Source organism: Macaca fascicularis, chromosome 4 (assembly GCF_037993035.2).
Source record: "Macaca fascicularis isolate 582-1 chromosome 4, T2T-MFA8v1.1".
Classification (NCBI taxonomy): Eukaryota; Metazoa; Chordata; class Mammalia; order Primates; family Cercopithecidae; genus Macaca; species Macaca fascicularis.
This window is the reverse complement of record NC_088378.1, coordinates 38070795-38128620: the sequence shown is the minus strand read 5'-3', so window position 1 is coordinate 38128620 and position 57826 is coordinate 38070795. Positions and strand designations below refer to the sequence as shown.

The 57826-nt window shown below is 41.8% G+C and overlaps 1 long non-coding RNA gene across 3 annotated transcripts; it reads right to left on the bottom strand.

Moving 5' to 3' along the window:
- Positions 1-19391: 19391 nt before the first annotated feature.
- On the bottom strand, positions 19392-53422 carry LOC135970542 (uncharacterized). Of its 3 annotated transcripts, none has more exons than XR_010586240.1 (2): positions 53362-53422; positions 19392-19670 (listed from the first exon to the last, which is right to left on the bottom strand). It is a non-coding gene; the product is annotated as an uncharacterized lncRNA (long non-coding RNA). The 3 variants fall into 3 exon arrangements; XR_010586239.1 differs by having other exon boundaries at positions 19392-19667; XR_012433453.1 differs by lacking the exon at positions 19392-19670 and adding an exon at positions 25019-25173.
- Between the last annotated feature and the right edge of the window lie 4404 nt (positions 53423-57826).

Genomic DNA, 57826 nt, shown 5'->3' with positions numbered 1-57826 from the left:
TCCCTCTACACACTGCTTTAAATGTGTCCCAGAGATTCTGTTATGTTGTATCTTTGTTCTCATTGGTTTCAAAGAACATCTTTATTTCGGCCTTCATTTCGTTATGTACCCAGTAGTCAATCAGGAGCAGGTGGTTCAGTTTTGATGTAGTTGAGTGGTTTTGCTTGAGTTTCTTAGTCCTGAGTTCTAGTTTGATTGCACTGTGGTCTGAGAGACAGTTTGTTATAATTTCTGTTCTTTTACATTTGCTGAGGAGTGCTTTACTTCCAATTATGTGGTCAATTTTGGAATAAGTGCTATGTGGTGCTGAGAAGAATGTATATTCTGTTGATTTGGGGTGGAGAGTTCCGTAGATGTCTACTAGGTCCGCTTGGTGCAGAGTTGAGTTCAATTCCTAGATATCCTTGTTAACTTTCTGTCTCGTTGATCTGTCTAATGTTGACAGTGGGTTGTTGAAGTCTCCCATTATTATTGTATGGGAGTCTAAGTTTCTTTGTAAGTCTCTAAGGACTTACTTTATGAATCTGGGTGCTCCTGTATTGGGTGCATATATATTTAGGATAGTTAGCTCTTCCTGATGAATTGATCCCTTTACAATTGTGTAATGGCCTTCCTTGTCTCTTTTGATCTTTAATGGTTTAAAGTCTGTTTTATCAGAGACTAGGATTGCAACCCCTGCTTTTTTTGTTCTCCATTTGCTTGGTGGATCTTCCTCCATCCCTTTATTTTGAGCCTATGTGTGTCTCTGCATGTGAGATGGGTCTCCTGAATACAGCAAACTGATGGGTCTTGACTCTTTATCCAATTTGCCAGTCTGTGTGTTTTAATTGGACCATTTAGTCCATTTATATTTAAGATTAATATAATATATCTCAAAATAATAAGAGCTATTTATGACAAACCCACAGCCAATATCATACTGAATGGGCAAAAACTGGAAGAATTCCCTTTGAAAACTGGGACAAGACAGGGATGCCCTCTCTCACCACTCCTATTCAACATAGTGTTGGAAGTTCTGGCTAGGGCAATCAGGCAAGAGAAAGAAATCAAGGGTATTCAGTTAGGAAAAGAAGCTGTCAAATTGTCCCTGTTTGCAGATGACATGATTGTATATTTAGAAAACCCCATCATCTCAGCCCAAAATCTCCTTAAGCTGATAAGCAACTTCAGCAAAGTCTCAGGATACAAAATTAATGTGCAAAAATCACAAGCATTCTTATACACCAGTAACAGACAAACAGAGAGCCAAATCATGAATGAACTCCCGTTCACAATTGCTTCAAAGAGAATAAAATACCTAGGAATCCAACTTACAAGGGATGTAAAGGACCTCTTCAAGGAGAACTACAAACCACTGCTCAGTGAAATAAAAGAGGACACAAACAAATGGAAGAACATACCATGCTCATGGATAGGAAGAATCAATATCGTGAAAATGGCCATACTGCACAAGGTAATAAATAGATTCAATGCCATCCCCATCAAGCTACCAATGACTTTCTTCACAGAATTGGAAAAAAACTGCTTTAAAGTTCATATGGAACCACAAAAGAGCCCGCATTGCCAAAACAATCCTAAGTCAAAAGAACGAAGCTGGAGGCATCATGTTACCTGACTTCAAACTATACTACAAGGCTACAGTAACCAAAACAGCATGGTATCAGTACCAAAACAGAGATATGGACCAATGGAACAGAACAGAGCCCTCAGAAACAATACCACACATCTACAGCCATCTGATCTTTGACAAACTTGAGAAAAACAAGAAATGGGGAAAGGATTCCCTATTTAATAAATGGTGCTGGGAAAATTGGCTAGCCATAAGTAGAAAGCTGAAACTGGATCCTTTCTTTACTCCTTATATGAAAATTAATTCAAGATGGATTAGAGACTTAAATATTAGACCTAAAACCATAAAAACCCTGGAAGAAAACCTAGGTAATACCATTCAGGACATAGGCATGGGCAAGGACTTCATGTCTAAAACACCAAAAGCAACAGCAACAAAAGCCAAAATTGACAAATGGGATCTAATTAAACTGAAAAGCTTCTACACAGCAAAAGAAACTACCATCAGAGTGAACAGGCAACCTACAGAATGGGAGAAAATTTTTGCAATCTACTCATCTGACAAAGGGCTAATATCCAGAACCTATAAAGAACTCAAATTTACAAGAAAAAAACAAACAACCCCATCAAAAAGTGGGCAAAGGATATGAACAGACATTTCTCAGAAGAAGACATGCATACAGCCAACAGACACATGAAAAAATGCTTGTCATCACTGGCCATCAGAGAAATGCAAATCAAAACCACAATGAGATACCATCTCACACCAGTTAGAATGGCGATCATTGGGCCGGGCGCGGTGGCTCACGCCTGTAATCCCAGCACTTTGGGAGGCCGAGACGGGTGGATCACAAGGTCAGGAGATCGAGACCATCCTGGCTAACACGGTGAAACCCCGTCTCTACTAAAAGTACAAAAAAAACTAGCCAGGCGAGGTGGCGGGCGCCTGTAGTCCCAGCTACTCGGGAGGCTGAGGTTGGAGAATGGCGTAAACCCAGGAGGCGGAGCTTGTAGTGAGCCGAGTTCGCGCCACTGCACCCCAGCCTGGGTGACAGAGCAAAGACTCCGTCTCAAAAAAAAAAAAAAAAAAAAAGAATGGCGATCATTAAAAAGTCAGGAAACAACAGGTGCTGGAGAGGATGTGGAAAATTAGGAACACTTTTACACTGTTGGTGGGATTGTAAACTGGTTCAACCATTGTGGAAAACAGTATGGCGATTCCTCAAGGATCTAGAACTAGATGTACCATATGACCCAGCCATCCCATTACTGGGTATATACCCAAAGGATTATAAATCATGCTGCTATAAAGACACATGCACATGTATGTTTATTGCAACACTATTCACAATAGCAAAGACTTGGAATCAATCCAAATGTCCATCAGTGACCGACTAGATTAAGAAACTGTGGCACATATACACCATGGAATACTATGCAGCCATAAAAAGGATGAGTTCGTGTCCTTTGTAGGGACATGGATGTAGCTGGAAACCATCCTTCTCAGCAAACTATCACAAGAACAGAAAACCAAACACCGCATGTTCTCACTCATAGGTGGGAATTGAACAATGAGATCACTTGGACTCTGGAAGGGGAACATCACACACTGGGGCCTATTATGGGGAAGGGAGAGAGGGGAGGGATGGCATTGGGAGTTACACCTGATGTAAATGATGAGTTGATGGGTGCTCACGAGTTGATGGCACACCAACATGGCACAAGTATACATAGGTAACAAACCTGCATGTTGTGCACATGTACCCTAGAACTTAAAGTATAATAAAAATAAATAAATAAATACATAAAAAAGAAAACAAACAAAAAAAGATATGTCTTTGATGAAAAAAACTTCATCAAGCATTTTCAATACAGTTCAGATGTGAGAGAGAAGCTTGGGTTTAAAATTTTTTAAGTTCAATCATCTATTTTTCTAGTTAAAAAGAATGTACCAATCTAATATGCATGAGAGATGCTAATCAGAAAACTTGAAGGGCACGAGCCCACTCTTGGAGATTTTCATTGAAGAAAGTGAACAAGTTAAAAAAATTCACTTTATTATTAATTTGCCAAACATATTATTAGTGATAAGCAAACATTGGCACTCAGTTTAAAAGTTTAGCAAAATGATGTTTCCAAAACCTGTGTGATGAAACAGAAAAAAGCTTAATGACAACATGCTAAAATTGCTAAAATTCTCGAGTTTGAATTCTGATTCTGTCACCTTGCAGCTGTGAGATTTTTGACTAAGTTTCTTAATGTTCCTCGTTTCCTCAACAGTAAAATAGGGGTAATAACAGTTCCTACCTCACAGAGGTGCTATAGGAATCTCAAGTGAGATAATACACATGAAGCGCTTAGCCCTGCATCCAGCACGCTGTCAGCCATTGTTATTACCACCACCATCATCATCTGTGAGTACAGCAAGCAAAACACTGGATGGAAAAGAAATCAGAAGGAAATGAACCCATTGGAGACTAGCCACAGAAGTACACCTAAAATCATAGCAAAAAAAAAATTCCAGAAGTTTACAATAACGCATGGAAGAAATTTACAGTTTGAAAATATAAATATCAGTTTAATAGTGAAGCTAAGTCTTAAATGTAATGCCTTTTTTAGTAAAGCCTTAAATTTAAGCCTGAAAGTTAGCGACATCTGCTGGAAGAAAGGTGAATTATTCAACTTATGTACTAAGCACCTGTCCTCATTCATTTAATAGTTTATTGAGCAGGAATTTGGTGTCAAATGCTTTCCTAGATTCTGTGGACAAACTGATTAATTCCCACGCTCAAGGAATTTAGTCTTTCAGCTCAGGTGTAAGCCACCTGTGCTTAAGAAGAAAAACAGTGGACATTATCACCATGAACCTTTCAATTCTGTTAAAAAAAAATATTAGATCTGTCGGCTAGGTGCAGTGGCTAACACCTGTAATCCCAGCACTCTGGGAGGCTGAGGCGGGTGGATTATGAGGTCAAGAGTTCGAGACCAGCCTGGCCAACATGGTGAAATCCATTTCTACTAAAAATACAAATATTAGCCAGGCATGGTGGCAGGTGCCTATAATCCCCGCCACTCGGGAGGCTGAGGCAGGATAATTGCTTGAAACCAGAAAGTGGAGGTTGCAGTGAGCTAAGATCATGCCACTGCACTCCAGCCTGGGCAACAAGAGTGAAACTCCATCTCAAAAAAAAAAAAAAAATTAGATCTACAACCAAGGATAAATCTTAAGCAGCAATACAAAGCTGGTATATGATCAAATGGTAAAATAAAAACTATCAATAGTAGAGCCATAAGAGTTTAGGGAGAGACAGGATATAGCAACTAAGGGAACACTTGGAAAGTCATTCAAAGGTGTGATTCCAGAATTTCTTTTAACGACCAGGGGGAGCTCTGAATGTTTTTGAGCAGAGAAGTGATGATAGAACTAGTAGTCATGTCTCGCTTAACCAAAGGACTATGTTTTGAGAAATGGGTCATTAAGTGATATCATAGTTGTCTGAACATTGTAGAGCGCACTTACACAGGCTGATGGTATGGCCTATTACACACCTGGATTATATGGTATAGCCTGCTCCTCCTAGGTTACAAACCTGTACAGCGTGTTACTGTACTGAATGCTGTAGGCAATTGTAACACAATGGTAAGTATCTGTGTGTCTACATACATCTAAACATAGAAAAAGTACAGCAAAAATGCAGAAGAAAAGATAAAAATAATGATACATTGTATAAGGCCCATACATGAATGGAGCTGGCAGGACTGGAAGTTGCTCTGGGTGAATCAGTGAGTGAGTGGTAAGTGAAGCTGAAGGTCTAGGACATTACTGTGCACTAATGCAGACATTATAAACACTGTACACTTAGGCTATACTACATTTATAAAAATATATTTTCTTTTTTTTTTTTGAGACAGAGTCTCATTCTGTTGCCCAGGCCACAGTGCAGTGGCCCTGTCTCACTATCTCAGCTTACTGCAAACTCCACCTCCTGGGTTCAAGTGATTCTTGTGCCTCAGTCTCCCGAGTAGCTTGGATTACAGATGTGCACCACCACACCCGGCTAATTTTTGCATTTTTATTTATTTATTTATTTATTTATTTATTTATTTATTTATTTTGAGACGGAGTCTTGCACTGTCACCCGGGTTGGAGTGCAATGGCACAATCTCAGTTCACTGTAACCTCTGCCTCCCAGGTTCAAGCAATTCTCCTGCCTCAGCCTCCTGAGTAACTGGGATTACAGGCGCTCACCACCAAGCCCAGCTAAATTTTTTTGTATTTTTATTAGCGGTGGGGTTTCACTATGTTGGCCAGGCTGGTCTCAAACTCCTGACCTTGCGACCCACCTTGGCCTCCCAAAGTGCTGGGATTACAGGCGTGAGTCACTGCGCCTGGCCAATTTTTGTATTTTTAGTAGAGGTGGGGTTTCACTATGTTGGCCAGGCTGGTCTCAAACTCCTGACCTGAGGTTATCCGCCTACTTTGGCCTCCCAAAATCCTGGGATTATAGGTATGAGCCACTGCACCTGGCTAGAATATATTTTCCTTTCTTCAATTATTTATTATTATTATTTCTTCAGTAATAAGTTAATGTTAGTTTACTTGTTTTTATTTTATAAAATGTTTAGATTCTTTTGTAGGTAACAGCATAAAACACAAACACATTGTATAGTAGTATAAAAATAGTTTCTTTCTTTGTATTCTTATTCTATAAGCTTTTTCTGTTTTGAAATTGTTTTATTTTTATTTTTTACTCTTTAAACATTTTATTAAGCACTAAGACATGAACACACACAATAGCTTAGAGCCTAGGCCTAGACAGGGTCAGGATCATTGATGTCACTGGCTTTCATCTCCACATTTTGTCCCACTGGAAGGTCTTCAGGAGTAATAACATTCATGGAGCTATCATTTCTTTTTTCTGCTTTTATTTTTTTATTTATTTTTTTTTTTGAGACAGAGTCTTGCTCTGTTGCCCAGGCTGGAGTACAATGGCACAATCTTGGCTCACTGCAACCTCCACCTCCTGAGTTCAAGCAATTTTCCTGCCTCAGCCTCCCAAGTAGCTGGGATTATAGGTGTGTGTCACCACACCTAGCTAAATTTTTATATTTTTAGTACAGACGGGGTTTCACCATGTTGGCCAGGCTAGTCTCCAACTCCCGACCTTAGGTGATCCACCCACCTGGGCCTCCCAAAGTGCTAGGATTACAGCCGTGAGCAACTGTGCCCGGCCTTGAGTTGCCATTTGTTATGATACCAGTGTCTTATTCTATAATACTTCCTAAAGGATCTGCCAGAAGCTGTTTTATAGTTAACTTTTTTTTAAGTAGGAGTACCTTCTAAAATAACAAAAGTACACTATAGTAAATACATAAACCAGTAACATAGTCATTTGTTATTCTTATCAATCATTACGTATTGTATCTACATAATTGTGGGTACTATATTTCTATATGACTGACAGCTCAGTAGGTGTTGGTTTTTTGTTTGTTTGTTTTGGTTTTTTTTTGAGACAAAGTCTGTCTCTGTCGCCCAGGCTGGAGTGCAGTGACGTGATCTCAGCTCACTGCAAGCTCCACCTCCCAGGTTCACACCATTCTCCTGCCTCAGTCTCCCAAGTAGCTGGGACCACAGGCACCTGCCACCATGCCTGGCTAATTTTTTGTATTTTTAGTAGAGATGGGGTTTCACTATGTTAGCCAAGATGGTCTTGATCTCCTGACCTCGTGATCTGCCCACCTTGGCCTCCCAAAGTGCTGGGATTACAAGCGTGAGCCATCACGCCCGGCCTCAGTAGGCATGTTTATACCAGCATAACCACAAATATGTGAGTAATGTGTTGTGCTACAATGTCACTAGGTAATAGGAATTGTTCAGCTCCATTATAATCTTAGGGAACCACTGTTGCATATGAGGTCTGTGATTACTGAAACAATGCAATATGGCAAATGATGGTATTCTAGGACAATTAGCCTTCTGAAAATCTATAGGATGGATTAGTTTGGGGATAGACTAGAGAAGAGAGACTGATTGGGATGCTATAATTATAAACAGCTGGGATGATAACAACCTGGACATAACTGACTCCAAAGTAGTCAGGATCAAAAGTCAACTTGGCAAAAGATATTCTATCAGACTTCTACTTCATGACATCCACATGAAGATAACAATACATGTTTCTGTAAAATGGACAAATGAGTATGTGTGCCCACAACCAACATTTGCTCCTGCTCTCTGGCAATCTCAGTCACTTCTTTGTGTTTAACTTAGGATGTTATCGAATCACACTTTTAAATATTTTATTTCCACCTATTGAAAAATTGTCCTTCTAAATATGAAATGAGTTCAAGATATCACAAATATTTGACAAATAACAAGCACTTGTATCTAGTTCCAATCTCATATAGAAGAGAGGTTCAGAACAGAATTTTGATACCTATTACGGGTTGAATATTTTTTCCCCTCAAAATTCACATGTTGAAATCTAATTCCCAGTGTGATGGTACTTGGAGGTGGGACTTTGGGAGATAATTAGGTCACAAGGGTGGAGCCCTCATGAATGGGATTAGTGCCCTTATAAGGAAAGGCCAATGACCTACCTTTTTTCTTTCCATAATTTGATGATATAGGAAGTCAGTGTCTGCAACCAGGAAGAAGACCCTCACTAGAACCTGCACCTGCTGGCACTCTGATCTTGAACTTCCAGCCACCAGAACTGTGAGAAAGAAACATCTGCTATTTATAGGTCATTCAGTGGATGGCATTTTGTTATAGTAGCTTGAGTGGCTAAGACAACACCCCTGCCACAAATGCAATGGACTCATTTACTCAGTCTGCAGAAACATGAACTGAAATGCTCAAGGAATGTAGTTGTTCTAATTGGTTCAACTGCTTAAATACAAGCCAAACCTTTTACTTTTTAAACTTATATCATTAATAATTTTCCAAAAGATACTTTTTCTACATATAGTTTTTTGCCCTTGTTATAAAGAAAAGTATACTTTTCTCTTCCCTCAATTTGTTAACTAGCAATACCTCAGGTTATAATAGAGTTGGCCACATAACCTATTGTGATGGTTAATTTTAGGTGTTTACTTGACTGGATTAAAGAATGCCTAGAAACTTGCTGAAGTATTATTTATGGGTGTGTCTGTGAGGGAGTTTCCAGAGTAGATTAGCAAGTGAGTCTGAGTGCACTAGGTGGGGAAGTTCCACCTTCCATGTGGGCCAACGCCATCCAATCTGCTGGGGGCCCAGAAAGAACAAAACAGGGAAAGGTGAGTATGTCCATCCATTCCATCTGCTGCTGAAGTTGGGATACACTCTCCTTTTCTCCTATCCTTGGACAACAGCTCCAGGTTTCCTAGCCTTTGGATTCCAGGACTTATACCAGTGACCTCCACGATGCTCACTGCAACTTCTGCCTCCTGGGTTCCAGCGATTCTCCTGTCTCAGCCTCCTAAGAAGCTGGAATTACAGGTGTGCACCACCCCGCCTGGCTAATTTTTGAATTTTTAGTTGATAAGGGGTTTTACCATGTTGGCCAGGTTGGTCTCAAACTCCTGACCTGAAGCGATCCACCCGTCTGGGCCTCCCAAAGTGCTGGGATTACAGGCATGAGCCACCGTGCCTGGCCATACATATATCTATATCATCAGTCTACATCGATAACTATATGTCTACATCCTATTGGTTCTGTCCCTCTTGGAGAATCCTAAGACACCTATAGTTCAAACTGGGACAATTTTGAGAGTGAAAGAAGGTGGGACAAATGTTAGACTGGATGAATTGCAAGAGTCCTCAGACCAGTGGGCAACTGTAATTGTCCCTTGGGTCTCCTCTGATTACATCCACTATAAAGTGCCATATGGGCATCACACCCCCCATTGGTTTGATTTCTCCTTCAGTTTGATTTAGCCCACTGTTCTTCTAGCTGCTTTCCTCTGGCTTTGAGGATTTGCTGTAATACACAACTTCCAGAGCTTAGAAATCTCAAACTGGCCCCTTGACTGCGTACAAATCATCAAATCTATGTCAACCATAGAAGGGGAATCTGTTCCTTGCTCTGCTGCCTCAAAAAAAAAAAAAAAAAAAAAAAAAAAAAAAAAAAAATCATGGGAATCAAATGAGATAACAATAGCACGAAAGTGTTTGAAACCATAAAGTGTTATACAAATAAAGAGATGCTGGTAAGGGCAGTAGAGAAAACGTGAGGGTAGGTATGATTTTCTTGAGTCGCTGTTTTGGTGCGGCAGTTCAGCCTGTTTGCAGAGTGATAGGAGGGAGCTTCTCTGCATTGTTCAAGCCGGTGGTGCTCTAAGGATACTGTGTTAATTATACACTTCCAATTTGCTAGAGGCAGAGGCATATTCAGGCTCAGTTCACAGAGTCTGTTGTAAGGATGCATTGAGAAGCGAGGTAGATGGGAGGCCTATGAGCAGCTGCACAGCCAAGTCTCCCAGAGAAAGAAGCCATCGTGGAGCACACAGCAGAGCTCTAGAGGTCTGCCAGCCTCTCTGGAGCCAGATGCAACCCCAGGAGACGGCCTTGTGGAAGCCGGTGTCAGCTGCTGCCTTCCCCAGCATTTTGCTTCAGCCCTCACTCCTCAGCCACTTCTACTGCTCCTGTGGTTAGTGACTGCCTCTGCCTCCTCCACTACGCATGAGTCTTGTTTGTTCATAGATTCTATGCCTCTTGGTCTCTGCTTACAGCAATTCTTTGTGTGCTCAACTTCTGTGTCACTGTGACATTTCTAAATGTCTCTCATTCAGGCGCCTCAAAGGAAGGGCTCTGGGGGGTTATGTCGCCATCTATTATAGAATACTCCTTCTTGGCTAGAGCTCTGGTACCAAGTACTTTTGGAGATTGTTGGCTAGATAATAGATAGCTGACTCCTGGTATGTCAGTCATACAAAACAAAAAAAGGGTTATTTATGTGTTAAAAATCTTCAGCTATTTGCTTTAAGGGTGGTCTTGTACAATGGAACTCTAAGCAGTACTATTTCATGTTAAATTAATTCATTTTCCTCTAAGACTCTAGTTATATTACTTTATCTCATTTGTTTTAAACTTGTAAGCCTTTCATATTTTTAGGTCTTAGCAATTTCATACTCTCAACCTGCTTTACAGCACCTCAAATGATCAGTGTGTCATCTTTGAATATGACCATCCTTTCTTTATACAAAAATCTAATTATAAATTATTTTCTACTGTGCTAAAAATTTTATTTATATTCATCTCTCATTTAATTTTCACAACCTAAGCAAAAGGTAGGTATGATTAACTAAATATTGCAGATGAAGAAAGTGAGTCTTATGAAAATTAAATAACTAAGATTCTAGAGTTAGGATTTCAATTCAATTCTGATTCCACAGCTCATAACATTTCTTTTCTTATTATGGTAACTTTCAGGTTTTATACTACAGTCTCTTTGTTTTTTGAGATGGAGTTTCCTTCTTGTTGCCCAGACTGAAGTGCAGTAGTGCAATCTAGGCTCACCACAACCTCCGCTTTCTGGGTTCAAGTGATTCTCCTGCCTCAGCCTCCCGAGTAGCTGAGATTACAGGCATGTGCCACCATGCCAGGCTAATTTCTTGTATTTTTAGTAGAGATGGAGTTTCTCCATGCTGGTCAGGCTGGTCTCGAACTCCCAATCTCAGGTGATCTGCCTGCCTCGGCCCCCCAAAGTGCTGGGATTACAGGCATGATCCAATCCACCGTGCCCGGCCTCCAGTCTCTTTTATTTGTGTATATATATATTTTTCTCTCATGTCTCCTGAGATCTGTGTTTTGTTTTGTTTTGTATTATGGTGTCAGAATATATGCAGTGCTGTAATTCTATACAAAAAGTTTCTGAGGTCGGACACATGTGGCTCAGGCCAATAATCCCAGTGCTTTGAGAGACTGGAGCCGGAAGATCACTTGAGGACTCAAGTGTGAGACCAGCCTGGACAACATAGCATATAAATAACAACAGCAACATAACCTAAGAGCTTGTCTCAGGTTAATACTGTGATAGTTAATCTATATGATTTTGGCATTTCACTTTTATTTCTCAATTACAATTTTAGTGCAAAATGTAAATTAATTATCTATTTTATCTCCTCCTGTACCACAACCTTTAGCCTATTTCCTCTTTACTCTATAGGGACAGCTGGATGAATACTTCCAGGGAAAAATCTGTTTGAATTCCGCTGGTGGCACGCACATAGCCATTTCCAGATCTGAAGGTGCTTGCGCCTTTCCTAGTACTCTATTGTCCACAGGGCCACAAGAGTCTCAACTGCTGGATGTTGTCCAAGTCCTCGTCATTGCAGCTGTGATGGCTACACTGCCAGGCCTGGCTCGAAGGCACAAAGAGGGATTTTTCTTTGTTTGACCACAGAAGGGTCATCCCAACACTGAATGTTATCACCCCTTGGGGATTTGCTAATATAGAAGTCAAAATAGCGAAGGTTTAAGGTGAGAGGTGTGCTCTCCAGTTAACAGGTATCCGTGATCATTCTTCTGAATCTCTAGAAATTGGACTCAGGCCCTCCTCTCATTGGGGCTCCCCGCAGGCGACTGCATTTGCTGCGTGGCGCGGCCAGGCGGGCCCTTAGAGCCGGCACCGTCGCCCTCGGCATCCCAGAGCGCAGCAGCGCAGCCACCGTTCTTCTCTCCCACCTGCTCCGTGCAGAAGGGAAGAGGAGCCAGTGGAGCTGGAAGTCGAGCCGGCCCTTGGCCACCAAGCAGGAAAAGAACGGCACTGAGAAGCGAGGAGGGGGCAGCTCCAAGTCCGAAGGAGCCCAGCACGTTCCAACACCTAAGACCCTGGGCAACCAAAAGGAAGCAAACCCCAGGATGCTGCCACGACCCGGAAAACCACCACAGCTGCAGGAGGGAAACCAAGGGGCTGGCCCAAAACACTGGGAAGGTGGAAGAGGGGGCATCTCACGGGAGTCTTCACGGGAGGAACCGCTTCCTTCTGGGCCCGGACAGCTTTGCTCACCCCCATTGCTTCTGTCCTTCCCCCAGGCCATCGTCACCTGCACCGCCCACCTGCGTCCTCACCACCGCGGCAGGGCCCCTGTGGGCCCAGTGACAGCAGTGTTCCTCTGGTTCCAGTTCCCAGCCACCCCTCCCAGCCACGCACACACTTGCCCTCCTGGACAAGGCTAACAGCCCACTTCACGCTGCTGCACCTGCTGTGGCACCTGCTGTGGCCTCACTCCCTTGTTGGTGGGGACGTTGCTTTCTGGGTTTCTGCTTTGGGGGCTCCTTCTCGACTCCTCCATTGTTTCCTCTGGCTTCCCATAGAGGGGTCTGGGAGGGCTCCCCGGCTTTAAAAGAGGCCCAAGCCCCATCTCATTCCGGCATGTCTCACTCCACTGTCCTGGAGGCAGCACCTGTGGTCAATGGAGGGGGGTGCGTGGCTCCCAAAATGCCTCCAGACAACCTGTGTCTTTGTCACCACGTGGGGCTCACATCCATCTTTCATCTTCCCCAACCTTTCCTAGTTCCTGCACCAGGTTGGACAGCCCCCTTTGTAATACTGGAAGTCAGGCGGGGTTTGAGACCCCTACCCCATCTTCACAGGGGCCCCAGCCACCTTGCCCTCAGCCTGGGCTGAGTATACATTGCAGTGATGGAGATGTAGAGTCACAGGTTGTCCAGGTGAGGCCCAGGTTCCCTGTGGCAGCCACCTGAGGTGGTCTGGGACTGCTCACCCAACCCTACCTGTTTCCACCACTCAGCCTATTTCCCCCTCCTCAGACAAGACACTAATAACAAGAAGCTTGCCCTGCCAGCTCCCAACCCTCCCACTCTTCCCTACCCCACAGGGTTCTGTGTCCATCTTTTCCTCTGTTCACAAACTACCACTGGACGGTTGTGTTGTCTCTTGCTCAATGTTCCATTCTTCAACATCCATCATTGCTGCTGCTCCCAGCACCAAATGTTCATCCTCTGCCTCCTGCTCTGCACCCATTTCCCTCCCTCAGGATGGCCTCCATGAGACAGGGGGTCTGGGGCTTGGCAGGCTGGCTGGGTTACTGACTATCCCAGTCCCAGGGAAGGTAGGGCCCTGTCTCTAGGATGCTACAGCAGAGTGAGGAGGGGCGCTCAAATTGACCATAAAGGGTGGAGGGGCCACCTTCTCCCACTGTTTGGTTGGGGAATGGGTAGTTATTATTTGTCTCAGCCTGGGGCTCTGCCTCTAGCTTCCTACTTGCAGTTATTTAAATTAAAAAAGAAAATCCTTTTCTAAAAAAAAAAAGAAATAAATCTAATTCAAACTGGCCTGAATGGGGCAAAAAAGAGAATAAAAAGAATTTTTGCTCATGTAATAAAGAAGCCATCAGATGGCTTTGCATCAGAGGCTGAAAGAATGTTCTCAAGTCAGTCTCTCTCTAACACTCAGCTCTGCTTCTGGCAGCGTGGGTTTCCCTCTTTTTTTTTTTTTTTTTTTTTTTTTTTGAGACAGGGTCTTGCTCTGTCACCCTGGCTGGAGTGCTGTGCAGTGGCACGATCTTGGTTCACTGAAGCCTCCTCCTCCTAGGTTCAAGCAATTCTCATGCCTCAGCCTCCCAAATAGCTGGGATTACAGGCACACACCACCATGCCTGGCTAATTTTTGTATTTTTAGTAGAGACGGGATTTCAACATTTTGGCCAGGTAGGTCTCGAACGTCTGACCTCAGATGATCCACCCGCCTCAGCCTCGCAAAGTGCTGGGATTACAGGCGTGAGTCACTGCCCCTGGCTTGGGCTTCACCCTTAAGCAAAGTATCTCCATGTGCGATGAGATTCAGGCTCAGATGTTCTTGGCTGTGGGTCCAGAGAAAGGAGAGAACTTCTCCAAAACTGAAACAAAAGTCTGGTTTTGATCGGTCTGAATCACTTGCCTACCAATGAGCAAACTGCTGCAGTTAGATGTTTGGGCTGTTTTGATGGGCGGATTCTGGCACTTCTCTATGCCTCTCTTCTTGTTTTGGAGCATGTTTTAAAGGAGAGAAATGTGCCAAAGAAAACCAGGGGCTTTTCGAAAAGAGGGGAAAATTTCTGCAGCTTTTTCTATTTGAGACTCTAAGTTATCTCTCAGGGTGGACACATGGCCTTTGTACAAAAGGTTACCATGGCCCCCACATGGGAAGAAATCTTGAGGGGAAATCATGACCTGGTTCACATGTAGGGCCTGGAGATTCATGGCTAAGCATTGACAGCGCCTCTGGACTTCAGGATGCGTTGAGGGACAGTGGCTGAGCTGGGGCTTTTATGTTGGAGCCCGTAATGGGTTGAATTGTGTCTCTCTGTCTTAGTCCGTTTTCTGCTGCTGGAACAGAGTACCACAGACTGAGTAAATTGTAAAGAAAGAAGTTTATTCAGCTCACAGTCCTGGAAGCTGGAAAGTCGACAGCATGGCACTGCCTTTTGGCAAGGGTCACCCCATGGTGGAGGGGTGGAAGGCAGAAGCAAGCACAGGAGAGACAGAGGGAAAATTGAGCAGAAATCATTTTATCAGGAGCTCCCTCCTGCCCATCAAAAGAGCGCAGACATGTAACTGCGCAATTAACTAACTCACTCCTGTGATAGCAGCATTACTGCATTCAGGAGGTATATTAGTCCGTTCTCACGCTGCTATGAGGAACTGCCTGAGACTGGGTAATTTATAAAGGAAAGAGGTTTAATTGACTCACAGTTCAGGATGGTTTGGGGAGGCCTCGGGAAACTTACAATCATGGCAGGAAGTGAAGAGGAAGCAAGGCACCTTTTCACCAGGTGGCAAGAAGGAGAAGTGCTGAGTGAGTGGGGAAGAGCCCCTGACCATCATTAGATCTGGTGAGAACTCACTCACTATCACGAGAACAGCATGGGGGAAACCACCCCTATGACTCAGTTACCTCTACCTGGTCTCTCCCTTGATATGTGGGGATTATGGGGATTATAATTCAAGATGAGATTTGGGTGGTGACACAAAGCCTCACCATATCATGAGAACAGGGCCCTCATAACCTAATCACTTCTTAAATGTCCCATGTCTTAATACTGTCACAATGAAAATTAAGCTACCAACCATAAACTTTGGGGGACATATTTAAACTATAGTACCCTTCCCCAGAATTCACATGTTTAAATCCTAACCCCTCAGTAGCCCAGAATGTGACCTCATTTAGAAATAGGGCGGTTGCAGATGTCACTAGTTGAAGTCATACTGGAGTATGGGGGACCTCTAACCCAATCTAACTGGAGTTCTTATAAAAAGAGAAATGTGGAATGAGATATGCACACAGGAACACTGCCATGTGAATACTGTAATTATGCAGTCATAAGCCAGGGAGCTACCGGACCTGTAATAGATCCTTCCCTAGAGCATGTGAAAGGAGCATGGCCCTGCTAACACCTTGATTTCTGACTCCTGACCTCCAAAACGATGAGACAATAAATTTCTGTTGCTCTACGCCATGCAGTTTGTGGTAATTTGTCATGGCAGTCCCAAAAAACTAATATAGAGTCTAGAGTTGGTATGTGACGGTGACCTGTGAGAGACTGAGATTTAGCATCAGTAGGCATCATTGCATTGGGAGATAAAAGTCCTGTGATTAAGTGCAAGATTGGCTGGGCATAGTGGCTCACACTTGTAATCTTAGCACTCTGGGAAGCAGAAGCCAAGGCAGGAGGATCTTTTGAGGCCAGGAGTTCAAGACAAGCCTGAACAACATAGTGAGACCCCCATCTCTACAAAAAAAAAAAAAAAAGAAAGAAAAAAAAGAATTAGCTAGGCATGGTGGTGTGCTCCTATAGTCCCAGCTACTTAGAAGGCTGAGGTGAGAGAATCACTTAAGCCCAGGAGTTTGGGTCTGCAGTCAGTGAGCTATGTTCACTCCACTGCACTTCAGCCTGGGTGACACAGCAAGACCCTGTCTTGAATGAATGAATGAATGAATGAATGAATGAATGAATGCAGGAAATACAGGATTGGTGCTCAACAGGGACACCATGTGACAGTTTTAAAAGAGCCTTTAGTGCCTGTGGGCCGACCAGCACCACCTAGTGTTTGAAAGATGGATGACTTTTACAATTTAGGAGGAAAGGAAGGTAGGTAATTATATAGGATTGTATGGATCTCAAATATTAATTGGAGAATTACATATCTTTATCAAATAATTTTTTTTTAGGCAAAGTCTCGCTCTGTTGCCCAGGCTGGAGTGCAGTGGCATGATCTCAGTTCACTGCAACCTCCACCTCCCGGGTTCAAGCAATCCTCCTGCCTCAGCCTCCCGAGTAGGTAGGATTACAGGTGCATGCCACCACACCTGGCTAATTTTTGTATTTTTAGTAGAGACGGGGTTTCACCACGTTGGCCAGGCTGGTCTCGAACTGCTGACCTCAAGTAATCCACCTGCCTCAGCCTCCCAAAGTGCTGGGATTACAGGCATGAGCCACTGCACCCAGCCTCTTTATCAAGTAAATTTTGAATATCCAATATGAAACATTGTTCACGGTTCTGAGAATACATCTTTGAATAAGATAGATGAAGTGTCTGCTCTGGTGGAGCTTGAGCAATAGGACCCTGTTTCCCCAGTAAGCTGTATAGTGTGGGTCATGGGCTACATGGGCCCTTCCAACTCCATGTAGACCATGGGCCAAGGGAATTGCAATAGACTAGAAAGCCTGAATCAGATTTGAATTTGTTGCAGTTTCTAAAAGTAAAGGCATCGATGTTAACTGTAATATTTGTCATTTCTCATTATAGGATGAAGTAAGGAGTCTTCATTCCTGGTTCACACCTTATTATTATTATAATCAATAAACATTTTTAAAGTTTTTTATCTGATTAGGTTATCTCTAATTAGTCTAGCCTAGTGGTTCTCAGTAAGAGGCAGCAAAATCCTCTGTGGTCTTTTTTTTTTTTTTTTTTTTGAGACGGAGTCTCACTGTGTAGCTCAGGCTGGAGTGCAGTGGTTCCATCTCGGCTCACTGCAACCTCCGCCTCCCAGGTTCAAGGCATTCTTCCAAGTAGCTGGGATTATAGAGGCCCACCACCATGCCCAGCTAATTTTGTATTTATAGTAGAGACGGGGTTTCGCCATGTTGGTCACGCTGGTCTCAAACTCTTGACCTCAGCTGATTGGCCCACCTCAGCCTCCCAAAGTGCTACTAAAAACACAAAAATTAGCTGGGCATGGTGGTGGGCACGGTGGCATGCACCTGTAGTACCAACTACTTGGGAGACTGAGGCAAGAGAATCTCTTTAGCTCAGGAGGCAGAGATTTCTGTGAGCCAAAATCACACCACTGCACCCCAGCCTGGGTGACAGAGTGAGACTCCATCTCCAGAAAAAAAAAAAAAAGTCTCATATCATATTTTTATTGTACCTTTTCTATGTTTAGATGTGTGTAGATGCACAAATACTTACTATTACGTTACAATTGCCTGCAGTATTCATTACAGTAACACGCGGTACAAGGTGTAGCTGCAGAGTGATAGACTACCACACACATCTAGTACACCATCTAGGTTTGTTTAAGTACATTCCATGATGTTTGCACAATGATGAAATCGCCTAACGACACATTTCTCTTAACACACCCTGTCGTTAAGCAATGCATGACTGTATTAAAAACTACTGATGCCTTGGTGGCACATGCCTGTAATCCCAGCTACTCAAGAGTCTGAGGTAGGGAGAATTGCTTGAACCGGTACCTGGGAGGTGGAGGTTGCAGTGAGCCGAGATTGCGCCACTGCACTCCAGTCTGGGCTACAGAGCGAGACTCCATCTCAAAAAACAAACAAACAAACAAACAAACCTACTGATGCCTGGGTCTCATTCCCACCCCCCACCTCACTCCATCTCAAGGTTCTCATTTAATTAGATTGAAGTGTGGCTTGTGCATCAGAATTGTAAAAGCTCTCCAGCTGATGCTAACTTTCAGCAACAATTGAGAACCATTGTTCTAAGCCATGAAAATGCATTAAGTATTTTTCAGTTGTGGTTGACGAGATCAGAACTTGTTGTTAGGAAACTTAATTTGGCAACAATATAAAGAGCGGATTGAAGCCCAAAGAAGTTTCAGAGAGAAGTCACATAGGAGACTAATGCAGTAGAATAAAATGAGATAATAAGGGCCTAAGGGGATAGGTGTACTTGAGAATGCAGATGTATTATATAAGTAACCGAACTTCAGTGCTGATTTCAAAGAAGAAGCAAATTTGATCATCTAATGACCTTGTTGACCAAATAATACTAAAATAACCTGTGCATCTAAATAATGAGCTGCCTTTCCAATTGATAAGCTGATGCATCTCTTTTGTAAAAAAATATTTTATTAGTATTAATGCATGTTAAATTTGACATTTCATAATGCAATTCATAGAATCTGTGTTTGTTTACTACTCCAGAATTTTATTGCTGAGTTCTCAATTTAAATCTATAGGTATTTCTGAGTGATGTGAATTATGGTATAATAACTCTTGCTAATTGATATGGTTTGGCTGTGTCCCTACCCAAATCTCATCTTGAATTCCCATGTATTTTGGGAGGGACCCAATGGGAGGTAATTGAATCATGAGGGCAGGTCTTTCCCATGCTGCTCTCATGATAGCAAATAAGGCTCATGAGATCTGATAGTTTTATAAAGGGGAATTTCCCTGCACAAGCTCCCTTCTCTTGTCTGCCACCATGTGAGATGTGCCTTTCACCTTCCCCCAGGACTGTGAGGCCTCCCCGGCCACGTGAAACTGTGAGTCTATTAAACTTTTTTCCTGTATAAATTACCCAGTCTTGGGTGTGTCTTTATTAGCAGTGTGAAAATGGACTAATACAATAATCAACAAAATGAGAATTATAGACATAAACTAAATATTTTAATATAATGATAGGTCAATTGCATTATAGCCATTGTTTTTGTTGCTATCTTTTTCTTTTTTCTTCTAGATGGGGTCTCACTCTGGGCTCAGGCGATTCTCCTGCCTCAGGCTTCTGAATAGCTGGGACCACAGGCATGCGCCACTGCACCCAGCAATTTTTTTTTTTTTAGTAGAGACAGGGTTTCACCATGTTGCTCAGGCTGGTCTTGAGCTCCTGGGTTCAAGCGATCCTCCTGCCTTGGCCTCCCAAACTGCTGGAAGAAATTTTATAATTATAAAAATTAACAAGTTTATTTAAAATTAAAAAAATATTGGGAGGAGAAAATGGGAATTTGTTGTTTGGTGGGCATAGAATTTTCTGGGGTTCAAATACCCTCCAGAGGCTTCCCATTAGTTACTTGGTATACACCGTATATAAATGAAGTAGTGACCTGTGATCAATCTGTTTGGTTGTGGACAGTGACCAATCAATCAGAGGCTGAAGTGAAGTTACAAAATTATACTCCTATGCAAATGAAGACCTGGTCGGGCAACCAGGCTGACTGGTTGCAGGAGGGGACCAATCAGAGGTACTTTCAGTTTTTTATCTGCCACACAGAAAAGATGGGGGTTGCAAAGGGAGTAGCCTCTGGCCCTTTTGTTACTTGGGCATGGAAAGTTGGGGTTTTCCTTTCGATTTAACTCTAGGAAGTTGGCATGAGTCAGCCTTAGGTTTCCTGCCTCCAGACCCTTTTCTCCTGCCTCAGAAGGTAGAATGCTAAACTGGTCCCCAAGGTTGCTGCCCCTTGACGTATACAACCTGTGTAATCCCCTCCTTTTGAGTGTAGGACTGAACTGTAAATGTAATAGAATAGTCACTCCTATGGCTGGATTACTGTAGTTGACTTTAAGAAAGGGAGGTTACATTCAGTTGGCCTGACCTAATCAGATGTGCTCCTAAAAAGGGACTGAGCTCTTCCTGGAGACAGAGATTTCAGATGTGAGAGGCCTCTAGCACAAGGAAGATTCTCTATTGCTGGTTAAAGACAAAGGGTACCATGTGGCAAGGGACTGAGAATGGCCCCTCAGAGCTAAGTATGGTCCTGGCTGACAACCAGCAAGAGAACAGGGACCACAGTCCTACAACTACAAGGAGGTGCGTTCTGCCCAGGTCCTGAGTGAGACGAAAGAGGACCCTGAACTCCAGGTGAGGATGAAGCTGGTCAGTCCTTGATTTCAGTCTTGTCTTGTGAGAACTGAAGCAGACAACCCAGCTGCAATGTGCCTGGACTCCTGACCTACCCAGAACGGTGAACTGGTAAGTGGGTATTGTTTTAAGTCACTAAACTTGTGATAATTTGTTATGCCACAATAGAAAACTAATTGAGTAGTTTTCATAAGACTTCAATAATAGTGGTGTGTCTTTGAAATTAAAATCTGATTTGAAAAAAACATGAATGCTGCAGAGACTATATAAGGAAAAACATTGGCTGTAACTGAATGTATATACGCGTGATTCAGATTTTAGCAAAACAACATCCAGCACAAAAAGATCATCCAAAAATGTTTTGAGTGTGATGAGGAATTTTACTCCCTTAGCAGAAACATAGCAGAATTTTATACAGAACATTTATACAGAAACTGAATGTTAACATCAAATATTACCCTACATCATTTATAGAATGAAATACAAGACCAAATGATTCAAGTTATAGAAGATGGGATAAATAAAATAATTTTGGAGAGGTAACAAATGCTAAATATTACTTAGTCATTTTAGATAAAACTCCTGGTGTAAGTAAGCCATATAATTCAGATAATTATGTCTGGATTTGTAGATTCCCAAAATGCAAAAATTTCTAAACTTGAACATTTGGGGAATTTTGTCCAGTAGATTATAGGGCTACTAATATGATGCTCTGATACTCTCATAATTGCTTCAAGTTTGGTGATTCACTAGAAGGACTTACAGGCTCAGCAGCAGGTTATACTCATGGAGAAGGTATCTCACAGCAACTAATACAGAGCAAAACAGCAGGACAAATATATGTCCTGGTGAAATACAGGTAGGCTAGAAAGGGCTTCTGAGTCCTTTCTCATATGAAGCTACAGAGAATGTGCTTTTTCCTTTGTAATGAGATTCATTGACATGTGTGGAGTATATATGCCCCGGAAAGCCATTCAGATCTCAGGGTTGGAGGCTTTTATGGGGTGCTGACCCTACAGGCATATCCTGCAATTTAACCAGCCATTGTAACTGAGACTCAGAACCTCAGCAATGAGAACGGGGCACCTTATCTATCTTGATGTTTGTGCAAAGCAACCTGACAAGCTGGTATAGCATGGTCCACTGCTCTAGGTGTAAACAACAAAATCATCAATCACTAACATAAAGAACATTCTAAAAGCCACATTCCAAGGGGTTGGCCAAGGGTCAATCTTGGTTCCAGGCTCCCTTAAAGGCATGCAAAGAGTAAGCAACCAGATTTGTGATCTCTCTCTCTCTCTCTCTCTGTCCCTCCCTCTGTCAATATCCCTCTGAATCTGTGGGTTCCACATTCATGGATTCAGTCAACATAGGATCAGAATTTTTTTTTAGTTGCATTTGTACTGAAAATGTACAGACTTCTTGTCATTATTTCCTAACAATTCAGTATAAAAACAACTGTTTACATAGTATTACATTGTATTAGGTATTATAAGTAATCCAGAGATGATTTAAAATACACAGGAGGATATGCACAGGTTATCTGTAAATTTTATATCAGGGACTTGAGCTCGGTGGATTTTGGTATCCACAATCCCCCATGGGGAATGAGGGACAACTATGGGTATATATACATCGAAAACAATGCCAGAAATGCAAATAGAAAAACAACAGTTTTCAGTAGGAGATCTTTAAAATGTATTAATTTTAGTCTACAACGAAATGATGGAATATATGTAAAAACATTTAACAGGGATACATTTAAAAGCTTTAAAATACAATTAGAAAGTTAACACAAAATTTCACATAGTGGAAGTATGCAATTTCTTTTAGAAAATAATAATGTATTAATAGGCACTAGAATACAAGCAAAAATTATACTTTTGAAAAAAAATAAGTGTCAACAAATTCATTTTGTCAGTATTAATGGGACATAATATTTTAAGTGAAATTAATGTTATAAACAAAAGAAGGCAGGAAACAAAATTCAGTGTACATAATGCCTTTGAAATCGTCAAAGGTAAGAAGAAAGTCTTTGAGGGAAAACAAATTGTGTTTATGATACCTAACTGACACTACATAGCAGTCTATTGATATTAATGCCAGCTTCTCTACATAGAAAACACTAGAACTATTACGATTTTTCTCAACACAAAGTCTGTCCCACCTATGAGCCAAAACTAAATGTCACTATCAATTCTTTGTTTATGTTAGATATAACAGCCCTACTTTTAAAAGAAAATGTGGCCGGATGTGGTGGCTCACACCTGTAATCCCAGCACTTTGGGAGGCGGAGGCGGGTGGATCACGAGGTCAGGAGTTCAAGACCAGTCTGGCCAACATAGTGAAACCCTGCCTCTACTAAAAGTACAAAACTTAGCTGGGCATGGTGGTGCCCACCTGTAGTCCCAACTACTCGGGAGACTGAGGCAGGAGAATTGCTTGAACCTGGGAGGTGGAGGTTGCAGTGAGCCAAGATTGTGCCATTGCACTCCAGCCTGGGTGACAGAGCAAGACTCCATTTCAAAAAAAAAAGAAACAAAAAATGTTACTCTATCAAAAGAACATCCTGGTCTCTTCAATGCAAGATGACCAATGTTATCTGTAGAACTACTGTAATTATGTAACTCAAATGACACATTTACAATTTAAATAGACTGTTGACCATAGTAAGGAATTCCATATTGATGGGCACCAACACAGAAGCTTTTCCTAAAACGTACAATAAATCTCATTGGAGTGAAGCATAATTTTGAGGGATAATTTCCTAGATGGATTTTTAAAATCTTTCTTTTAATTTTTCAGAATAGATGTAACTTTGCCAAAATTGGCCACCAGTGAAGAATGTGGCTTCTCAAAATTAAAACTTATCAAAAGTGACATAATGTCTACAGTGTCACTAGAATGTCCAATCCAGTAACCATTTTTGAAGGAAAAAGTTATTGGAACAAGTAAACATTGAAACTATCAAAATGAATTTCCTTCCTATAAAAGAAATTTGTATAATAATTTTATAAGAAATTGCTGTAGTCCAATGACTTTGGGTGCCCCATTACTCCAATTAAAATGTAGACTTTTATGTCAATTGACTTGGTTTGCATAAAATATACAAGACGATACCATATTTTTGTAATTATTATCATCCCTTCCTCCAAGCCCATGCCCATATTCGTGGCAGCTACAGCTTAATTCCTTAATGTGCCTGATCTTCCAAACAAACAGGGTGAAGCTTTCTTCAACAAAATTCCTAGGAAATGAAGAAGTTTAAGAGTAGTCTTGTGCTTATTTAGAGCTAGAGGGCAGTGCAGAAAAACGTATCTCTCAGAAATCCAAGCCTTATTTATTTTATTTATTTATTTTTTAGACGGAGTCTTGCTCTGTCGCCAGGCCGGAGTGCAGTGGCGCGATCTCGGCTCACTGCAACCTCCACCTCCCGGGTTCAAGCGATTCCCCTGCTTCAGCCTCCTGAGAGCCTTACTTTTTTCTAACAAATATCAGTAGGGGTGGAAAAGTCCCTTTTCTTCCTTCTAGTCTAACATAGTAAGCACTACAGATTATCCATTAACACAAATATTTAGCATCTCTCCTGACAAAAATAACAGCCAGAGATAGGAATATGGTAACTGGAGAAGGGTGCCATCAATGGAACAGAGATTTCAAAGAATTCCTGGGAAACAGACATCATATGGGCATATATTGATGAAGCATTCTGTGAAGAGAAGCAATGAACCAAAATAGCTGAGAGAGGGACATGTACACAGACTGGAGCTGTTTTCCTAATGGGGTCCCAGGGATACCCGCAGTTCCCAGCCTCTGTGAACAGCTTTAGGTGTAGCCACAAGGTCATGAAAGAACCCAGCACTGGGTGGTTACCCCCACTCATGCTCCCACTACCCTGAAAGACTGAATTTACAAATGGACAATTGCCAGACTGTATTTAACAATATAATTCAGACCCACAGCTGAAGCAATGTGCCCAGGAAACCAGTCCCCTTATCTACAATAAACAGCCCAGGAAGCCAGCCTGCTGTAAGTCAGACTGGCAGGAAGCCAGATTGCTATCTCTGGTAACCGTCCAGGAAGCTAAACAAGAACTGCCACAACTGGCACAAAATGTCCAGGACTTGGTTGGTAACTGACAGCTTCCCTAATTTTTGTTCTCACTTCCAACTTAGAACCAACCTGAGAAAGCCAATTATATGCCCCCAACCAATCACATGGGATGCCCCACTTCTCAATAGACACTTTCAGCGTCCCCCTGCCAACAGCCTGCAGTTGGGGGCACACCTGAAGCCTTCTCTTTTCCACTCACTCTGAAGCTTTTCTGCTCCTCTGCCTGCCTTGTAGTCTCTGCCAAACATAGGTGATGGTGGCTGACTTCCTTGCTACAGCAAGCTCTGAATAAACAGCTTCTGCTTTTCTCATTTGGTTGGTCTTTGTTTATTTCCACAACCCAGGCTGGGTGCAGTGACTCACACCTGTAATCCCAACACTTTGGGAGGCCAACGCGGGAGGATCCCTTGAGTCCTGGAGTTCAAGACCAGTCTGGGCAATGTAGGGGGACTCCACCTCTACAAAACAAACAAACAAACAAACAAAAAATTAGCTGGGTGTGGTGGCATGCACCTGTGCTCCCAGCTACTTGGGAGGCTGAGGCAGAAGAATTGCTTGAGCCTGGGAGTTTGAGCCTGCAGTGAGCCATAATCCCACCACTGCACTTCAGCCTGGGTAACAGAGTGAAACCCTGTCTCCAAAATAAATAAATAAATAAATAAATAAATAAATAAATAAATAAAAATTAAAACATATTTCCACAACCCCAAAACAGCTCTCAATGATAAGTGGGTTTCTGCTCTAGAGAGCTCCCACATGGAGGCCAAGAGATGCAGATGAAAGCCCAAGGTAGCTTCCAACTTGACCACAGGGTCCGGTGGGAATAAAAGGCAAGTTTGCTTCTCCTGAAAGTGAAATGCAGCGAAGGCCTCCACTTCAGGAAAGTCTTTCCTTGGCAACAGCGAGGATTTCTTATGGCCTGCTTACTACCCACAAAGGCATCAGAGGGTCTGCCTGACTGTCTCCCCAGCTTCTCCTCTCACTCACACAACTCTGGAGTTGGCTTCTCATGGAGGCTGTTGTGTTCTATGATTTACAATTTACATTAAAAATTTTATTGGTATATAATAGCTGTACAGATTTTGGGCATACATGTGATGTTTTGATACATGTATACAATGTGTAATGATCAAATCAGGATAATCAGGATAGTTATCACTTCATTTATTTGTGTTGGGGACATAACGATTCTTATTTTTAGCTATTTTGAAATATACAATAAATTACTGTTAATTATAATTTCCCTACTGTACTATCAATTACCAGACTTATTTCTTCTATTTAAATATATTTTGGTACCCCTTAATCAACTTCTCTTCATCCCTCCCTCCCTCTTTCCTTCCCAGCCTCTGGTAATCACCATTTTACTCTCTACCTCCATGAGATTCAGGTTTTAGCTCCCACATGTTAATGAGGATATGCGATATTTGTCTTTCTGTGCCTGGCTTATTTCACTTGACATAATGGCCTCCAGTTCTATTCATGTTGTTGCAAATGACAGGATTTCATTCTTTTTTATGGCTGAATAATATTCCACTGGGTATACATACCTATCTTTATCCGTTCATCTGCTGATGGACACTTGGGTTGATTCCATATCTTGGCTATTGTGAGTAGTGCTACAATAAATATGCAAGTGCCCGCGGGTCTGAGAAGCTCGCTGGGCAGCAGTCTCGGCTGGGAACCCGACATCAAGCTGGTGGACGAGATGGTGATGATTGTGGAGGGCAAGATGGATGCCACACCTTTCAAGTGATTCATGGATATGTGTGTCCGCGGCTACCTGGCTGTGCGGTGAAATGTCTCTTTGATAAACTGATTTCCTTTCTTTTGGATATATATTCAGCAGTGGGATCGATGGATCACATGGTAGGTGTAGTTTTAGTTCTTTGAGGAACCTCCATACTGTTTCCCATAATGGCTGTACTACTTTACATCCCTACCAACAGTGTACGAGTGTTCCCCTTTCTCCACGTTCTCACCAGCATTTGTCATGTTTTGTCTTTTTGATAATAGCCATTCTAACTAGAATGAGATGATATCTCATTGTGGTTTTGATTTGCGTTTTCCTAATTAGTGACATTAAGCATTTTTTATACACTTGCTGGACATTTGTATGACTTCTTTTGAGAAATGTCTATTCAGGTATTTTGCCCATTTTAATAGGATTATTATTATTATTTTGATATTAAGTTGTTTGAATTCCTTATATATTCCAGTTATTAATTTCTTGTCAGATGAATAGTTTGCAAATATTTTCTTACTTAAACTTGGACAGAGTGATATATGTATGAAGTGTGAAGGCCCTGGGATAGGTTATTTGACATTTGAAGTGTATTTTCCCTCATCAAGAATACATGCTCCAGAAGTACGTAGCATTTGAAACACTGTAATCAGGCAACCTCACTGCACAGGCTACTCCTATAGGCTTCAGTGATTTCCATCTACACTATAAGGATTGTTCACCAGCATAAGAGCTGTTAGAATTCATTTTTTTATTGTTGAAATGAATGGTGTTCAAGTTATATGATTTTCTAAGAAATATTATGCAAGAATGGTTGCCTTTGCATGAGCTGGGATATCAGAATCTGATGGGTGCAGCTTCCCATACCTTTCACATTTCTTGTTCTAGGGCTCCAAAGAAAACCTGATCATGCTACTTTAAAATCTCACTAGGTTGGTTAAATCCTGCTACTAAAATACTGTCACATTCAATGAACTTTTTATGCAAGGTAGTCACAGAGCTTGTAAAAACAGATTATATAACTGTTATTGTGCCAGCTTGCTAAAAGCTATTTGTTTGAGCCATAATTCAACTTGCTTTCAGGCCGGGCGCGGTGGCTCAAGCCTGTAATCCCAGCACTTTGGGAGGCCGAGGCGGGTGGATCACGAGGTCATGAGATTGAGACCATCCTGGCCAACATGGTGAAACCCCGTCTCTACTAAAAAATACAAAAAACTAGCCGCGCGTAGTGGCGGGCTCCTGTAGTCCCAGCTTCTCGGGAGGCTGAGGCGGGAGAATGGCGTGAACCCGGGAGGCGGAGCTTGCAGTGAGCCGAGATCGCGCCACTGCTCTCCAGCCTGGGCGACAGAGCGAGACTCCGTCTCAAAAAAAAAAAAAAAAAAAAAAAAAAAAACTTGCTTTCATCATAACATATACCTGATAGTAAGGTTGCGTGGGAACACCTCTCACTCTCTACTACTTTTAGTCACTGGAGACTACTGACATATCCCAGCAATTATCTGTTTCTAATGGTTGGATTAGCTTAAGTCAGTTTAAATCCAGGGAAAAAGGCTTGTTTTGGAAATGTATCTACACAATGTCTGAGAAAATCTATGCTACTTATTTGTATTGATGAAGCACTTTCTTTTTCCTTTCCTTTCTAAGTAGTTTATAATAAGAACTTTCTTAACTTATGAAAATGAATGGATAACTAGAGTCACCAGGCAATTGAAGAAAACACATTCAATTCAGTAATTCTTTTGGCATTGCTATGAGGATTAAGTCAGATAATGTGTGTTAAATGCTTAGTATTTATCACTTAGCAAGTACTCTATATGTGATAATTATTACTTTAGATAACTAAATGTAAAATCTGAGAAAAAGTCAATACAGCCCCTAAAGTTTCATTTGTTCAATAATTCTCACACAAAGTCAATAAATTTTAGAAAATTCCTCCTATCTGGTAGGCACTGGGAGTATAGTTGTGAAGAACTGGCAAAGACCCCACGTTGATGAAGTGGACATCTTAGGACAGAGGCATACCACCAACAAATAAATCCATAATATCACATAGTGACTGTTGCTCCAAATTAACATAGGGCTGAGCTGGTTCAGGGATGTAGCTAATGGGGTGGAGTGAGGAAGGGGATGGCTGCCTTTGTTAGCATGTTTAGGAGAGCCCTGGGTGTGGAAGTCACATTTAAGCAGAGGTTCTGAGTGATATGAGGAAGCAAGTCATTGCAACATCTGGGAAGAGCACTCCAGGTGGGTAAATCAGCAAGTATGAAGACTCTAAAGCGGGAATGTTCAGGCAGAGTTAGAAGTCTTGTGAGACTGGGCACAGTGTGGAAGAAGAAGGCCCAAGGAAATAAGGTCATTCCTGCCCGGTTTCTGTGCAGCCTGGAGGCCATGCTAAGGACTTTGGATGGAATCTGAAATATGAGATGGAGACATTGAGGAGTTAGAAGAGAGAAGGCTCGTGATCTGGTTGACACTTTTAAAAGATGAATTAGAAGACATTTCAGTAGTCCCAGGAAAGAAGATGGCAGCTTGTCTAGGGTATTAGCAGTGGTGGAGATGAAAAAGGTCAGATGAGGGCTATATTCTGAATGCAGAGCTAATGAGTTGTCTATCGACTGAACTTGAGACGTGAGACGAAAAGAGAAGCTAAAGATGGCTCCAACCTGAGTAATGCAATGAAAGATCATGTGGTTTGTTAAGGATCATCCTTAGTGGGATGAGAGCATCGAGGAGCAGGCTGGGAGGACTGTAGGGCGTGTGATCCTTAAACACTAGTGTTGGATGTATTGCAGGAGTTCTCTGTAATTAGTCTAAAAGCCCTCATGTAAGAAAAGTGACCATTCAGATTTAACAAGATTGGGATTCAGAAAAGGAGACAATGACCAGAAAATTGGGTTCTAATAAAATTAAGACAGAAACATCTGGTAACAGTTTCCCCAAGTCTCTGGCATTGGGGAATAGGGGTTATTAATTGAATTGCACTGTGTGTTCATTGTGATTTGTAGCGTACGTATGTGACTAAGACACAGATACTAATATGGAAGCATTTCCTCCTCCTCATGACCTTCTGAGGACTTCAAGGGGCCTGCTTTACTCTTGGGCCTTTTTGGTATTGATTAGAGTAATGGATGAAGAGAAGATTTGGCAGCAGCTGAGAAAAGATAGGCAAATTTACACCGGAAAGGGCATGAGCCTACAGAAAAAATTGTAAAGTGAAGAAAGGGGAACAAGAGGCTGAGGGGAGACAAGAAACAGCATGGGAATGTCACAGTGAATTCTGGCTCAGGGACTATGTGATCCGGGAATGGCTTGGCCATTTGTCTTCTATAATAATATCCACATTCTAGAAGTTGTTTTTAGTGATTATATGCTGCATTTTTAAAAGCATTATCCATTTTTTATTTGCTTGTAGATACATGTTTCAAATCTCGTCACCATAATAAATTGGATTTGTAGAAAAATGTGAACATTCAAGATAGAAATCCTGCTTTAAAGAGGGTTATAATTTGAAATGACCCTCAATTAAACATATTTTAAGATCTTAAATAACTTCAAGAGGTAAAAATTAAAACTTTAGTAAAATTTCAGAATTTCCATTATGTTTTGCTATTGTAAGGTTATGAAAACAAACAGGTTAATATCTTAGAAATCAGAAGTGTTCCACAATAACCAAGAAGCTTTCTTTCATGTCTACCTGAGGAAGAGATATTAATAATAATAACAACCAATATTCACTTAGCACATATTGTGTGCCAAGCACTGTTCTGAGTACATCTATTTTATGGATGAGAAAGCAAAGGTACAGAGAGCTTATCAAGATCACATAGGTAGGAAACAGCACAGCCATGCATATCAGTGCTCTTACTCTCTGCAGCAAATTGTGAAATTCTTCCAGGAAACCAATTTGAATACAATTCATAAGAATTTTAGTTCTTAAAGAATTTTAGTTTCTCGTTTGCTTTAGTTAAAATCTCACTAGGTTAGTTAAATTCTGCTACTAAATATTGTTACATTCAGTGAACTTTTTATGCAAGGTAGTCAAACTAAAGCAAAAGCTAAAACAAAGCCTCCGGTATCCATCCATCACTTCATTTTATAAGCTATTATAGCAACTTCACCAGTAGATGGCAATGTTGGCTTGGAAAAGTCTGGTGAGCTCACTGCCAATGATTCCAGTGCCAGAATTTTCTGGCACTGGAGAAAACAGGAGCTGCTTAAGGCTTTTTGCAAGAAGATTTTTGTTTTTGTTTATATAATGATGTTGTTGCTTTATTATTTTATGACTTCTCTCTAACCTTCAAGCATTAGTGTTAAACTTGTAGCAAAGGAAAATTCTAGAAACCTTAAAATCACAAGATTTCTGAAACAACACTTTGATTCGACTCATTTTATCAGAGACAATGTCTGCATGACAACAGACATTAAGTATGCTTGCTTGCCTTTCTTTCTTTTCCTTTCTTTTATTTTTTCTTTCTTTCTTTCTTTTTTGAGACGGAGTCTCACTCTGTGACCCCCCAGGGTGGAGTCTGCAGTGGTGCCATCTCAGCTTACTGGAACCTCTGCCTCCTGGGTTCAAGCGATTCTCCTGCCTCAGCCTCTTGAGTAGCTGGGACTACAGGTGTGCTAATTTTTTATATTTTTGGTAGAGACAGGGTTTCACCATGTTGACCAGCCTGGTCTCGAACTCCTGACCTCAAATGATCCGCCCACCTCTGCCTCCCAAAGTGCTGGGAATACAGGTGTGAGCCACTGCGCCTGCCCTCTTACTTGCCTTTCAAAAACGAAAAACAACATTTTAAATTGTAGTTACTTAAAAAGAAGCAAAACACGTTTTCCCCAGGACTGAAGTACTATAAGATCATAAGATTTAAAAGCTAAAAGGTAATTATAATTTTAAGTTCATTAAGTATATCGACGTTTCACTGAAGTCGTACAAACACAATAAAATAAGATAAATAAGATCATTCAATAGAAAAAAAATCCCTTAAATCATTAGTCTTATGTAATGTAAATGTCATTTGTAAATATTGACTTGCCTGATTTTCCCAAGGTCCTTGATTTTCTCACTCACTCTATGTTTTCCATAGTAGTAGCTAAAATCACTTTTGTAATGAACAAATGTCAGCAATGCCATACATGCTGAATATTTCGGGGAGTCATTATATTAAAATTAAAGGAAACTTCTCTAAGCAGCTTTGCTGGGGCTCAAGTACTCATTTATATGGAATTACCTGCTATTAGTCCCTGTCACGATTTTTAAAATCATGAACAAGTTTAGACAGGGAATATCTCATTTAACTTAATAATCTCTTATAAACTGATTATACTCTTTTTGAGATTAATCATTCTGGGGTTTTCATTAACTGTGTTGGTGCCACAAAATGATAAACTTGTACTGAGACTTATTAGTTCCAAATACAAATAGAAAGAACCAGTAGACAATTTTCCAAAGTGGATGGCAGAAAGTTTGGCTCTGTGTGACTTAACTTGTTCATTTACTCATTCATTCCTTAATTTGTTTTTTTCAATAAATGCATACCAAACACTAAGATACTAGGGCTATAGGGTTGATGAAAACTGTTAAAGTCCTACCATCAAGGAACTTACATTCTAAGAGGCTTATAATAAAAGTTCATGTTTAAATTAACTGTAAGATATACTGTTATAGTGACATTATACTGACTACTGTAAGCAAGACTCTTATTTAATCGTCATAATAAATGCATGAGTTTGGGACTGGGTGTGGTGGCTCATGTCTGTAATCCCAGCACTTTGGGAGGCTGAGGCCAGCAGATCACCTGAGGCCAGGAGTTAGAGACCAGCCTGGGCAACATGGCAAAACCCTGTCTCTACAAAAAAACACAAAAATCACCCGGGCATGGTGGCATGTGCCTGTAGTCCCAGCTGCTCAGAAGGCTGAGGCAGGAGAATCACTTGAACCCGGGAGGCAGAGGTTGCAGTGAGCCGAAATTGTACCACTGCACTCCAGCCTGGGTGATACAGCAAGACTCCATCTCAAAAAAAAAAAAAAAAAGTATGAGTTTGGTTCTAATTTACATCAAATGAATAAATATCAAGTAACTTGGTATCTTACAGCATGATAGTTTTACCTTGGAAATGGGTGTAAAATTTATTTTTTGGTTGCCAAAAATTGCCATTTGGATAAAAGGGGATTGTCTATGGTTTAGATGAAACTGGTTTGATCCATCAAGAAAATTTACTGAACAATTACTATGTGCCTGGTACTCTGCTATAAATTAGTTAAGAAATGGAAACTTATTCCGTTCCTATAAGCAACATATAGTTTGGTTCCATAGCTGTATTCATTTTCATTCCATAATTTAAGACAGCACCCCGAGAGGAGCCTCTGACCCATCCTCTTCCTACTTCTTATTAAAATTCTTAGGAAAAGAGCATCCAACAGAGCCAGTTACACAGGAGGCTGACAAGTGGCAGGCATGGGAGCAATGGTGCATGGACTTAGGGTTTCAATCTGAGACCTCCTATTGAAAAAAAATAAAACAAAGCAAAAAATAAAATTCTGAGGAAAAGAGAAATGTATAAAAACTTGCAGCACTGAAAATCAAAACTGGTAATAATCTAGACCCTAAGGGAAATGTTTCTTAACTCTCAGGGATGGCCTGGGTTGAAATGCCCAGCCTGTGCTGGGACACAGGAAACTGAACAGCCTTAATACCTCCCAAACCATCTGCCCCTGTTCCAGAAATGCAAGGACTAGACGGAAAGGAAGGAAAAATGAAAACAAAAAACCTCAGGCATCTCTTCCTCCCTGCTGTGACTGCAACTCCCAGAAGACAGTTGAACTAGAAGAGAATGCATTGAATCTTGGGCTATGTAATCTCATAAGTAAAGTACTCTAAGCAGAAAGTGCCAGCACTGGAAGGAATCGCTTTTCATATTCTCTTTGTGTTCAGTGTCAGAGAAATAGTAGAAGAGGTAGAATACAATCCCATTGGTTCCACAGAACAAAGCTAGATGAAAGCAACTGGTTAACTGCTAGAATTTGGGCTAGGAGCTGAGTATACTAACCTATTAAATAGTTATAGATCTAAAGAGAACATTTAACCCGCATCCAATTGTCAGACGGTAAAACCAGAAACATCAACCATGCTCTGGCAAATTCCAGGTCTGTTAGGTAACCCCTCATGAGACTATGAATAGGCAAACAAACAAATAAGAAAACATGGTGTATCCATTAGCAACCGATGCATAGCAAGGCATAGGTTTTTCCCCAAGGCTTATCTCATGATCTTAGGGACATACAACAATTAATATTCATTCCTATAAGTGTTTCAGTCAGGTAGGGATTGGTTGATCTAGGCTGGCTCAGTTGAGTATATTTCTCCATAGAGGTGAATACTTTCTAACAGTAATCTGTGGTACTAGACATAAACAAAAAGCATGGGAGATTTTGAAAATGTATTACCAAACCAGAGAAGAGATTCATGATATTGGAACCCCCCCCACCAAAAGCAAGCAAACAAAACCCTCTAAAAAAAATCTCAAAATGATTATAGAATCCAGAAGAAAAATTAAGAGGTTAAAAAATGCTTTGGAATTTTCAGGAGGATTCAAAATGATATTCCTATGTAAAATAAGACCAGCAAGTTATAAGACAGAAGCCTGAACAGATTTCAAAAGTGCACTAAGACAATGAAAGTACAAAGATTATAAAACATTTTAAAGGAATTTCAAAATGCTGAAATAGAATTAAAAATCCACATTTGAAGCAATAAAGAGCAGACTTGAAATCGGATAAAAATCAGTTATGATGTGTAAAAGCCTTTTCATAATGAAGAGAAGATACTAGAGAATGGACGTCTATGATATGAAGTTAAGAGTTCCCCGAGAAAAACTCAAGCAGTTGAAACAAGCAAAAACTATACATATTGTTAAGGAAAAGTTACCCGAGTTGTGTCAATGTCCTCTAGCCAAAGGCTACCAGGAGCACACTGGTAAGTAAACAAGGGCGGTTTTATTGACTTTTCATAGCAAAGGAGAAGTGAAATACCATACCATGCTGTGTATGGGGAACTGTGGGGCATGTCAGTCAGAGGGTGTGAGGACTTCTATGATTTGGGCTTGTGTTAGGTGATTTTGGGGAGAGTTCAAACAAGTAAGGTTTTTTCCCCAAGGCTTATCTCATGATTGGGTATGTATTAGTTTCTCAGGGATCCTGTAACAAAGTACTGCAAACTGAGTGGCTTCAACAACAGAGATTTATTCTCTTGGAGCTCTGGAGGCTGGAAGCCCGAGATCAAGGTGTGGGCAGGGCCATGCCCTCTGATAGTGCTAGGAGAATATCTGTCCCAAGCCTCTCTCCCAGCTTCTGGTAGTTCCTTGATTTGTGTAGCATAACTCCAGCCTTCACATGGTGTTGTTTCACATGGTGTCTGTGTCCAAATTTACCCTCCCTATAAGGACACCAGCCATACCGACTTAGGGACCCATCCTATAGTACAAACCCATCTCAACTTAACTATTTCCGGTGCAATGACCCTATTTTGAAACAAGGTCACATTCTGCGGTCCTGAGGGTTAGGACTTCAACATATAAATTTGATGATGAGGGGAAGGGACAGAATTCAATGTATAACAGGTATCCTAGTGACCTTATCAAGAAAGAGAGAATAGAATGATGTCAAAGCTGTAATTGGTAAAGCAGTTGTCAGTTAGATTAGGGAGATATTCTGTCACTTTCAGGTTGGGGAGAGATTTGGTGATTTTTGTGGTTTGGAGAACATTCATGGTTTTGTCTGTGTTTAGGCGTGATTATAATAGAGTGGCCTTGTTTTGGTCCTGATCCATCTTGGTCACAGAATGACGTCTGTGTCTAGTGTCGATGTTCTGTGAAATTGTTTTTGTTCAACAGAAAAGGACAAAACTTAGCCGTGAGTACTATGCGTGAGTGCTCGCAAAGCCAAGACCTAACTGATGGGACAGGGCCAGATCCCTGCTCTCAGGGTTGCTCTTTACATTCTCGGTCACCTACTTTGATCCAGGGCAGATGAAGTCCAAATCACAGGACATGAACCTATCGTTTCCAGATCTTCACCACAGCTGAAATTTTGCTCATTAGGAGGCTTTACAGAGAATATAGTCTATATTTCTGTATTTGAAATTTGGAGTCTGACCAAATTTCACCCTTTTATAACTCTCTTTTTTTCCTGTTATCTCAGTAATAGAAAAAAATAAAAATATAATATAACTCTCCTTTGAGCAGTTCAGTGAAGTTCTTTCCTTTCTCCAAAACAAATACCAACCTTACCCTGGTTTCAGAATCACCAATAGAAGGATAAGCTAGAAAACATACTTTCAAAATATATGAGGTGGTCAATCCCTATGTTTCATAGAGAGAAAGCCCGATTCCTTTCCATGGAGAGTCGAGGGCAGGGAGCTGCCCTTAGCTGTGCTTAGATGGATATATGGAGCTGAGGAAAGCTGGTTTCATTAAAGAAGTTCTGATTACAGTGACAGTGAGGACTGTTTCTTTCTAGTGTTTCAGCAAGGGGTAAGGGATAGATTCTGAGTTTGGTCATTGCTGAGAAACTTTTAAATCAAAGCTGTGCAAGGCTCCAGATTTATCAATGGCCAAAGGACATATAAATCCATTCTAAATCAGGGTTTGGGGAATGAATTTTATTTTATTACTAGGTGCTGAATCAGCTGCCTTATCACATTTCAGCTATAGATTGGATAGAAATATTTCTGAAAAAGTCATCTAGTTTGATCAAGAGATTTAAAAACATGGAACATATTCTGAACAATCTCAATGTTTAAGATTAAAGGAAACTTACTGTTTCTAGAGTAAATGTTATTGTTTTGTAGATGTGCACCTCGTATTCTCGTAAAATATGTAACTAGTGTGGACTTTATTAAGCTTCAAAATTCAGTTCCCAGGCCTCTTCACTTATGTTGTAGTCCTTTCACATTACTGCGAAGAACCTGGCACCACTTTAGTAAAATGTAAAATGATGGCTTGTCTATCTGTTTAATCCCACCCCTCCTCCACTGCCTCTTCTCCAGGCCTCCAAGGAAGTTCTGTAAAAGGGCTTAGAGAAACCAAACTGCTTCTTAATCCTCTAATACGTATTAAAATACTTCTGTGCTTAATGAGTTTAAATTCCAAAAAACAAAATAAGGTTCTACAAGTCTTAACTTTAGGCACCTCCTTCCCTTCTGGGCGAACTTTTAACTTCTTCTTCTTCTCCTTCTCCTTCTCCTTCTCCTCCTCCTCCTCCTCCTCCTCCTCCTCCTTCTCCTTCTCCTTCTTTCTTCTTCTTTTTTTTTTGAGATGGGGTCTCATTCTGTCACCCAGGCTGGAGTGAAGTGGCACAATCATGGCTCACTGCAACCTCTGCCTCCCAGGCTCCAGCAGTCCTCCCGCCTCAGCCTCCCAAGTAGCTGAGACTACAGGCGCCCGCCATCACACCCAGCTAATGCTTCTTATCAGTAATTGACACATGGTCAACTCTGATTCTGGGACCAGGATGCATATTCATTTTACCCTTGGTCTGAGTCAAATACAATTAGGAGAGTTAATATTCTGTAGTAAATTTTAAAAATCATAAGATACTAATAACCTAAACCTACACATCAGCAATTTTATACTGTGCTATGTTTTGGACAGCCTCAGCACTGAAGTAGTGTGGGGCAGCTAAAAGAATATGTCTTTGGTTTCAGCAGTCTTTCCTCCTTCACAGACTCTGTGGCCTTAAATAGCTCTTTACATACTCAGGTTTCTCTCCTTTAAAGTGAGGGTGAAAAGGTAGTTTGTTAGAAGCCAATGAGATAATGGATGCCAGACATCAAATATTAGTGTTCTTCTTTTCATTTTCTTCCATTATGTAATTATGAATTAGGTATATTAGTCGTATCACAGAAAACACATATAATGCTCATTGCACTAAGCATTGTGATACACATACACACACACACACACATATACATGTATATAAAATTCATTTAAGTAGTCAGAGGTCATACAAAGAGAGAGGATGGAAGAGCTCTTTAACTCTCCCTTTCACCAGTCCTCTTCTGCTCTTTCCATCTGCCTCTCTGATATGGTTTGACTGTGTCCCCATCCAAATCTCATCTTAAATTCCCAAATGTTGTGGGAGGAACCCGGGGGGAGGTGATTCAGTCATGGGGGCTGGTCTTTCCTGTGCTGTTCTTGTGATAGTAAGTCTCACGAGATCTGATGGTTTGAAAAAGGGGAGTTTCCCTGCACAAGCCCTCTTCTCTTGTCTGCCCCAATGTGAGACATGCCTTTCACCTTCCACCATAATTGTGAGGCCTCCCCAGCCATGTGGAACTGTAAGTCCAATAAACCTCTTTCTTTTGTAAGTTGCCCAGTCTTAGGTATGTCTTTATCAGCAGCATGAACATGGACTACCATACTCTCCATCTTTCTGCCTTAGCTTTTCTCTGTTTTCATGCCTTCCCCTTTCTGCTGGATCTTCCGAACCCTTAGTCTCAACGTGAGTCCTGCTGTGTCTGTGCAGTCCAGGTCCTCGCCTCATTCTACTGTGAAGTGGTTCTTAAACCTTGGACTTCATGGACTATACATCTTTTTTTTTTTTTTTTTTTTTAAATAGAGTGGACCATAATAAGTTGTCTAGTTTCTTCTAAAAAATTTCAAATAGAGAAATTACAAAAAACAAACAACTAAGCAACTACTGTCTATCACCACTTTCATGTTTTCTGTTTGTTTGTTTTTGTTTTGTTTTGAGACAGAGTCTCACTCTGTCACCCAGGCTGGAGTGCAAAGGCACAATCTCAGCTCACTGCAACATCCAACTCCCGGGTTCAAGTGATTCTCATGTCTCAGCCTCCTGAGTAGCTGGGATTACAGGCGACTGCCACCATACCCAGCTATTATTTGTATTTTTAGTAGAGATGGGGTTTCACCATATTGGTCAGGCTGGTCTCGAACTCCTGGTCTCAAGTGATCTGCCTGGCTTGGCCTCCCAAAGTGCTGAGATTACAGACATGAGCCACTGTCCCTGGCCCAAATTCATGTTTTTTAAAAAGGATTCATATTTTAATATCAAAAATAGTTGGAAGAACCTAATGTCAAAATAAAAGGAAGTCCTTTACATTGAATGATTTACCATTATAAAAAATTCTCTGGATGGCTTTTCTCTTCCTCAGTCTCTTTTCAACTGGTAAAAATTTGAATCCAGAGGCTGGCTTTAAAAATTACTTTCTGTTTTTCTTTCTTTTCCTCCTCTTCTTCCTTTTTGTCCTTTTCCTTCTTTTTCTCTCACCCCTCTTATCAAAATGTAATTTCCTTGTATTCTGTTTCTTGAAAGCCTGCCTAGTGACAGGAATTAATTTAAAAAGCCAAATTTATGGTGAAAAATAGCTCAAGATGTTACAGTTCCTTTCAAAGTGTTTCTGTCTGTTGACTTTTCAGCTCAAGTAATAAAGATATTTTGTAAGCTCATGTAACTCAAAATTTCAGAGGTCAGATAGGATTGGTTTGATTTGTAAGTTTTGAAAGATGTTATTAAAGAGCCAGCATATCTGTCTCCTCTCATTGTTCTAACCACACAAATCTGGCTCTCCCTCACGTTCACAAGATTGTGGCAAACAGTATCTGAGGGATGTTTCCTCATCCACATCCGGGGAGAAAGCCTGTCCATGGTTATATTTATCGTTATATTTTCATGCTGGCCTTTCTGGTAACAGAACTGTTTAGAAAGTCATAGTGAGCCAAACAGATCTTTCAGCAGGCAGCTGCCTGTACCACCAGAAGTCCCACTTGCAGGGGGAACATTAAGAATTGACTGTTTTGTAATTGGCCAGAGTCCCATCTTTCCAAGACTTCTTTCCATCAATATGTAATTATTGAGTTCCTGCGCTAAATCTTCAATGAAGCATGAGGGGAAGGATGAGTTAAACTGTATGCTATATTTCCTCTCCCTTATCAATGCTGAATTTTAAACCAAACCATCAAAATGCCTATTACTTAAATTACAAATGCTGTGTTATCCTGGGGAACAGAATGAATTATTGGAATATTTATTTGCATTTTTTAAAAATTTGAATTTTTGTAGGGAACCTCAAGAATGGGATTGTTTTTTCCTCCTTTCACACCTTAAGAAATTAGATTCTGACTCTGTGCTCCCTGACATCAGGATATTTTTGCTGTAGAACTGAAAACAGAAGGTGGAAGGTGCTCAGAGTAAGCCCTTCCTTGCCTCACCAACCCTCCAGCTCAGCTTTTGTTCCAGGAATAGAGGACCATCAAGGGAGGCCTGTACTGTGGGTGGAGGAGCCAGAACTGACCAGACAAGGATGCAGGAGTATTGGTTCCAGAACCTGAGGAGAAACTGGCATTTGGGGGGTTCATGCTGAGTGGGTCCTTGCGCCCCAAGAGGACCTAAGACCTTCCTATGAGGTGGCTCATAACTGATAAAGGAACTGAATACTAATAATGAATATTAATACTAATGTCAAGGGGAGTATACTTATATCAAAGGGAGTATTTCCTGATGTTTCCTAACACATGGAGGGATCTCCATATGAGTCAAACACCTAATCTCTCTCTACCCATAACTGTTGGTCCCCCTAGGCAAGGAGAAGCCACTGCTCTGACGAATAGGTTGGGGGAAGGAACCAGGTCTGCACATCCCAGGTCTATTCCATTCTTCCCTGATCTCTTCTGCTGTCAATTTTCCAGGCTTTGCCCTAAGGAACAATGACTGCAGTTGCAGCCTTGACTGGGCAGGTGAACCAGTCTAACTCTGGGATTTGATATTAGCAAACCATTCAGTTATCCTCCCCAGCCTAGTTTTCTCAGTATCTAAAGTGATATTTTGATCTCTATCTGCACTGTTCCTACACCTGTCTCTCAATGGGTCCTCAATTCAAGTAGCAGAGAAAAGGGAGTGCCATGTATTGACCCCTTCAGACACCAACAACTAAGAATCATGGCCTTGGACACTGAGGTAACAACTCTTCCTGCCCACTTTGAATAAGCCATTCAATCATTCATTTATTTATTCAACAAATATGAATTGAGTGCCCGAGATGTGCTAGGCACAGTTCTCAGCAGTGGCAATATGCCAGATGGGTGTCTCTACCACAGCAATGATATGGTGAAGACTAGATGCCTTTTATGTGTTTGGGGGAATCATGTAAGTCCTTAGATCCCTAATGACACTCCCAAAACATGACTGATGTATGTAATTTAGAATAAATAATACAATCTTTTGCACATATAAGTACTGCAGATCAAATTTATAACCACTACTAATAATTTAAATTTATTTAGAAAGGGTAGCTGTTAATTGAGGGAGCTAGAGGGCAGGATAGGAAGGGAAAAGATAGAAACTTTCCTTGAACTATATAGAGGTTATACAAACAATGTAAAAATTGATAACCTTTTCACACAAAACTATTCTATCACATGGAGAAAAAAAAAATCCTAACCTCAAGTAAATTGGGTTCAAAATGAGAAAAGCAAAATGTTAAAAACAAAAAAGCTAAGATATATCACTCTTTTCTCTTCATACAAAAATTTTTAAAGCTATTGCACAGAGAAATAAATTAATATATGTTGACTCAACAGTTATCAGATTTAAAGTAGTCTTTAAATATCTGGATGGACAAAATACCATATTTCTAAGAAGGGAGTATATTAGTCTGTTCTCACACTGCTAATAAAGACATACCAAAGACTGGGTAATTTATAAAGGAAGGAGATTTAATTGACTCACAGTTCCACATGGCTGGAGAGGCCTCACAATCATGGCAGAAAGCGAATGAGGAGCAAAGTCATGTCTTACATGGTGGCAGGCAAGAGGGCGTGTGCAGGGGAACTCCCCTTTATAAAACCATCAGCTCTCGTGAGACTTATTTGCTATCATGAGAAAAGTACAGGACATACCTGCTCCCATGATTGCATTATCTCCTACTGCATCCCTGCCACAACATGTGGGAATTATGGGAGCTACAGTTCAAGATGAGATTTGGGTAGGGACACAGCCAAACCATATCAGGAATCTTAATCTGACAGAATAACAAAAACCTCATAATCTCCCTCAAGATATTTAAATGATCTATTGCAGTCCCTATACCATTTTTATTTCGAAAAATCCAAAGGAAAAAGATTTTGAACCACAGAATAATAAAGATTATTATTAGTCTCATTTAAATTCCTTTTTATAGAAACAGGGTCTTGCTCTGTTGCCCAGGCTGGGGTGTAGTGGGACAATCATAGTTCACTGTAACCCTTGAACTTCTGGGCTCAAGTGATCCTCCCCTCTCAGCCTCCTGAGTAGCTGGGACTACAGGCATGCACCACCATGCCTTGCTAGTTTTTTAAATTTTTTGTAGAGATGGGGTCTCATTATATTGGCCAGACTGATCTTGAACTCCTAGCCTGTATTAGTCAGGGTTCTCTAGAGGGACAGGACTGATAGGATAGATGTATATATGAAAGATAGTTTATTAAGGAGTATTGACTCACACAATCACAAAGTGAAGTCCCACAATAGGCCGTGTGTAAGCTAAGGAGCAGGGAAGCCAGTCCGAGTCCCCAAACCTCAAAAGAGGGGAAGCTGAGAGTGCAGCCTTCAGTCTGTGGTGAAGGCCCGAGAGCCCCTGGCAAACCACTGGTGTAAGTCCAGGAGTCCAAAAGCTGAAGAACTTGAAGTCCAGTGATTGAGGGCATGAAGCATCCAGCACTGGAGAAAGATGGAGGCCAGAAGATTTAGCCAGTCTGGTCTTTCCATGTTTTTCTGCCTGCTTTTATTCTAGCTGTGCTGGCAGCTGATTGGATTGTGCTCACCCAGATTGAGGGTGTGTCTGCCTCTCCCAGTCCACTAACTCAAACTTTACTCTCCTTTGGCAACACCCTCACAGACACACCCAGTAACGATACTTTGCATCATTCAATCCAATCAAGTTGACATCTAATATGAACCATCCCATGGCCTCAAGTAATTCTCCTGCCTCTGCCTCCCCAGGTGCTGATATTACAGGTGTGAGCCACCACGCCTAGCTCATTTTTAATTTTTGTCTGTGGCTAAAGTCATGTCCCAGAAGCATTTAAAAATTGTCCATTTTCTTCTCATTTACCATGTTTGCCAAATCCAAATGTGAAGTGCAAGAAATAGCTTTAGTTTAGTTAAGATTTTTAAAATACGTTTAAGAAAAAGACATGTTACCATGCCAATTTCTACCATGCTCTAATCACAGAAAGTTGGATTTAATTTACATAATAGCTATTGCAAAACTTGTTCCTTGGCAAGCAGCTCTGGCTCTCAGCAAAGTCATGAAGTGGGTAAATTCTCTTTTGGTCCACCTAATTCAAACTTCTTTTTTGCGGGGTGGGGAACAGAGTTTTACTCTTGCTGCACAAGCTGGAGTGCAATGGCATGATCTCGGCTCACTGCAACCTCAGTCTCCCAGGTTCAAGTGATTCTCCTGCCTCAGCCTCCTGAGTAGCTGGGATTACAGGCACCTGCCACTAATCCCAGCTGGCTAATTTTTGTATTTTTAGTAGAGATGGGGTTTCACAATGTTGGCCAGGATGGTCTCAAATTCCTGATCTCAAGTGATCTGCCCGACTTGGCCTCCCAAGTGCTGGGATTACAGACGTGAGCCACCGTGCCCAGCCTTCAATTCACACTTCTTAATGCACAGGCCTCACTCCACCCACTATTCCACTGTGGTCTTCTGATTTCCCTACTAGAAAATTTCAAATTTCGGTGGATAGCTCTCTTTAAAAAAATAATTGTAGGAGTATGCAGATAAGAAATGCAAGTGAGCAAAATGAGATATGAGAAGGCTTCAGTATAATTCTGCATATACATCTGAATTATGATGTCACATTGGGCTATACTTTATTTGTTTTCATGTCTGACTCTCACACCGGATTAATAATTCTGTAGCACAGACTCACTCTTGTTCACATTTGAATCTCCCCTCCCTAGCCTAGGCTGTGACACACAATAGGTGATCAATTTACTTTTGTTAATAATGAATGAAGGTTTATCACATTTGACAACATATTTGTTGTCCCTGTTCATCTATATTGCTACCTCTAATTCCCATTTCATCTTTTCTCAAAAGGCATTTTGAAATTGGATGAGTGAGCAGAATGGAAATGTGACTTCCATGGAGGGCAAGCTGAAAACTACTTTATTCTTTCTCTTCATTGCCCTTTCAAACCTGTTCTATAAAGGTATGTTTTTTCTCTGCTTCTTAGATAAAATCCAAGACAGGCCTCAAGAATCTTATCATAACTCTCAGAAAATAAAAAAGACCTCCAGTTACTTCTAGTCATATCAGCTTTATTTCAATAATTGATACATCTAGTTCCATGTAGAACAAAAAATCCAAACTTAAGTTAAGGCTTCTTCCTTACCCAGTTCAGGCCTCCTCTGGGCTGGAAACTTGCAGTGGGAAAGAGGAATGTGGTAGTTTCCTTTCGATTTCCTTTACTTTCTCCTCTTTCCCAGCTGATCTGAGGCCCTAATTGAGGATGGGGTATGGAGGCTCCAAACTGACTTTTTTCCTTTGAATGCACTTGTTGGTTCTTCAGAGGTCTCTGTGAGACTTCACATTGCCCAGCTTTCTCATGAGGGACTCATTCTCTAGCTGAACTGTTGTAACAACCCTCACCTTCAGCACCTGACCCAGTGGTGTTCCCTTGCCCTGATACTGATGGGATCCCCTCACTCAGTTATTCTCCTACATAGGATTCCTTCCAGATGGATCCAGTTACAATCCTCATTGCCCATGTGGTTCGTGGCAATCTCAAGCTTTTCTGCCCTCATACATGGCATCAGCTTAGCCTTTTAGCTTTGGCTCCATGGGTAATAGCCAAACACATTACCAACTCTAAGCCACACTCATCAACCTTTCCAAGTGTGTCTCTGAAGCCCTTCTCACTACACTTGGGGTAAAGATCCCCAAGTCTCTCCCCTCCCCAATGTCTGGGGTTAGGGGGAGAAAAAGACCTCAGCTTGCAAATAATTTTTTTCAACATGAACTCTTTCTCAACCTCAACCTCTTAACCCTTTGGTGGATGTTAGGATGGCAGGGGTTTTTGATCACCTTCTTTGCTAGCTCCGTGTTGGGAATATGGGAACGTTTGTCATCTATTATTTTTGACCCAACCTTTGGAGACAGCAGTCAACATCAAGAGCAAAGGTGTCCAATATTAATATCCTATGCAAACACAAAAGGCAGGGTTCATAGTAGCCTGTTTCAAACCCAGACTCTTAAAAATATAGTGGTTAGGTTTTAGTGCAAAATGCTGAATGAATATGTTACAAATAAAGAAATATAGGGTGAAAACAACTACAACAGGCAATGAGTGGACTGGAGATTTTGACTGGTTTCTAGAATATGGAAAGAAGATCAGGTAGTATTGAATAAGAAGACAAGTAACCTGAGTGCCTTCAAGAGAAAGCTACAGTGGAGGTGGCAGCTGTTCTCCTGTGCAAGCTCCAGGGAGCCCTAAGCTCAGGATTGGCCAGAACAAAAGCGAGAGTGGGCAGCAGGCATTTAAGGCATAAAATGCTAGTGGCTACCTTCACTTCTATCTTTTCTAACCCTACATTTATCAAGGAATCAGTTCTACCATGCTTAGTCCCAGGTGTGGGGACAAAAATGACTCCATTTTGGGTGCTAATCCACCATGTTGACTTCTGACAAGCCCTAGTCCCATAAATGCCTCCTGCTTCCTACTTTATTTACTGCCCCTAGTGTAAGAAGAGGTCAACAATGATGCTGTCACACAGGTTATGGGCTATGACGCACATGGCATTCCTGCCTGTTCTGGAGGGCTGTCTTTAATTGTCTTGCTGGAACATGTCCACTCTTTCCCTACTGTATATGAGCTTTGGGTCTGGGAGGTAACTGTGTGGAAATCTACATGTCTTATGACCACCCAAGATCACGCTTCTATCTGTAAGTTCCTGCAATAAACCACCCTTTACTGACAAACTGGATTTGTCTAGTTTTGTTCTTTGATGTATTGACTCCTTTGGCATTTGGGGACCACTTTGCATATATGGCTCTTTTATGAACATCAGGGAAAAACCCCACAGAGATGTGGTTTCTAAAGAAAGTCAATGACCTATGACTCTTGGGCTTAGGGCCCCAGGAGTGGATGTTGGCACACCAAAGTAAAGCTCTAGCCTTTTTGGCAGCAAAATTGGTCCATTCATTCCCTACAGGGCTTCCACCCCAAAGTAGACCCTATAATTCAGTGCACGTGCATGCATACACAAGCACACACACACATACACACACACCTCCCACTCCCATGACAACTTGCCTGTTTCGGAAAAAGCTGTGTTGGGAGAACAGACCTATGCAGTTGCTTTGGGAAGCACACCAATCACATGCATTAGCCAGTCGAGCCCTTCATGTAGATGTGAGACACCATCAAGAATCATCAGACCATTGCCAAAGAGGTCAGGGTAAACACCAGAGGTTACAAATGGTGGAGGTTGGCAGCAAAAAGTGCTTGGGACCCACGTCGCCCACATCCTGTAGAGAGAGGCATGCTTGATCCAGGGAGCTGCTGAACACAAGGTGAGTCTCCAGCAGGAGGCCCTGAATTCCTGTTGCACTCCCTGTGTGCAAAGCGAGCCCAACAATGACCTTGAATGTGAGAAATAAACATTTTGACCTCAAGTACTAAGAAGTCTGAGCTTAGGCACCAATTACCCCTAGAAAATACCAGCTGTCAGCATCTGGAGAATTTAACAGTGCCTGCTACTGTGAGAAGTTGAATTCGGGTAGAAGCCATCCCAGTGGATGCAGGAGAGCACTTGAGCACATGGGAAAACTCAGGCTCTTTCTCCGGAAAACATGAGCCATCAGTCTCAACAAGTTTGTTGCCAGGTAACCAAGAACAATTTCCCAAAATTAGTGATTGAAAGAGAAGGACCAAGATGAATAAACAGAATGACTAAATCTAGAGAAATCAAAGTTTATCCAGGGAACCAAAGATAATTTTTTTTTTTTAAGTCTAGAGAAGATATCGAGTATACCACAGTCCCACAATGACATCTGCCCACCTACCTGCCTTAAGAGTAGAAAGGCAGGCCAGGCGCGGTCGCTCATGCCTATAATCCCAGCACTTTGGGAAGCCGAGGATGGTAGATCACCTGAGGTTGGGAAATCAAGACCAACCTGATCAACATGGTGAAACTCTGTCTCTACTAAAAATACAAAATTAGCTGGCTGTGGTGGCGCATGCCTGTAGTCCCAGCTACTCGGGAGGCTGAGGCAGGAGAATCACTTGAACCCGGGAGGCAGAAGTGGCAGTGAGCCGAGATCATGCAATTGCACTCCAGCCTGGGTGACAGAGTGAGACTCTGTCTCACCAAAAAAAAAAAAAAAAAAAAAAAAAAAAAAAAGGAGGGCAGAATTGTCAAGCAGCCACACTTGAATGGTAGATCTTACCCAGCACCAAACTTCACTAATAATTCAAAGACTACAGGCAAGAACCAGACCAGGGACAGATGTGGCATTTCTTTTGAGAGGAGCAGGAATCTGTCAGACTCCAGTTTAAAAAACAATATCTCTGTCTCCCTTATGAGGATACATATTGTTTTCAGAGTAACAATTGTCTTCTGAACAATGTATGTGAAATCATTGTTTTCAAAGTGTCAGCTGAAGAATCATGAGGGAGATTCATAAATTTGGAAAGAAGAGCCATGTTTCTCATAAAGGGTTGCAGCCTGCAAGTGGCTCTTCTGACAGTCTGGGAAGGAAACACACTTCAAGAGAGGAGTGAAGGGAACAGAAATTTGTGCTGAGTCAGTTGGCTAAGCATACATATTCAACAGGTTGAAGGAGGAGCTATGCATATTCAAGAAGAGAAGGCACATGTGTGTGTAGTGGGTAGGCTAACGTGCATGCAGCATGCATCCCATGTTCACTTTGGGGTGGACACTTAACATTTAAATGTATTACAATTGCACCCTTTCCATAAAAAGGTGAAGCAGACGACAGGAAGGCCCTCTGTGTGCAGCTTCTGCTATCCACTCCATGGCCAGTGATCTCTTATCAGGAAGGAATGTTGATCAGTTGTTATGTCAAAACCACAACAGAGAGGGGCGGCATCAGGTGGCTGATTTCAAAAGGGCTGGTTTCTGTTTATCCCTTAGGGGAGAAAGCCTAATAGTAGTCAGTGGGGGAGGAGCTCTAATGAGGCGTGTCCAGCGTCACATTCTGTCATGACTGAGAACTTGGTTTTTAAGTTTTTTCTAGGCCAAAAGGTGTCTGTTCAGTTAGCTGGAGGACTAGAGTTTTATTTTTATTTCTCAAAAGGAAGATATTTAGTCGTGTGCTGTCTGTTCACCAACCAGTCATGTTGCATAACTCCACAAACTCTAGGCTAACTTACAATAAGCAATCTTGGCTTGATTCTTCTTCTTCCTTATGAAATGGCGCTGTTGTCTCGCATAAATACATAGGGCTTGTCATCTCACACAAAGAAGATTAAGGACACAGACACACACAAGAAGTGATTTTAGGAGTGGAGATTTAATAGGAAAAAGAAATAGAAAGGAGAACAGCTCTCTCTCTTGCAAGCAAGAGGGTCTCCTGAATGGGAATTCCAGCCTGGAATGGGAGTGCACTGGATTTTATAGACAGGCTTGAGGAGGTGGTCTCCGATTTACATGGGGGCCCACAGAATGGTTGGACCAGGTGTAACACTTATATAGCACAGGGGGAAAGCTGGCCATCCCATCTTAATCTTATTATGCAAATGGGCTTTCCACTTGGCTGGGGTCAAGTTGTCTGCTCCTTACTGTACAAGTGGCTGGCAAAGAGAAAGAAAGATGGAGCTGCCATTTTGAACATGCCTAGTCCCAGGTAGCCTTTTCGTATTAGCACAGCTCCCAGCATTCACCCGTGCAAGCTTCCAGCTTGCTTGTCTACATCTGCAGTTCAATTTTACAGGCCGCTCTTTGTTAGAAAAGAAAATGATTTGGGGGCTGATTTTCATTAAAAAGAAAACCTTACTGAGGACTTCCTTACCCTCACTATCTGTCTAAATAATTTTTTGTAACTCTTATATCACTTATATTCTTTTTGTTTGTTTTTGTTTTTTGATTTTTGTTTTTTTTTTTTTTGGCAAAGTCTCACTCTGTTGCCCAGGCTGGAGTTTAATGGTGCAATCTTGGCTCACTGCAACCTCTGCCTTCCAGGTTTGAGTGAGTCTCCTGCCTCAGCCTCCTGAGTAGGTGGGACTACAGACATGTGCCACCATGACTGGCTAATTTTGTAGTAGAGATGAGTTTTCACTATGTTGGCCAGACTGATCTCAAACTCCTGACCTCAAGTGATCCACCCACCTTGGCCTCCCAAAGTGGTGGGATTATAGTGAACCACCACACCCAGCCCCTTATATTTATTTTAGATTCTGTTGAGGAATAGCCTCAATATTTTCTTTTCAGAAGGATGAATGACAGAAAACCTCTGAGCTAATGTGATATTGTGATATAATAAGAATATATATTTTGTTCGTTGTCTTTGGCTCCTGGCATAGAGCTTCTAAAATCCTTGTAATTTCCTAAGTGACACAGCTGATGAAGGAGAACCTTTTGTTATTTATCACAAGCCCCTTTCAACTACATCTGGGTTTATGTTAATGGGGTAACTATTGGAAAGCTTCTGAGAGTGGGGGTTGGTTTGTCAAGGGAACCAACCATGCAATTCGAGGGTTGAAACTTTCAGCCCCACTCCCTGACCTTTAGGGAGGCAAGGGACTGGAAAGTGACTGAATCACCAATGGCCAATGGTTTAGCCAGTCCTGCCTATGTAAAGAAACCTCCATAAAAACCCAGAAGGATGGGGTTTGGAGTGTTCCCAGGTTGTGGAATACATGGAAGTGCTGGGAGAATGGCATGTGTGGAGAGGCATGGAAGCTGTGTGCTACTTTCCACACACCTTGTCCTATACTTTTCTTTCCTCAGTCCTATACTGTTCCTTAGGTGTATCTTTTTAATAAAGATACCAGTTATCTAATAAGTAAATTGCTTTCCTGAGTTCTGTGAGCCATTCTAGCAAATAATTGAACCTGAGGAGGGGGTTGTGGGAACCTCCAATTTATGGACCTGGACTTGAGACAGGCATCTGAAGGGGGGGCAGTGTTGTGGGACTGCACTCTTAACCTATGAAGTCCACACCAATTCCAGGAAGATAGGGTCAGAACTGAATTGTAGAACACCCAATTAGTGTCTCTAAAATATTACAGAATTGCTTGATGTGGGGGAAAAAACGCACACATCTGATGTCAGAAGTGAAGAAAGAGTAGTAGTAGAGTAGTAGAGGAAAAACAGATTTCCCATTCAGCAAGTGCATGCCTGAAAATGCCTTTATTTTGCCTTCATGCTGGAGTAATGGTGTGGGTTGTTATATAACTCTAGGTTGTCTTAAATGATGACAGTAAATATCATTAACATATTTACAAGGAGGTCTAGTCAAGGTCAATCATGCCCCGCCCCCCGCCCCGCCAATGTCGCCCCAGGGGAGATAGGCCTCATTCCTGCTGTTGACCTTTCCCTTATCGTTATTCTTCTTCATCTTATCATGGATAACCTATCTATGCTGCTATCTATGGCCAACCTTTTCCCTTGGATGCCAGATCCTATTTCTTCCTATTTATTAAAGGTCATTGCTCCAGCTATTGTCCCCTTTCTCTCCTGTATCACTTTATTTTTTGCTCCTTCTCTCCTGGATCATTAGTGCCTGCATACAAATGTACAATGACTTCTCCTGTCTTCAAGAATCTCTCTCTAGATGCTGCACCCTTGTCCAACACTGCCCCATTGTCTGTGTTTCGCGTAGTAGAAAAACTCCTCCAGAGAGTTGTCCATAGCTTCTGACTCTAGTTGCTCTCCTCTCATTCTCTATGGAATCCACTCTAAACAGGCTTCTACTGAAACTGTTCTTGCCAAGGTCACAATTATTCCATGTCACTACATTCAGTGGTGAATGATCAGTCCCTATCTTTCATGACTCATCAGCAAACAGACTGCAGTTTTAACATTGTTTACCACTTCCTCTCCCTTGAAATATGTCCATTACTAGACTTCCGGGATATCACACTACCCTATTGTCATTTTCTCCTTACTTCAAAAAAAGAGGAAATCTTATGGGGCATGGATTAAAGGGGAGAAAAGTTTAAAAATGAAAACTAGGTGCATAGGGTAGGGATGAGGGAGGTGACTAGGAGAACTGGGGTACCGTGTATACACTCTGCAGTGGCCCTTCCATGATTCCTACCTATTGGTGTTTATACCCTTGTATAATCCCTTCTTCTTGAGTGTGGACAGAACCTGTGACTTTTTTCTTTGATGTACTTATTTATAATTGACAAATAAAAAGATATATATTTATCATGTACAACATGATGTCCTGAAACATTTAAACACTGCGGAATGTCTATATCAACCTATGTACTACCTCACATACTTAATTTTTGCGTTGACATTTAAAATGTACTCTCAGTTTTTTGTTTTTTTGTTTGTTTGTTTTTTTGAGACTGAGTTTTGCTCTTATTGCCCAGGCTGGAGTGCAGTGGCACGATCTTGGCTCACTGCAACCTCCACCTCCTGGGTTCAAGCAATTCTCCTGCCTCAGCCTCCTGAGTGGCTGGGATTATAAGCACCCACCACCACACCAGACTAATTTTTGTATTTTTAGTAGAGACGGGGTTAAGCCAGGCTTTTCTCGAACTCCTGACCTCAGGTACCCACCAGCCTCGGCCTCACAAAGTGCTGGGATTACAGGTGTGAGCCATCATGCCCACCCCACTCTCAGTAATTTTTAGGAGTACAATACATTGGTATTAACTATAGCCACTGTGTTGTATGAAAGATCTCTTGAACATGACTCTCTTCTATTTAATAGATTGTGACAAAGATGATAGAATGTCACTTTTGTGATTATATTACATTATACAAGACCTTTTCTCACTAGAAGGCTAGAGCTAAGGATTCCCTCTCCTGAGCTGGCTTTGAAGAAGTGGAAAGCCATGTTGATAAGCCCATTGGCAGATATCTGGGGGTGGCCTCCAGGAGCTGAGGGCAGCTGCTAGTCAACAATCTCCAGTGAACTAGGGTCATCTGTCCTGTAGCTGCAGGGAAAAAATTTCTGCCAAGCTTAGAAGCAGATTCTTCCCCAGTCAGGCCTTCATATGAAACTGCAGCCCAGGTTATATCTTCATTGCAGCCTTTTGAGACCCTCAGCAGACCAGCTAACAGAAACTGTGAGACAGTAAGTGTGCGTGTGTGTGTGTGTGTGTGTTTTTAAACTGTTAAGTTTGTCGTAATTTGTTATGCAGCAGTAGATAACTAACATGTGGAGGATCAACCCAAAATCTGGTCAAGGGGAGTTCCAGAAATAGAAAATAAGAAAATAAAGGAGATAAAATAATAAATTAAATTATACAATAACATTTCTAAAGTATAAAGAAAAATCTAACAACTTATATTGGAAAGTATTGAGAAACATTAGTAGATGGGGAAAGATTAATATCAAGATATGACATTTCAGAATACCATAGATAAATAAAATGGCTTAAAAGATTTTGAAAGGCAGAGCAGGGAGGGTAAATAGTTTTTCTAAAAGGAACGAAAATCAGGTGGGCATCACATTTTCTGTCCTGATGGCTAGATGCTTGCTTTCAAAGTTCTGAGGAAAAGTTATTTTCAACCTACAGTTGTATGCCAACCCATATCATTACTCAAACATGAAGACAATATAAAGGTATTCTCAGGCATGCATAGCTCAGAAGGTCTTCTACCAATCACTCTTCTAAAAAAATATTGAGGATCTACTTCAGCAAAACTTAAAATGAATCCAAGGAAGAAGGTATAAGAACAAGAAAGGGGAGACTAACCCATGATAAAGATTATGCAGCAAATCTAAAAAGCAACCTGCTCAAATTAAACAAGAAGTCAAAGAAGATCAGTGGATTCACCTTGACAAATATCACTAAGAAGCTAAATGACATTAGCAAAAAGGTAAAGCCCTATGCTTCCCATAGGAAAAAACAAAGGCAATTAGAAACTATAAGAAAAACAAACTTACCTAAAAGAAAGTCAGGGTTCAAATATAAAGCAATCTATTATAAAACGTGGCATAATTTTGTGCAATTAATACAGTGTAAGAAAATATATAGTTTGACTTTAAAATTTGGAGTATTTATTCTTCTAGTGTCATAGCTTTCAGTTACAAGTGAGCACATTTCTTTATTTATCCTACAGCATTACTTTAGTTCTACAGTGAATCCTAGATTTATAATCATATTATTGTAAATGTTGCATGGTGAATCCCAGTTTTAAAAATAAATATATATATATACATGGCATGAATAAATGAATTAGAGCTAGAGAGACTAAACCCACAAAGGCTATAAACATTGAGAATATAAAAATAAGTTTAGTTATAGAACTCAGGAGGTGGTATAGTGAGAACTGAAGCCATGTTGAAAAATCCCACAGAAGAATAAAAAATAACTACAATGAGTTGGGTGGAGAGAAGTGGGCTGATGAGGTTTGTGTAAGTGAAGGATTCAGTGGGAACAGAAATCTAGGCTTCACTCCGCTCACCCACCCCTGTGTGTGAGGGGGCCAGCTTAAGGCGTCCCTTTCTAATTTCTACTAGGACTGGGTGAGGAGTGGAGGGGCAGCCATTCTGCATGAACCCGAATGCAATCCTCCATGATTTCTGCCATCCTCCGCCCCCAAACACTCAAGATATGTTGGGGAAAGCGTTGCCTTTCTAGGTGTGGAAATCATAGAAGCCCCATTCCCTTCTTAGTTCCAGAGGGAAGCTCTTGAAAACCTCCCTCCCCTACAGCTGCCTGCATCTTTTCAACCCGGAGCACTCACTCATTCTCTGTCCCTCTCAGGCAGCACAGTTCCCCTCCATCAGCCCAGGCCTAGGCAAAACAAAAGCCAGGAGGAGGGGTGTCTTCTGGGTGCCTGGCAACGGATACTTCCTGCAGAGCCACACAAAGCGTCCTTCATGCTGGCTGGGAACACAAAGGCCAGGCTATCTTCTGGGAGGGAGGAGAGGAAAACATACTGTAGCAGCAAGAGCTAAACGCAAACTGATATTTTCAAAGAGAGATCTCGCATCTTTCCCCCCAACCTCCCAAAGGATCTTTGAGTCTCTGAAAAGAAAATGTATTCCCCACCCTGATGTCCCTCCAAGAGGGCCAGGCCCCGGTTTCTGAGGATGCTCACCCCCACCACCTGAAGCCACCTGTTGGTTGGTTAGGGATCTTCCCCAGATGTCCTTCGGGACCAGGCATGGGAGCCAGGGTCTGCAGCAAGTGAGCCGAGTTCCAGGTTGGGGAGGCAACCCCCAAACTCACTGTGCATCTCAGTCTTGGAATCTTCTTAGTCTGGTCAAGTGACTAAAAAGCCCCAGCTTTTGGGGAGCAGTGTTTGGTTTAAAGGCATCAGGAGAGGAAAAATGTCAATTTTCACCAAAATGAATCTCGTCCTCTAACTAGGCCAGTGCCCTCTTCCTTCTCACCATTCTCCTTCCCATTTTAGGACTTCTGTAGCTTGGAGTAAAAGGGAAAATGAAAGGAGCCAGCAGAGCCTCATTTGGAGTGTTATTTGGAGTGTTTCCACTCCCTGCTCCTCCCTGATTTTCCAGGATCACCATAAACACACCTCATCTCCCCTATCCAGCTGCTGGTTCATCAGTGGATGCAGTCTACCATCAGAGGAGCAAAAACAAGGCCATTGTGCTTCTGTAAACCTTCAGTGGCTTGCTCTGAATCTTCCTACTAAACAGGGTTCCTGGTCTCCACTGGGACCACTGGAGGCCTCCTCCACGGTGCAGTTGCTTCACTCGGGTTCCAGGCCACTTTTTCAAGGACCAAGTGGGATTCACATCTGGACCAGACAAGAGGGTGCCCAGCCTTAAATGCCCAGCTTCCAGGCCTATGGAAGGGTGTGCACATCAAGCTCCCCAAGGCCTGCACAAGGACAGTCAGGGTTTTTTGTTGCTGTGGTAAATTCCCATCTATCACAGCAGGCAAGACATGGACTACTGAAGTCAACCCATCCATGTCTAGCTCCTGTATTCGTGGAAGTGAGCAATAGCTTCCTTGCCCTGCTCTTCCCACTCTCCTTCACCTGCTTTGGTGGAAAGGAGAGCCATGGGGGTGGAGAGGGAATACACAGAGTTGAGGGAGGGTGAGTGTGCAGTAGAGTGACACACTCACTGTTGATGAGCCCATGCCTGCTTTAGCAAGCCTGGTCTACAGCTCCTGGGCCAGTTCCTTCTGTACCAAAGACTTGAATCCCAGTGTAAATACAGACCCCATCCTTTCTGAAAACCTTTTAGGTAGATGCTTAAGGAGGTGATCTTACGTGTCCTCTGGTTTTCAGTGGACCCTAAATCCTCTTCTATTTCTAAAGTTCTCAGAGATTCAGGTGCAGTGTCTGAGAAAGGTCATCCTAAGCAAAGACACTCAAATTGCGTCTCTGCAGAATCCATACATTGAAGTCTGATGCCCAGTACCTCAGAATGTGACCTTGTTGGGCATAGAATCTATATAGATACAATTAGTTAAGAGGAGGGAATCACTGGGTTAGGGTGGGTCTCTCCTCCATATGACTGATGTTCTTAAGTAGAAATTTGGAGATAGACACATGCAGGGAGAACACCATGGGAAGGTTGGAATTATGCTGCCACAGGCCAAGGAACTACCTGAAGACGGGAGAGATCTGGAAGCCTTCCTTAGCACCCTCCAAGGAATTGTGGCTCTGCTGACACCTGGATCTTGGAATTGTAGCCCTAGAACTGTGAGGCAATAAATTTCTGTTGTATAAGCTGCTCAGTTTGTAGTGTTTTGTTACAACAACCCTAAGGAAACTAATCCATCTGAGATATTTCATCAGTTGGCAGCATTTCTGGCCTTAATTATCTGTCACTGTGGTACCATCTACTTAATATTCCCACTTCCCCCCGGCCTGGAACCTGCTTGATTTTCTGATTCATTTCCACCATGGGCTTCCCTGACCACCAATTCCTGCTACTTGGCCTGCAACTTGAACAGCATGGCCATGTTGGAAGACACTGGAGCTGCCCTTGCATTCCTGCAGAAGGGTTCATTTTTTAAGAGACATTCAGAATCTGAGATAGTGGCCTTAAAGATCGCCCTCTGTGTCATTTCCTTTTCATGATGCTGCCCTTGGATAAATAGCAAAATCACTCCAATAAACTCAAGTAAAGTTGTCTTTGGGTTTTCTGACATGTTTGTTAATATCTCACTCAGTGTTTGCCCAGCAGTCCTGAAGCATTTTACAGGTTTTTAAAAAGTGTTATTTCAAAATCCACTGGTTTGTCCCAACTCAACACTTAAGAAAATCCTCACTCAGCCCTGTCAATCAATTCTCCAAAAGAGTTAAGGCCTTGTCAAAACAATCTATGGCATACAATTTTATGGATTTTGATCAGCCATGAATTGCCCAAGAATTCACATAAATCCTGGAATTATTTCTCATGTGTAGTTGTTATGAATTCTGTTCTACATCATGTGGTGTAAGAAATGTCACATTTGTTGAATTCCTATAAATCAACCATATAAACTCTGGTTGACAGAAAATTCAATCTCAGCCATCTGGGACTCTGTTTCTCCCAGGTTTGGGGAATGATGTGGGGGTTTCACATGGTTCACAGTGTTGACAAGTAGCCTCTGGTCATGGATCTACAATGGTCACTGTGGAGCTCTCTACATTACATACTTCATGGTCCCTTTATGGGGTGGTTTTGCTTCTTTGGTGCCATACTTGGGTCCAGGGATCTTTGCTGAGGTGGTAGTCATGTGCTTTGTGTACAAGTCCCTCTAGTGCACCAGATAGCCATGGTGACCCAGGCCCTGGCACCTCCAGGGCCCCATGGGGGACACAGTTGGAGTCCTTGGTGATTGTGGTACCACAAAACCCTTAGTCTTCTACCTAAATCCTCAAAGCCCCATTTGTGAAAGGGTTGCTTCTGACTCTTTAGCTCTAACACTGGATTGAATCATTGTATTTGTCTGTTCTCATGCTGCTAATAAAGACGTACCCAAGACTGTGTAATATATAAAGGTAAAAGGTTTAATTGACTCACAGTTCAGCATGGCTGGGGAGGCCTCAGGAAACTGACGATCATGATGGAAGGGGAAGCAAACATGTCCTTCTTCACATGGCAGCAGCAAGGAGAAGTGCTGAGTAAAAGGGGGAAAAGCTCCTTATAAAACCATCAGATCTCGTGAGAACTCACTCACTCTTACAAGAACAGCACGGGAAAAACCCACCTTCATGATTCAGCTACCTCTCACTGGGTGCGTCTCATGGCATGTGGGGATTATGGGAGCTACAAGATGAGATTTGGGTGGGGACACAGCCAAACCATATCAATCATGTCCCCCAGAATTCATGTGTTTCCTAAAACTTCAGAATAAAACCACATTTAGAAATTGGGTCTTTGCAAATGTACTTAGGTAAGATGTCATACCGGAGGCAGGTGGGCCCTACTCCAGTGTGACTGGCATCCTTGTGAGAAGAGGAGAAGAAACAGACATAAGGAGAGAAAGCCAAGTGACAACGAAGGTAGCAATTGAAGGGATGTGTCTACAAGCCAAGAAATGCCAAGGACAGCCAGCAAACACCAGAAGCTGGAAAAGGCAAGGAAGGGGTCTTCCCTGGGATTTTCAGAGAGAGCGGGGCCCTCCTGACACCTTTAATTTATACTTCCAGCCTCCAGAATCATGAGAGAATATATTGCAGTTGTTTTAAGACACCCAGAGTGTGGTGCTTTGTTATGCAGCCCTTGGAAACTAACACAAACCCAAGCACTGGCCTCTCTTCACCCCGTCAGTTGGACAATCCAGAGCAATCCCCCTCCATCAGTCTGGACTTTGGCAAAACAAAAGCCAGGAGGAGACGTGTTTTCTCAGCACCAGGTCACTGCTGCTTCCCGTCTGCTGCTCAATGCCCCGAGGCAGGGCACACTAAGCCCTGGTTTCCCCGTGAGCCCAGGAGGGCAACACACTCAATGTCTACATAAACTATTCATGTGGAATTCATACAATATTCATGAAGTTGATGAGGGAAAAATGTTCTTGGATGAGTCTTTATATTCAAATGTTTCAATCTCCAGATATATTTGAACCCCATATATCTGGTGTTGTCATTCACTCATGAAAGACCTGAAATCAGAAATTGAGCAAAAGATATTGCTTTGGCCACTGAAAAGTGCAAGTAGGGTCTGTGTGTTTGACTCACCAGGGGAGGGGCTGACACCCCTTCCGCAGGCACAGAGCCTATCTAATTGTACAGGTGATTTGGG